Consider the following 72089-nt stretch of genomic DNA (forward strand, 5'->3'; position numbering starts at 1 on the left):
CACTATACTTTAACAGGGATTACCGTTGGCACGGCTATTTTAGTGCAAAATCGACAGGATGTACATATACGTCGTGATTTAATGTATTTTATACCTACGTGACTTTACCGAAAGAACCAAAGAGTATGGATCCATGCAGTCACGGAAACTTGAAATCTAGATTCAGATTTCCTGCTTCTGGAAATTCTATCTTGTGGAAGTTCTACCCTGTTCCGGAAGACGTCTTCCAATCTTCCGTAACCTTTAAAATTTTCCGCAAAACCGTCTTACGGAAGTAGGAATTCCAAACTTCTGAATGTTTTAATTTCTTCTGGAAGACCTTGTAAAAATTAACCCGTAAAAACAAAGTTTTCACTATAAATCCTTTATATGCGTGGCATCGGTTTTATTTTATTATTCATTTCTGTTTTTCTTGAGTAAGAGTTTCATTTTTATCACATTGGTATTTTAAATTAAATATGAAAAAAAAAATTCCCTAAAAAGTGGAAAATTTTGGAAAAATGTTTTCACGAAAATAAATTGTCACGCACAACGAGTCTGTGTGCAAAATGTCAGCTCGATTGGATCACGGGAAGTGGGTTCAAAAACGACCGAAAGATTTGCACGGTCGTAAGCGCGCAAGCAAGCAAGCAAGTGAACTTAATATAAAGGATTTTAAAAAGGTGTCAGTTTTGTTGCCAGATAAAAGGGTAAAAACCCAATTATCATATTTTGCTGCTGGCAAAGGAGGTTCCAATGTTGTAAATGCTTACCCCGAGCTCTCATACTCTGATGGTGCATTGTCTTTGAGTTGTGCGCCTTTTGCCGTCATCTGGTCCAACATCATGTGAGACTAGGCTCTAAGAAAAGCTGTCTCGGGTGTGGACCAATCAACTTCAAGGACAGTGCATACATTATCAGAGTTGTGTTTTTTGTTTGCATTTCGACTGCAGGTATTGTGGTCAATGTAAACATGACTTCTTGTAAAAAAAAGGTGTCAATTTTGTTGCCAGATAAAAGGGTAAAAAAACAATTATCATTCTTCTGGAAGTTCCAAATTCCATCTGGAAGTTCTACCCTTCTTCCGGAAGCCCTCTTCCGATCCTCCAGAAGTTTCAACAGCTTCAGTTAAACTATCTTCCGGAAGAATTAAGCTTTCCGCAAAACCATCTTCCGGAAGCAGTCATTACCATATTCTGGAAGTTATTTTCCATCTTCCGGAAGAGGAAGATTTCCCGCACACAACACAACCGGATGTCTTAAACCCGATTGGCCGGTCCCTGTGATGACGTAATGTGCCAAGTGGCCGGTGACGTCATTTGTCTTCAACACGCAGCGCGGTGTTGCCGCTTTCACCGCAGCGCAAACAGGCGTCGTCTTAGTTGATTGTTTATTATTGTTATTATTGTTATAATTAGCGCGTGTTGGTGTTTAATCTGTCGTAGTCGCCGACTTGCCGCGATTATCGTCATCTGCGGCGGGAGCAGCAGCCGCGGTTGTATAAAGTCCACAAGTTGAGGGACTTTGCCGTGAGTATAACGCGCGCGCACACATTGATTACATTGCTGGTTCAATAATAGCGGAGTTTGAATCGAGTTATCACATTGCCCAATTAGCGACATGGAGCTCGGTACGTTCGGCAATGGTAACGTCGTCTGTGTGTGCGAGCGCGGCAAGGAAAAAAAAGCGATGGTATAAACAGGCGACGTTTCGAGCAATAGACCTTTCGCGAGCGTGGAGAAATACGTATTTAGTACTGTACACACTCTCGTATGTAGAGGAGGGATATTTGGCCATACTTTACCACGCTGGTCAGTGCCTGGTATGGCAGAGGAGGATAGAACGATTTGATGTTATTGCACCAGGCCCTCTGCAACAACGCAGACTACATTAAAAACTACCGCGCTGCATATAATTTTGGTTATTTTTGTTTGGCCCAGGTTTAGAAGAAAGAAAGAAAACCATTTTTGGGGGAAAGAAATGACCACAGTGTTGGGGGGGGGGGGGTTACCCGGTTACGCCATAGCGGCCTGGTTACAGCAACAACAACATCAACAACAACATCAACATCACGAAGATAACAATCCAACAGCAAATGCCAAGTGGATCCGTACAGTTTTTTGGGTTAGGCCACGTGGTCGTTTTCTACCGATATTCTTCGTCGTTAACGTCGCCCTAAACGTAAATTGCGTTCACTCGTTTTCCTTTGCCAGTCCTGAAGCGGTCGTGACCATTCCGCATTCCTGTGACGGTACCAGGTATAGAATAATGCGGTAGGGCAGGCCAACTGCTGCCGTTTTCGCCACGATGTGGGTCCATCCTTGGCTGTGTTGGTATCGACCCTGGAGAGAGATGGTTGACCAGTACAGTCGATGATGATGATGATGTTTATTGTGATGGGTTTTTTTTAAACTAATTTCTTTAAAACCGCTTTTGGGATCTGAATGTACGCAGACGCAAATTATCAGCCGAACTCTGGTCGCCTTGCCCATTCCCCAGCAAGGCCCGCAGAGATGAAAAACTGATTTTAATTTCAGTCGCACGATGAGAACACAGATTTCACTTCCCCAATCTATTCAGGACACTCCTGAGCACCTTGGCATTGCCCGCGAGCGAACAAACTGAACAAACCGGACGGGCGGAAAGGGACATCCATCATGTCCTACCAGTGAAGTTCACGCAACAACAACAAAAACATGCCTGTGGATGGTGCAGAAAGTTGCTTAACGTTGCCGTCTGTTGTCATTTGAGCTGGGTCGATTAGTGAACCGTAAATCGTCATTGACTTTGTTTTGTAGATGTTTACACGATTTTAATCCAAGGCCAGAAACCCCAGAGGGGTCGCATCCATCGTGACGCCGATTCGAATGACGGCTACCAAGCACCGTCTCACCTCCCGTCCAGCGGCACACATGGGAGACTTATTTTCGTGTGACATCCGATCACTTAAGTAATCAAACAGATAATCAATGACTTAAATAATCGGATAGGCCATCCCTAGTGTTAATGACACATGTAAGTTATAACATGATTAATGCGTTTTGTTTCTTATTTTACTAATGTTATTCTGTTGTACATAGTATTTTATTATACGTTTATATTTATATGTTTATTCTGTCATGGCCTAGCCGTAGCACATTTCCTCTTTGTTGGAGACGAAATACGTTCGAATCCAGAAGCTGCTGTGGCTATTACTCCGGGTGCATTCACCGTCAAACAACGCACAGTCTAATCGCAGTGGACGTGAATGATCCCGTGACCTCATTCGCAAGAGTAGACTATTTGTGTGTGGGTGTCATGGTCCAAAACGTGCTAAATTTGAAAAATTACCCATAAATTATTCATATAAATCATCACCCCCTTAATGCCAAAAACTTGGCAAAGCCCTGCTGAAAAGGGCACGTGACAGAAGTGAGGCTCTCCTAAGTAAAGCAATAATAATACAAATATTTTTCCCGATTGTGCTGGTTGAATCTTGGACCCAGCATCAATATGACCAACATCAGCCTCCGCCTTCTCTCTTATTTTGTTTTACAATGCCACCAAACCGCGCCATCAGCTCTGCCGCACATGGTAGCATTAAGTCACAGCCCTCGCCAGCCTAGAAATAGTCCCCGGCCTCTTGAGAGGGGCCGACCAGTCAGCCACAAGTGCGATCCGGTGGGACAATTAAACACACACGGGCACTGCTCCAATCATTCCATGGGTCACAGCATAAATTGGTACCACCAGAGGTAGCAAAATTGTAGTCGTACCAAATTTATGTATGCAGCTAATAAAAGCGACTAATTTGATAACCTACTCATTTGGCCTATGGTTATTACGTAATTTACTGTTGCTGGGCCACGAAGAAATTGTAACCGCTAAAGTTCTGCCACCTCTGTGGTACCGACAAGTGAAATATCTGGCCTAGGCCTGATGGACTCTGCCTCATATGGTCCTTTGGAGGGAAGGGTGAAGGAAGATACTCGCTCACGCCACTGCTGTGAGCTTCAGAGCCTCTATAGGAGAGTGTGTTGGCCTACTCTTCCATGTTGGAAGAGGTGGAGTACCCACATTTTACGCCACCACAGGCAACATGCCCATTGACTGGTGTACCCATTTATACTGCGTGGCGGACAGGCGGCGGATTTAAGGAACGTGACTTATCACTTCAACGTCCATACCGGGCTATGGAAGCCGGCGACCACTGGATTGGAAGTCTCTTGTGCTAAACATTACACCACGGCAACATCCTAAGTAGAGTAATTTCTGTGAATATTTTATGAAGGCCAGTTGGTCAAAATCTTTTACATGTTAAACAATTCGTGTATAATGCATATGACCAAATTGCTCGCAATTTTCCTGATTTTTTTCACATTTCAGAAGCTATGCTTGCACATGGATAGTGTTTTGGATTGGTAATCACAATTCCCGCTAGATTGTTATAGGCGGCTGCTGGGTGGTGAGTATGGACAGTAGAGAGCATTCTAGTCAAATCCATGATTGTCCTGTGTTTCTATGCTCCCACATCTATGCTTCCCGTGTTCACCAGCCCACCCCTGTGACTCAGTGAGGAGAGGTCCTCATCCAGCAGTGGATTGATAAAAGTGCCATACACATGTGGGTACATTGTTTGTATGGTCTTATTACAGTAATGTTTATGTGAACCATTTACTAGATTGTCATACTCATCCAAGCACATTAACACCAGCTGGCTGAGAGTTTAACATCACCAATATTATATATGTTAGACACTATCTAAATATGTGCTTTATACAGTGCAGAATTTATATGCAGAGTAGTGGGGGGGGCATTTGCAGTACACTGCTAGACATTGTTGAGACATTGTTGATGCTGGTGTTAGGTGCAAGATTGCATTGCAGGATCGGAGATGACAACCAGCTGTAGTAAGCCTTCATCCAGCTGCGGATATATCATGATCATTTAAACTTCAGTAAAGCCAAAAATGGTGAAGAGTGGCAAATCAGATCGTGCACTGTGCTATGAGCTGGGCAACGTGAGTTTTATTCGCTGTCACGGCAAAAATCAGTGGCGAGTGGTATCTGAACTGGTCCAGGACAAGCCCGCTTTCCCCCGTCATCAACCTGTACTGACAATTGTGGTAAAGTACGGTAAATAAGTTCCCAAGACTGACGCAACACGAGGGCTCTTCATCCATAATAAAGGTCTATGTACCAACGAGAAAAAGCAGTTTCCATTGCACGTGATTATCTGACGTTATCTACAAATGTAGCAGTCATTCTCCCTTCTCTTTCACCAAACACACATTGACTGGTGAAGTATGGTCAAACAACACTCACTACTCTTAAAACTGCATGGGGAGGCCTACTTACAGCAATGGATTGACAAAGACCTTAAAATTAACAATACAACAAAAATTACAAGTGCAATGAAAACATACAATCGGCAAACATTTTGCTGTTGCATTAATATCATATACTGCATACCATCACATTGATATGAATGGCAGTGATGTTTTTGATGATGGAGATTGTCACGTATTTATCAAACTTAGATTTGATACCGAATGCAAATCAATGACATGAGTCTTCATGCACATTACTATAAAGGTGTTACGTTATTATGAACCCAACCAAGTTAATTTATTTAATTCTAGATGTGCATTTAAAGTTATTTCACTTTGATGTTTCGCTTGAAACCGAGCAATTAATTGGGACAAGAAGCACCCGGGAAAGGCATTGGGTGTTAAAATGCACCTCTGTAAAGCCACAAAAACGTTGTAAATGTGGGGATGTTTATTTATGATTTGCTAGCACAACTGAAATGCTTGCGGCCCTGACCTCTGCACACGTACGTGGCATTTGTAATCGAGTTACTCATTTTCCCTTCTGTCGTGCGTTTGTTTGCAGGTGCTGTGACATCCTCGCATAAAAGCCCTTCTGCGTCGTCTGCGACTCTGTGGTGAGGCAATCGGTTACTGTAATTTTCCAAGGAAATCAAATCAATGTCCACGAGGGACACGGCAGCTCACCGTCAGTTACCGCCTACTGCCCCCACCTCACTCTCGACCCTGACGGTTACGCCGTTGCAAGCTATCATCAGATAACGTGCCCGCAAAGCAAGGCAGTCTTCCAAGAACATTTGAGAGCAGGAGGCGTGCGAGCATGGTGCATATGTTCAGTAGAGTCGGCTGCATCGGTAACTGTTTGTAAATAAGTCATATTTAAAATAAAACTTTGAAAAACACGCTTTAATGAAATGTACCATACTAGTAATGGAAGAACTCCACGACTCCAGGAAGTGGCCCCGAAGCTTGCCATAACGTAAGGGACCGTGGTGATCTACAGCCAACGTCAGTTGAGCGTGGACAATTAGACCCAAGCCGAAACATAACGTAAAAAATTTTTTTAAAAATACATATTTTTTATGATAGAATATAGTATTGTCATCCGTATGACGTAAGTATGCCAAGTTTGCAGTCGATACCACATTGGGAAGTGGGTAAAAATTGAGTTACAAGATTTGAGGATACAACAAGACAGAGTGAGTTAATAAAAAGCGTGTAAAAAGAATAAAGTGCGGCCCAGTGTTTGCTCACACCACTGCTGGAGGAAGGACCTCCACTGGAGGGAGCTCTGGATACCTCATCTCGAGGGTATGTTTTAGGATACTTTCCACACTAGCCAGACATCTTACAAGAGGAGGGAAAACCCACATTTTTCCCCACCACAGGCAATCTGCCTATCGACTAACTCTGGCGTATCCATGCATACTGCTGGGTGGACAGGCGGGGTGGGGGGATTTTAAGAAACTCGCCCACTGTTTCAGCTGCTGCGCCAGGTGATCGCCAGGTGATCGAACCGGCCAACCTCTGAATTTAAACTTCAGCGTGCTAACAATTACACCATGGCAGGACTGCTTGTAATAATTACTAAATGCATGGGTCGCCTGTGTCGCATGTAAACAAAATATGGTTTCCAGTAGTGTTTTTCCTCTTTTTTTTTAATCGCGCAAGAAACCTGCAAGATGCAATCTTGTGCATGTAACCACTAAAGATGTCATCTTGTAAGTATTGACTCAAGCTGTTTATCGACAGCTGAAGCTTGGGAAATTGTTGCTTGTCAAAGCTGTTGTCGGTTAGTCAAGATATTTGTAAAGAATGACCTCCCCTGCCACTTACCAAACTTTTTCAGTCCTGTTTATCGATGGCCTTCACAGACTCCGTTTACAAGCTATTTTCTAAAAACTAAATCAACACGTAACACGCTCCGCAACCAGGCCTGCACTGCCTCCCCCCCCCCTCATCGTTACCCAACACCCCTCATCCATTCCCACCTCTTCAGGAAGGCAAGGAAGGGGGAAGTGAGGTGCCATGGCAATGCAATGGAGGCTGGGTTCCCATCGCACTGGCCTGCTGCTTGTCGGCATGGGCGTCATTTGGATGCTGCTCCTGCTGCTGGTGACGTTGAGGCAACACGGCGGCGCCAGGCAGTCGAGCACGGCGCAGCTGCGCGAGCAAATCCTGCGGCTGAGCCGCGAGTACGTGCACCGATTGACGCTGGAAAAGGACGACGTGTTTGCGGGGACATCTGGGCACGGTGCGTTGGCGACCTGGGATGTAAAAAAAAAGCAGAAACTACACGCAAGCGCTTGGCTGTCAGCGGTAACAGTGCAATTCTTAATCCATTACAAAATTCTAGTTCAGACGCTTTGAAAGGTTGTATTTTTTATTGGCATTGGTCAAATAGGGCTACATTTGAATGCTGTGAAGGTGGAATTTATGTATGCCAAAAAAAGTCTCCCTTGAAAAGAATGTTTCTGGCATTATTAGGTTCTTGTACATGTGTACACAGCCCTTTTGTCAATCTACTTCCATATTGTGGAGGTTTAACAATACTTCATGCTAGTCGGTGCACGTTAGTGAAGGCATGTAACAGACATTGGGGCATTGTAAATGACAATGGATTTTTCTGCACAGGCTTGCGCTGACAACATAACCCTGCAACGAACCCACAGCACCTATACTATCTGGTTCTTTCGGTAAAGTCACGTAGGTATAAAATAAAATTAAATCACAATCATCATCAGGTGGGAAAACCACAGCAATAACTTTTGTTTTGCTGAAGTGGGAGAGAGATGCCGTGGTAAGAGGTTATATAGGTAAGAGAGGGGGGAGGGGAAAGGGAGGGGAGGGGAGCGTTACGTGGACGCTAGGAGAGGGACATGAAGCTGGACGGGGGGAAGTGGGCGGGGCTGGAAGTGGGAGGCTGAGAGACAGGTCGCAACCGGGTACCCGATACCCATACCCTACCCGATACCCGGCTACCCGTACCCGTTTGCGGCCGGGTACGGGTAGACCGTGAGTCACTGGTGAGTAACTGTTTGTCACTCATTTCCCAACGTCTTGTCTCTTCTCACAATTCAAGTTCCTAGAATCAACCCACCCGCGCCTGCAACATGGCTTCATCCCAGAGGTCGCAATCAGGTACCCGATACCCGTACCCTACCCGTACCCAGCCTGGTACCGGTAGGGTACGGGTACGGCCGGGTACGGGTACCCGTTTGCGACCCTGGTGCGGCCGGGTACGGGTAAGGAATCAAAACCCGTTTGCGACCTCTGCTGAGAGAGTTGGGGATGCGCGGGGGGAGGATGCAACAACAACGCCAATGCAGCAGCAATGCCAAACGCTGGGGATGCAATTAACTCGGCATGGCGGTCACTCATCCGAGCCACTCTCCAGGCTTATGCCTGCTTAGCTTATTCTTAGGTTTTTTCGGTAAAGTCACGTAGGTAAAACATAAAAATTAATGGAAATAAAATAAAACAAAAATCACGACGTTTCGGAGGCAACACAAGTCTCCGTCATCAGGTGGGACCGTCACAGCCGAATTAGCTGCATCAAGTGAGGCAATGATTCAAGATGTAATCCCTTATAAGCAAGTTGAAGGGGGGAGGAGAGGGGGGGGGAGCTCATCAGAATGTGGTAGCCAATGAATGGAACGTATCGGGAGGGAGGGGGGCGGGGCTTCCATGATCTAATGAGATCGGGCACATTCTGGGTGATTTGGCCACACCCTTGGATTCTTACCCAATTAAAATAAGGTCCATGTTAAAAAGGTTATTTTAATTATTACTTAACGAAACTACAATGTTTCCATGCAGAGGGTGACATAAGCTGAATTATTAAAAATACAATACCCTTGGCAAATTGTGCAATGCGAGCAGTCATTTTTAGTGGCTGACATGTGGAGCGTAATAAGTACGAGATTTCTGAGAACCCTGGCGTATTGCTGAAAATGACTGAAATCCCATTTTTACCACAATAGTTATATATTTATCATTAGTCGTGGTCAATCCGCTGCTGGATGAAGGCCTCCCCACCATCCTGTGATGCGTTATCGTTTGGGGGGGGGGATTTTAACGTTCGATGTATTGTTTTGAACAGCAGTTATTTGAAGAGTTCATGGGTAAAATATGCATTTATATGCATACTTTCCATAATTATGTCATTGGCTCTAATCTAGCTATAATTAGATACAATGAAGGCTTATAATTGGGAGTGGCTCGCAAGCAGGTTGCGAGCTCAAATCCTGTTTGGGGATTAACTCGGTCCATCATCGTTCTGGGATCAACGTGGCTTTTGCGAGTTTCAGACCACTAACGAACCAAATACAACCCACGCAGTACTTCACGCAAAATGTATCTACACACTTTTTTTCTTCAAATTCAACTGTGCAGAACAGTGCCATGCTTGTGCAAAAACAACAAGTCGTGTACTTTAACTCAATTGGCGATTGTTGTTTTTTATCTTGATAAATAAGAACATCTGTACAACGGAGCTAAATGAAACAAAAGTTAATTAAAACCTTTTTTAAATGACATGAACCTTATGGTGGGACCCCGGGGTCCCAAATAAATGTAAGTAAAAATCGTAATAAACGTATTTATTTTTTGGCGACTCCGTCCCACCGCGCACATAAGCGCTGTGACCCACCTGGCGCGGATCATTCTGTTGTCGGTTCCAAGCGCAGCGACGAGGACAAATGCGCAGAAGAAAAAACTTTGATTAGCGCATCGTGTAGAGCTCGTCGAGAGGAATAGACTGCCGTATCGTTTACCATCAACAGACATAAAATGACGTCGCAACGCAGTTTATGCGAGAGCCCCGGGGGGGGGCTTATGGGACCCCCCGGTGTCCCGCCATAAGGTTCATCATAATCTATGACTCGGGAAAGCTTAGCTCTCACTCATTTTGAAGTCCTTCCTGGATCAGCATGTTTGACCAGTTCTATTCATGCATGCGAGTGGGCCGGTAACATTGCAACATTGCCGAGATATTTTCCAAAAATACTTTGCTCTGCTGTCATCCTTCCACTATCTCGCAGCCCAAGTGCACAACACTTGGTCTATTACCATGCAGTTCCCCCATCCGAGTACTAACCCACGCTCAACTCGGCTTCTGAGATCTGACGATAACCAGACTTGTTTACGGCGATTGGGTTAATTTAGTCATTGACTCAAGCGGAAATTATGTTTGCTCGTGTGTATGAAAAAAAAATTTGTCGGAAGCAATAATTTTCTCTGTACCATTTGTCGCAACAGACCTAAAGAGCACCATTGCGGTGCTGATGGAAAACATTTTGAGTAAAGTCGTGGAGCTGGAGAACGACGTCGACAGACTCTACAATTGCACGAGGTTAAAAAGAGACCAGGAGCGTGACCGACGGGATTCTTCCCACGAAATAGAGAAAGGAAATAGATGAGAGGCGGAAGTGAATAATCACAACTTGGGCGACGGCGCTTCAAGGCTCGCTAAATGCACCACCTGCAGAATTGAAAGCCAAGGAGAAATCATCCAGCGTAAATGATATTAACAGTTTAACTTCAAGCCGCGACCTGGTTATGGTCGACTTAGGTTTTTAACAACTTCAAGCAAATCATGAATCACATATAATCAAGTGGAACTGCAGCGCAGTCACATTCAAAGAAACTATTCTTATGCTGTTTGTTTACCCAGGAAAGACTCGCAGAGGTCTCACGATTCGCTCAGGAGCGTCGTTATGCCGAGTCTTCACAGTTGAGGGCGATGATTGCCATGTTTATTCCAAAAGAGTTTTCAGTGCTTCGTGTTTTTTGGCAAGGAAAGGTGGACGATATCATCAGCATCTTTGGCCTTCACTACTTTAATAATGAAGACAATTATTGTTTGTACGATTTGCTGGTTCCACGAAGTAGTGAACATTGCTCTAACGTGGTGAGGATGGCAACAGTAGGCATATGGCATGCTGTTAATAACTGCGATTCTAAAATCCGTGAGAATCATATCGTTCTCTTCCTAAATATCATGTCGCGATTGTTGCTAATTTTATTTTACTTAAACATAAAATGTTCTCATGTAAATGTAAGAAATGATAAACTCAATTATGTAAATACATAGCTATTATCCATTAAATTACCACTTTGTAAAATGTTTTAGAGCAATTTACAACTTGGCGATTATATGAAGTCATAATTTTCACAGTTATTGTAATTATTTATTTCTCGTGTCACTGACGACGTGAGCGTTTTACGTATCATATATTGTAAAGTTGCAAATATTTGGAGACTTATGACAGGATTGCGTGAACTGCAGTTGCAGAAAAATATAAGCACTATAATCTTCGTACTGGGAGTACAGCATTGCGAAGTAGAATCTGCAAAGTTACGTAAAACTAATATCGCTACGATACCTCGTGAAATTTAAGATCATATAATGTGAAAAATTATTGTGCGGCAATCCTGCTTAGCAAACATACAAAAGGCACATAGGGGGCATGATTGTACCTCAGTATTGCAATATCGCCTTTTGCCCATCCAAAGACGGCGGGTATATTGCAGTAAATCTAAAACTTGCAAGTGAAAAGCAGACCGCCATGTGATATTCATTTTATCAATTCGTGTGCAATTTGTAAGGGCGCGTTGACACAGACCGATTTCATTTGAAGGTTATAATCCCTTGTTCATCATGACGTCCTTTTTACTTTGATGTCTCAATAGCGTTACGGAGATCACATGACGTGAGGGTTCTGCCTTTGTAGTGAGGGTTGTAAATTAACGCCGAGGAGGGGGGAGGAGGCGCCTCTGCCCCCCATGTGGAGTGAGGTCAGCCGCTAATTATTATGAATAGGGGGGGGGGGGGTGTCGTTTTGGACTACGTCACCTGCTCATGAATATTAATGAGGGGGGCTGGTCGATGTGGAGTGACGTCACGAGCATTGACGGACAATCCTGGGTGATTATAGCAGGTATATTCCGTTTGCTACACGGGATCATTTGACGTAAGCTATATTTTTCAGTGTGGTTTTCCTCGAATTTACCATAAAGTTTAGTTTTGCCGAGTAGGACGGTGAATTGCCACCTTAAATGTAATTTAAAAATAAGTAATATATATATATATCTTGATTAATAATCATGAAATAATTTGCATCACTAAGCCAGTCCACTTGTGGATGATGCTCTCCCCATGTTGCGTCGATCATGGGGGTTTGAACATACTTCACCATACTGGTCCTGGCAAGCCCAGGACAAATTCAGATACCACTCGTCCACCGATACCCATGGCTGAGAATCGAAAGCGGCTTGTTGGGTTAATGGCGCAGAGCGCTAACCACCGCACACCAGCTTTACCCCTATCTCTTGAATAATGATCCTAAAATTAAATAAATCAGAAACACAACCACACAAAGTAAATAGCAATCAGCAAGTGCCAAAGAAAGTTTTTTTTTATGTATGAAGAAAATTAAAATGTCAATGTTTGGAGAGAAAAAAGTTATTCTATTAAAATCTATTGTCAAAATAAATTGCAGTGGACAACCCGGTGTTTTTGGTTCATTAATACTCTGTGGTAGAGAGAAGGGTATGAGGATAGTGTTAAATGGAAGTGATGTCTCGTACGTGTGTGTAGAACTTATTATTTTGCACCGTACGCAGCCAACTGTACTAATCGGAGGTGCGGAGGGGAAAGGACAACCGCCGTGTGAAAATATTTGAATTAATTGTAGGGTAACAGAACATTATTTGGTTTTATTAAAGTCATATCAACGTTTAGTCCCACTTAAAAGTCGATGCAGTTTCACATTTTAACAACATGCTGGTTTTCATACAATGACAACTTAATTAACAAATTAAGTCACGTGTTTTTTATATTTGGAAGATATATGTATTGTAAAGCACCAGTTTTCGTTGGCAAGTGATATTTCAAATAGCAAGAATCTCAGGGCAGATTAAGTCTCGAAGAGCCTTTGTTAATATGGGAAGCGAGCGACTTGTTGTGTTCCTCCACGGAACCTTCGCAGTCCAAACCCGCCCTTCGCCATCTCAGTCCACGACCAGGGAGGCATTCACAGAGGGGAAGTGCTCAAAAAAGGCCTGCAGCACAAATAAGAGGAAACAATGGATTACACACACAGCAGATAAAACTTACATTTGCAGCACTTCAAATGTTTGCTCAAGCCACTGCAGGCTTTCGAAAGGTCTCTTCGAGGGCCCCTCTCAAAGGTATTTTGGCCTACTCTTTCATGCTGGCCAGATATCTTGGAAGGTGGTGAGAATACCCACACTTTTCCCAACCACAAGCAAGCTACCGATCGACTAGCTGATGCGCCCATTTATACGAAATAACGATTAGGATTCTAACGCTGGGTGGACGGGTGGGTGGCATTTTAAGAAACCTTCCCATTCAAAGTTCCCGTGACTTTTGGATTTCAAGTTCCAGTGTGCTAACCATGACATTACGGCAGCATCCTGAATCTGCAGTCGCCCTTTTTATGCTTCTTCCAAATTGTATTTTGACATCACTGTCACGAGACCAAGAATCCAAGAGAAACTCTTTAACTGAGCAGTGTACGAGAACGATCTGCAGAAAGAACAATTCACAGATTGCCTTTAGAGATACCGGCAAATAGGATTTGTTTTGCTATCCACACCACGGCACAACTGTCCCACATTCCGTAGTCAGAAAAGTGTTGCACAACATTCAAAAAGAGATACATTTTGTCATCGGCCAAAACGTATCCAAATTAATGAAAAAAACTGAGATCAACTTGCTACACTTAAACTCCTTGTAAATCACAGGTCAGATTCGTTCGTTAATATCTCAGTCCGCTTCTCCTGGTGAGGGTCGCGGCCGCAGCGTGTTGAGAAGGGCGGTCCAGACCTCCTTTTCCCTGGTGATGGACTCTTCCTAGGGAATTTCCAGGCCAGCCGAGCTACATAGTCCCAACAGCGTGGCCTGGTCAGGCCCCGGGGTCTTTGCCCAGTAAGTTGCCAGTGCAAATTTGAATCTGTGATTGTGACCAATGCCAGCTCTGTGCTCTTGACCTCTGAACCACCCACGTGGCCCAACTCTGGTACTCTTAAAAGATGCATTTTAATTATTACAGCAAACATAACGCCTACACAAACGTTTGCAGTTAATACCTAACGACAATTGGCGACGATTTTACAATTCCAATTTCATCACGAATAATTGATTTACCTATAGAAAAGCATCGCGGAGTCATAACTTTCTAGTGAGGGCACTGGCATTGGGATCTTCTTTTCATTATGGTCAAGTGGGAAGGAAACTGAAGTACCCGGAGAAAACCCACACACGTAATATGAGGGGAGTGCGACACCCACGACATCCCGATCACCTTGTGGAAATGAAAAAAAAAAAGTTCCTCCACTTGCTTAAAGCCAAAATCTGCAAAGCTCTCGGACTGCAAGTACGGTTGCCACCTGTTCTAGTTTTTTTTCCCATGATCATCTTTTTTCAACGGTTTTACTTAACTTGATTCCTCTGTTTGTCGTGCTCAAATCTTGTAATCAAAATTTAGTCTACTTCCTGTCGTCCAATCGAGTTATTTACTTTTTAGTGCACTTTAAAATAAAACCGTTGTTTAAAAAAAACTTTTTTTAAGGAGTTTATTTTTCAAGTAGCTGCTTGTCCTGGGAAATCTAAGAACCTCCCCATGACATTTAAAAGTCCCTGTGTTTAGAGCACACTCGGAGGATGCCATTCTCCCCTCTTCCGGCATGATCCACCTTTTCCGGTATTCTTCCCACGACATCTGTTATTTGTTGTTGTTGCCACTTCAAGAGGTGGCAATCGTACATGCGAGCCCAGGCAGGCAAGCGCGTGCGTGAGCGCGTGTGGTGCGTGCGTACGTGGAACAGCTGGATGCTGAGCAGCACATCCGAGGTGCTGCACATCTCGCGTATGGAGTGCATGGAGAGCTGCGGCGCCCCGATGTCGAGCACGCGCATGCCCAAACGAGCGGACAGGATGGGTCCGATGGTGCTGCCACACGGGCTGTCGTTTTTCACCATCACATCCTGCGTAACCAGGCACGCGCACACGTGGCGGGGCACGGATTCAGTCGGTGACGTTAACGCTGCCCCCAACGACGCTAATGAAAATGCCGTAACGTAGCTAAAGGTCAGCGGTATACTTCGCTGTGCAGCATGGGAGCCCTCTACAGCCTGCGGGGCAGGTACGACCCCGCGACATTTCATACGGCTTGTGGCCATGTGAGCCTTATTACATGAGGCCTCTTCTTCTTGGTTCTTTCGGTAAAGTCACGTAGAAGGGAAATAATAAAATTATTTTATTATGTTTATTTTTATTATTTTATTATTTCCCTTCTACGTGACTTTACCGAAAGAACCAACAAGATGAATCACTGAAGTCACGAAAGCTTTAAATCGAAAAATACATGAGGCCTGTCCACAAGAGGCCGATCGTGAAATGGCCTTAAAACTATCGGCTGCGGGCATCTTTGCAGCACTAATCAGGTACTGTGGGGGAATATTTTCGAGCTGCCAACACCATTTCTAATTTTAGCGTACCCAGTAAAGATTGGCGTTATTTTGTTCTCGGCGGATAATGCTCAGCTTTGTGTTCGTGTGTATGGTTGCCCGCCAAAGGTACAGTAAAACCTTGGATTGCGAGTAACTTGGTCTGCGAGTGTTTTGCAAGACGAACATTTTTTTTTTATAAATATAAATTTGATAAACGAGCGAGGTCTTGCAATATGAGTAGTACGTGTATACGCTTTGTCTGCCAAGCGTCACGTGATCACAACTAATATACGAGTGCTTTGGATTCCAAACACGTTTCCGGAACGAATTATGCTCGCAATCCAATGTTTTACTGTACTTGGAAAGTCGGTTTCGGCCCACAGTTGCCCACCCCCTGCCATGTGACCTCCCACAGTCATCGAGTAAATGACGATGGTTCTGAGAACAAACACCGTGCGGCCCTAATGACGGGAGCAACATATGCACACACGCTACAAAACAATTAGGATTGACGGAGCGTATAATACACTGCAGCGCACACGGGGAGAACCATTCCATGTAGAGTAGGGGGGGCGCTGGAGGGAGCTGAAGCCCCCCCTACCTACCACTGCTGAAGACTCAGCCCCCCCCCCCCCTTCTCATAGTCAAATGAGAAAACGTTGGTAACAATATTTAATGCCAGTGGCAGTTAAGTGATGGGCGTCACAGCATTTCCTTATACACACAGGGGGGGGGGGGGACGAGAGCCAGAGAAGAATGCATAATAGACAAAAGAGAGCATAATTATTCATTCTGTTTAGCATTTGATATTTATACTCTTTGGTTATTTCGGTAAAGCCACGTAGGTATAAAATAAAGAAATCACGACGTTTCGGGCGCAACACAAGGTGGGAAAGCATGGTCTGCTGCTGAGGCAGACTGTTTAAAACAGACTGTTTTATTTTCTACCTACGTGACTTTACCGAAAGAACCAAAGATTATGGATTCCTGCAGTCACAAAAGCTTAAAATCACATTTGATATTTGTTGAAATTTTGCTGTAGCATGATGAAGCTGGTTGTAACCACTGGCGAAACGTCGCACTCAGATTGTAAATGTTGTGGGTTTGCTCTCCAACACACCGGTGTGCTGTACGAGTGACGAATTGGCACGTCCTGTTGACGTGCCACAACGTTACTAATTGGCTCTGTCGGGTGGTGGCGAGTTTAACGACACATTCATAATCTAACCCCCCGAAAAAACCTTATATTATGTTAAAAGTTTGTTCAGCATTCACTGTAATGACCCCCCCCCCCCCCCGCATGAGTGTTTGTATGCGTGCCCTCCCCCAAACCTTATAAACAAGATCACGATACAGGGCTGGGAGGTACCATGCACATGGAATGGACTTGGAAGAAGAGAGGGGGTTTTAGGAAAAATATTGTACTGCAGGGACTGTGGCATAGAGGCGAGTCAGGGACAACGGGAAGGCAAAGACTTTGAAGGCAGGTGGGAATGTATCGGAAGTGTTAGGATGGCTCGCAGGAGAGAATAGTAAGGGCGACGGTGTGAATGGGGTGCATATGGAGCCACTTCGTAGAGAAGAGACAATCACAGGCGAAGGAGAAGAGTATGACCTTGAGAGGCTGGCCTTGAATCGAGGGAAAGTCCGTGCAATCAGCACAAAGTGGCTTTTATTTCCCCCCCACCACAGGTTGATTGAACCCTTCACACAAGTCTATCAAATACAGGAAATGTTGTTAAAGAGTTGAGCAGAGAATCATTCTGGTTGGAAGGAACCAGGGACCTAGGGTTATTGGCGATGCCCTATGTCGGCAATGTCGTTCCGATATTTAAAGTTGAGAATTGGGAATAATTTTGGAAAATGCAAAAAAAAAAAACAGGTAACACCTGACCACCAAATGAAGTCTCTCAAATGGGTACTTCAACCACACAGCAGAGAAGGATTTGGTACTGGCGCACGAGTGGTGCAGCTACTGAGTGTGCCGGCGGTGCAACTGCACTAGGGCCCCATGAGCTGAGGGGAGGGGAGGGTCTAGACACCAGGCTATGAAGGGGGGGGGGGGTTAAAATGGACAGGGAAGAAGCTCCCACCCTCAATTTCATTCTTGCACCAAGGCCAATCCCACCCACGCTAGACCACTGCGAAGCATCATGGGTAACGTACCTGCAACGGGACATCGGCTTTGGCCGCCACCTCCCTGACGAGTGCTGCCGTGATGGCGGTGGTGGCGTAGCGCTGGTTGCTGTTGAACTTGATCACGGGGCCCTGCGGAGGGCAGTGACGGAGGATGTCAAACAGCTGACGGCGCGCACACGCATTGACGCCATCGCGACGCGCAGCGCTGGCATTTTCCTAATCAATGAACGGATTGATTCATTTGTTTAGAAGGCAGCGATGAGAACCGGATTGAAATTGACACTGCACTTCACTGTCTTTGTATGTATTTTTTTACTATGGCCACGATATTGTTTTTCAGTATTATGCTGTTGTTTTGTCTACCCAATGCCGATCACCTGTAAAAGGAGCTTCGGATTCTTCCCGCTGTAATCAAATGTCAACGTCTAATAATGGGGACATTTAAACAGTCACCTTCTCTCACTGGTTTCCGCTCCACTCTCAAAACTCACTTATTTTTCCCTAGCCCACCCCACGACTCCTTAATCTCCCCCTCATAATCGCCACCCCACTACTTTTCCCTCTTCGTATTCTCATTAAATGGCTTTCACTGATTCCCCATATACATTCAATCCATTCATCATCATTTACTGCCACCGAATTCCCACATCATCACAGATTCGCCCCCATTGCTTCCTCTCATCTATTTCATTCGCCCCATCTCCACCATTACATCCATGTTGTACCGTTGTTACTTGTGTAAAGCACCTTGGATAAGGTGCTACGTAAATTCCTTTGAGATAAGATATGCAAATCTCTCAAAGGCTACCATATTCTCTGGATTAATAGATGCTCCGCCAAAAAAAACAGAGGCACCCACGATTTGTGCCAGATGTCAATAAAAATGAACAAATGTGGTCGCACACGCGCGCACACCCAGTTGCCAGATTTTACGATGTACAGCCAAATGTTGATTAACAATAAGAGGGGGGAAAAGTGGGCCTTTTAATCTGGAGAATTTGACAGTCATTTATTAAGGTAAAAATGCCTTTAAAAAGTTATTATAACCTTTGATAGATGAAATTATGTGCCGACAAGCGTGTCATTTTTTTGAAATACACAATTAGTGAAGCTGTCTATTGTATTTGTGTTTGAGGTGCTCTGTAACATTTTGTTTGCCGATGAAATATAGCTACGAGTGAACACTTATTCATATTTACTTCTTGCAATGTGCAATACACAGGCGGCATTAATAAATACATTCTGTAAACAGCGCTGGCTCATTACAAAAGCAGCACGTAGCCAAAAGACGAATGGAGTTACCTTGTGGAACATTGGACGGTGATTCTCTTCGTGCTTGTCTCTTAAGATAAAACAAAAAATAGCCATGCTTTATAGCAGATAATACGAGTGTGCAATTTACGGCCATTTGCATCGTGAAACCTCTGAGGTTTTTCACATCACATTTCAGAAAGTGCCACTCTGTAGTCACCGGTAAAGCTGTGCCTTCTGGTAAGAAATGCACGCATGCCAGGTGGTCGAGGTGACCGGGCATCAGAATCGTGGCAGACACCGCTGAGATCCTGCCTGCGAATCCAGGATTCATTCGCCGAAGAATAAACTGGGTCCCCCCCCTCAAGTGTAGCGGACTTGACGGCCTCGGCATTGTTATCAATGACTGCGCAGAAAAAAAAACGATTATGTTCAATGTCGTTCTTTTTTTTGTTTCTGCAAAAATTTGGCTACATTTTGGATGAGAAATAAAAACGTATTACGTTTGTTAATGGGACGACAAACAATTCTCTCAGCAGGGCACATGGGAAAGTGCATCCTACCCCCCCCCCCCCAAGTCTGTGTATTAAAAAAGAAACGAAAAAGGGAAGTCTCATGCAGAAAAATTACAGTAATATCTCCGCCGCTTCGACGGGCTGTTTGTCAAAAGGCAGGGGTCGCCGTAGCTGCACGCGATTTCCACACAGATTCGTTGTCTTGTGGCATGCTGGCGATAGCACAATCGCAATCAAATTTTGCATTTTTTTTTTTAAAGAGGTTTCACAAAGTCACGAGTCGAGTTGACCGTGCCCTGCTGTGTGTGCGCCATTGTTTCCCTTTTCGCAGGGCCTCTACGGAGCACTTCCCCCCCCTCCCCCCCCTCGGTTGTCGAAATGGAGTCGCCGAGGGCGGTTGTGGTGCGAAGGTGCCGTGTCAGAAAACTCATCGCGCTTCCCAATGAAGCCCTCCCTCCCCTCTCAAATTACATCGACGCGAGAATCTTATTTTTTGTTAAGTCTGACAAAACCACTTGCCGATGGAAATGGGTTGCTCGTAAATTATTTGTTCGTGACAAACCCCACATACCGCGGGATGCCGACAACCGCACAACCGCCATCAAATTGTGGAAAAAAAACACGCAGCAGCAGCAATCGTCACACACCAATCGTCACACACACCAATGCGTTTTTCACTTCACCCCCCCCAAAAAAAAAATTCGATATTTTCTCCATCACCCAAAACGGATTCGCGCGCACTTTTATTTTTGTTTTCCGGCGAGCACTCACGCGTAGTTTGGGTGCACGCCGTGCGCCATGTCGGCGCTGATGATCAGCGACTTGGGCACCGCCTGCTCGAACGCCACGGGGTTGGAGGCGCTGGACGCCAGCCGCCGGAGAATCATCTCCGTGAGGTTGGACGCGGCGCCGTGCGCGCTCTCCGAGCCGACCTGTCGACCAGACGCGGAGCCGTGGCACCGGCAACCGTTACCAGCCGTTATGGGGGGGGGGGGGGGGTGGCACGATGTGCATTACGGCAAGGGTGGGGAAACCTCTTTCTATATATATCTCCACCTTCATGAGGACGTTTTCTATGCGTGCCAATCTTGTGTTTTAGTTTGTCGCCCTTCCTCCGCACCTCCGATTAGCAATTTTGGCTACGTACGGTGCGAAAGAAGATCAACATACCGTACGTACAATCTTATAATGCAAGGCTATCACGGAGGCACGATGTTTTCACAGACTAAAGTCTGCGGTTCTTTCACACTGAGGGCCAATGCTGCCAAGATTTTTTTTTATCCAATTCCGTATTTTTTTGTCATTTAGACACTTGCCAAATTTTGACAATTGCGGCGGGACATGTGGCCCTATACTTTTTCTAACGCCACGGGTGTTTTTAACATCCACTCCGAGGTGGATTGCGTATTTATTTGTTTGATTAACACACCGACAATATTAACCAGGGCGGCCGCTGGACTTGAACCGCGAACCCCTGCAACATGTACCAAACGCTCTACCACTCAGCTATGTTACCGCCCATGAGTCGATACGAAACTCGGACCACGCTAAAGAATGTATGCATTAAATCTGTGCTCAGAACTACTTGAAAAACAACAGGTGACCATCGCGAACTAAAAGGCCCTCCCCTCCCCCGCCTCGGCCTTCTGGCTTTCAGCCTTGATTTCAGCCTCATGGGGCCTGGGATTGAATGCAAGAAATCCAGGTTGTAATAGTTACTCGTAAAAATGCATTGCCAATCGAGAAACACTGGTCACAATCCCCCTAAAATGTCGCGAGTATGTCACAGCTTTCAAATTGTCTTCATACTGAAACAAGCGTTGGGTGGTGATTATCTCTGCCGATGGTCCGGAGCCAATGCTAGCCAATGTATTATTTTCTTGTTCATGAAAAAGCCTGATTATTTGACCTGGAAGAGAGTGCCTCAAGAGACAGATTAGTGAGCTCAACTTCACAGCTATCCGCTCTTTTTCAAGCAAGCTGTAAGGTAACCCTAAGTACACATCAGAAGGATAGAGCACTGAGATTGACGCTGCTTGACTGTGCCAAACTGGTTTCAAAATAGCTGCGATCAATTGCATTCAAAACATCAAAGCGCCCTCATGAGCAACTCAATGTCGGCAACATTTTTCTCCTTTGGAAAATTCATTTTGACGAAATGCACCACCCTGGCTCTGCTTGGCCCCAAAGCCAGATAGATTCACGTGCCTCGGCGAGGCCAGAGTTTCACGATTCAGCTCCGGCTCGACACGACAAAAACGGTCAGTGGAAAAACACCCATACTGCGAGGGCCCCGTGCTGGCGCAGCTTGGATGTGCCAGTGGAAAATGGACAAGCAATTCAATCAGTTCCGACAAGGGACCAGAAGACATTACCTCCTCATTGTCAAAGAGTGTCACGATGCGGATGTTGGGCTCGTTGTCAAGGGAGGCGCCAGCCACACTCGACTGGATCAAAGCCTGGTGCGGAAGGCGTAAAACAGTCAGAGGAGTTGCGCTCCAGCTTCCAAGGGTCAAGTCGCTTACATGACGTAGATAAACACATGAAGCAGAAATATTTAGACGGTGTTATTTGATGAAAAGGCTTGCGTGCGTGACTCAAGTATTTAAATATTTCCGATCTGTAAAGGTCTGCGCAATGTTGGTACAACATTTACGTAGAGCAATTGCATGCGGACAAGATCGCGGCAAAAAAATGCTAAAATAAAATTCTGCACGTGCAGCTATCCATAAAAAGATTGCTTGGTCATGCCACTGCTTTCAACTGCCGCGCCGGGAGATTCAAATGGCGACTTCTGGATTGCATGTCCAGTGTGCTGACCATTACAACCATGCCAGCAGCCAAAACATGTGACCAAAATTCAAGATAGCCAAATGTAAACAGATTGAAATTCTGAGTAATAGACACATTTTAAATAAGCACAAAAGAAATAGGTCTTGGCTATACAGGCTAAACGGAGAGAAGCATGCCAAGTGGAGTGACAGAAAGTACAAGAACTCCCACTGGTTGTTACCTGCATGGCACAGTAACAACTGTGCAAATTATCCAGCCGTGGCCCAAAAATGAATTCTTCAAAGGCTCCACCCAGGGCCTTGCAAGGGAGAAAAAATACATTACAAAATGCAGACAACCTGAAATTGGAACGTGACCTCAAAGTCGACTGTTGATCCCATTCCATGAAAAATAAATGCGTTGGAATTAAAAATTAAGTTGTGCCACATCCACGATGACATTTAATGAGAACAAAAAAAAACTGAATATGCTAAACGATAAAATAAAACAAGACGTCCAAAAAACATTTTAAACAGGTACAAAATCATGTTATGGGGGGGAAAAAAAAAACACAATTATAATTACATAAACCATTGCAAATTACAGCATTTCATGCAACGAATGTCTCCTTCTTAAATGAAAATATTCCAACGAGAATAATTTGAACAAACGCTATTACAATAAAAATGCACGTGGTTTTCTTAACGGCCTTATTGATTACAGGATTAACAATTTACGCACTCGGCTTCCTTGAAACGCAGTCGAAATTATTGCGCGAAAAATAACGAAATCTCGCTTCATGTCCGTGAGATGGCCTTCTCTGAAGTACCGGCGCCACAGCGCACACAACACGGAGAAATTGCACTTGAAGGGAGGAGACGACTTTGCCTCACAATGTTACAGCGCGTTTCGGTGCCAAACTTCACATTGAATCAAATGTCCGTTAAGTTACATTCAGTTCATCGTCTCCCCCCCCACCCACCAAGCCCTCATCACCGTCCCCCTTCATGATTCTGCAAAGCAACAATCTACCCAACAGCTGCGCAGGGGTTTATTCCGTGCTGCGCATGTGGACGTCCTCTCGGAAGAGTTCCACGCCGTCACTATTCCAGACGTCTGTGAGAAAGAGCTTCATAGCTCATCGGATTTCTCGACGGTAAAATAAAGATTCTACCGATTCCGTTCGTTGGCCATCATCCCTTCTAGCGATGCGTCCTTCTCAATCGCGCTTTTCTAAACGGTATAAATTATGTCAGATGATCAGATTCCCCCCATGCCACACCCCCCCCCCCAGAGATTCTATGAATTGTGATGTTGGGGGTGCGTTTCGATTAAAAAAAAAGGATTCGTTGTAATATTTTTAGCATCTCACTTGCATATATTTTTTTCGTTTGTCCAGTTTCACTTGCTCCATTAGCATACAAACATACGGTGATTTTATACAAAACGTTCACACAATCCCTTTGGTCAAGCCACTGCATGGCCTTTCCATGCCGTGTCAGTCATTGGGTTTGCTCGACTGTGCTTCACCATGATGGTAAAAGTGTGAATTAGAGGAGGGGCCAGAGGCGGTTCACTAAGGACGTTAGATTTTGATTTAAAGCTTTCGTGACTGCAGGGATTCATATTCTTGGTTCTTTCGGTAAAGCCACATAGATATAAAAATAATAAAAACAATAAAAAATATCACGACGTTTCGATCGCAACACAAGCCAATCGTCATCGGGTGAAAAAATATAGCGGGAGAGCTGCTGAGGCAGGAAAACATGTTTTCCTGCGATCAAAACGTCGCGATATTTTTATTTTATTGTTTTATATTTTTATTATTTTATTATTTCCCTTCTACGTGACTTTACCGAAAGAACCAAGAATTTAATGACGTTAGCTTTGGGCACAAATGAAACTCGGGTATCCGGGTTCAGTGCGTAGGGCACTAACTGCTTACCGGACGTTAGGATATATAGTCGACATCATTATCATACATTTTAAGTAATCGATTCTTACATGCACGATCAATGCATGTATCGTGAGCATACATAAGTTACCAACTCAATATTCCAGTTCACTCTCGGTTATCCAAGGATGGGACTATTGGAATTGCGGAATATAAAACGTGTGTTTTTACGCTGGCCGTTTTTATCGATTATTCTCCGATCCCCGTTCGTCCGAGGGTTCATGACAAGCAAGCCGACTACTTTAAGAAGCAACAAAAACAGTCAACACATCCTCCGTCTTAAACTACATCCTACATAGTTGAGCAATAATACTGGTAGGAACCTCCTGGTTACACCTGCCCACAGGGGATTATTGAGTCCGTCATGCAGGGAGGGGCTGGGTGGGGAGGGAGGAGCTGTGTGGGGAGGGTGGGGAGGTGCTGGGTGAGGAGGGGCTGGGTGGGGGGTGGGAGGGAGGGGTGGGGCTGGATGGGGAGGGGCTGGTCACCCCGTGGTGTCCTTATAAAACTCAACGTTTAACCTACTCACGCCGGCTTGTGCCCGCCCTCACAGTCGGCCGTATATGCGGAATACACCACGCCGCCATTGACCCTGGCCATTGACCGAGCAACCCAACGTTCCTACCAGCTCCCTCTGCAGGAATGTGTTTCTGTTGTTGTAGCCTCATCTGCATTGGTTATCCGAGCAATCCCTCCGTGTTCCATAACCCTAGATAATTGAGAGCTGACTGTACAACAAAATGGTATTTGGTAAAATAAATATTAAAAAACTGCATTGGAAGTGGTGCACAAGCACAAATCACAAAAAACACGTAACATATTCGTCAAACATTGCAGAGATGCTACGAAGAAAGGCCGTTGACTGAAATGTCACTTGTTATAGATTGTTTTTCTCTCGCTCTCCCCTTTTCGGGCAGTGCTATTGACGAATGTGTTGAGTTTTTAGTAATTTAGTAAACAATGCCCGATGCTGAGCCATGTCAGAAGACAGCCGTCAAACGTGACGGCTCGTGTGCTCGCTACTTAGCACTTTCTGTGGGTAATTATCAAAGCCTGATGCTGGCTGCAGAGCACATTGGAAATAAACCTGTGACATCATCATAGATGAACACACAGACCACCCATCCACCACCGCCTGTCACCGCCAACATTCTGACTATTACCCATTTCAAGTGCGGTGGATTGTGTGCGCGTCAATACTGCCATGTGCGTATAACAAAAACCCATAAGACAAAGATCCACCGTATAGCATTAGACTGTTGGGGCAAGTGCTGTTAGCGAGCACCCATGAAGGCCGGAACGGCACACGAGGGGGTGGGTGGCCAACTCCACGCACGGCCGTCGTTGTCTCCCCGGTGGCGATGTTTACACACCGCACCAGGTACTCATTTGAGGCCGAGTCGACCTAGGGGAGACCCAGGACCAGTTCAGATAATCGTCACCGGTGTTGGTCGTGAGCGGGAATCGACAAAGCCACCCAGAGCGAGGATAATTACGGTTCTCAATTGTAGGATACGTGCATGGGGAGGAGGCGCACTTACCGCGGGCTGTGTGTCCGCCAGACAGAGCTCAAAGTCGAGGAGGTCACCGGGGTCAACCTTGAGTCTCTCGCAGAGGATGGAGAGGAGCACGGGGTGGTGCTTATCCGCCTAACGAACACGCCAAACACACGCTTTTCATGGATTTCCGTCCCCTACGTAGGATAAGAAACGTTTCAAAACACTGGGCTGCCGATGCCAATCACCCCCCTCTCCCCCCCATCACACCTCCCACCCCACTCCTCCATCGCCATGTCTACGTTTTGGTCTGAGCGGCCAGGAGGGGGGGGGGAAGGCAAGTACCAGGGGCACGTGGTGGATGAATCACATGACTCCTATAAATACATTCTGAAGACAGAAGCATCAGCAGCGGCTAGAACGTGGGCACCGTTAACGCACAGCGCTTGTTGTCAATCCCTTCCTGTTCATCTTCTTGGTTCTTTCGGTAAAGTCACGTAGAAGGGAAATAATAAAATAATAAAAATATAACATAATAAAATAATTCTCACGACGTTTCGGCCACAACGCAAGCAGCCGTCCTCAGGTGAAGAACAGGTCTGTGGGGAAGACAGCGTCTTCCCGACAGACCTGTTCTTCACCTTCCCGACAGCCCTGTTCTTCACCTGAGGACGGCTGCTTGCGTTGTGGCCGAAATGTCGTGAGAATTATTTTATTATGTTTTATTTTTATTATTTTATTATTTCCCTTCTACGTGACTTTACCGAAAGAACCAAGAAGATTAATCCCTGCAGTCACGAAACCTTTAAATCGAAATCCCCTCCTGGGCGAGGGATCTCTCATCTGGCCTCTCTATGTGCTGTGGAAGGCCATTGCCCAAAACGTCGACTATCATATGTACCTAATGGCGGGAGCCCGGAAGTCACAATCGTAATTAATTCGTTTATTTTTGGCGACTCCGTCTCCGCGCACATAAACGCCGCGACCCACCAGAAATCAATCCTCTCGTTCTTCTCCAAGCACCCGTCGTTGCCAAAATTTCCGTAGTCATAAACAGAGCTCGTCGAGAGGAAACGTTCGCCTTCAACAGACATAAGATGACGTCGCAATACAGTTTATGCGAGAGCCGGGGGCTTATGGGACCCCGGGGTCCCGCTACAAGGTTCATTTATGTTTAAAGGCGGTGTTATGAACGAGTGTGTTGAGTTTTTTTGTTGCTATTTGTGCTTGTGCACCCCACTGCCAATGTAGTAGAAGCACCAAATAAATGTTTTATTGCTCAAGTTCATTCAACATCCAAACGTGCAACAGCCTTGGCTCCTTCGTATTTCATCATGCGGTGACGACAATCGTTGTTTTATTCTCTCTGCTCGAAGAATTACGCAGGTCGACTGTGTTAACCTACCATATGGTATTTCACCCTGGCCCATCAGAGATTCCTCTGGAATTAATCCTGCTCTACTTACAGGTCGACAACATCCACGGAGACAGATTTGAACAAGGTAATCAATTCCACGTTCATGAAACCTGTAGTTGTAAAAGCACGTGAAACAACACTATTGTTAAGTCCTTTTTCCCCCCGTACAGAATGCAATCTCTCTCATGCTGCGTCTAAAAAGAAATACAAATAAACGGACGCGCGCATGCCACATTTGAAAAGATGTTTGCATTTGGCGGCAGACATACGCCGCCATACTCTTAGTTCTTTCGGTAAAGTCACGTAGGTAGAAAATGAAATTAAAATTAATAAAAAATAAAATAATAAAATAAAAAATCACGACGTTTCGGAGGCAACACAAGTCTCCGTCATCAGGTGGGACCGTCACAGCCAGATTTTCTGTATCAAGTGAGGCAGGGATTCCAAGATGCAAGTTCTTAAATACAAGTTAAGGGGGAGGAGAGGGGGGGGGGGCTTATCAGAATGTGGTAGCCAATGAATGGAACGTATCGGGAGGGGGGGGGGGGCTAAAAGAGAGCATGAGATGCACGGAGATGTGGACGTGTTTGTGTGCAAGTCCGTTGGTGCGCATGATGACGTATTGGAAGGGGGGGGGGCATCTACAGCACAATCAAAAAGGATCAATGGCTTCAAATATTCTGCATTCCCAGTCATGTCAATATTAATCATGTGCTCTGCTTTGTGTGCTCAAGGGACCCTCCCGCCATAATGAAAGGAACCCATTAGAGGCTTACTGTTTTCACCGCACTGCTGACATCGCTGCTGCTGCTTTTAGCGCCAGTCTCCAACTCCTCCTGGATGGACGTGGCCAGAATCGGCACTCTGGTGGGCAAGAGTATGCAAGCAAAAAAAAAGATACTGTTATTACCGTATATTTTCCGGATTATAAGACGCACGTTTTTTTTTTCTCTCCCCGTCTTTTAAAGCCAAAGTTTCGGGGTGCGTCTTATGGCCCGATATAGCTGTGTGCGAGATTAAATTTGTATCACTTTAATGGCACGGGCCGCAAACTAATTGTGCGTTTTACTTTCTGAAAGGTCTTTTCATCTGGAGAATGTGGCATGTTAGAATATAAGACTATTTAAGTGGCTGGGATACAGTTTGGTTGGTAATGTCAGGCTACCAGGTTGTCAGGTACAGCCCTGCAATTGCTTGCTCGTACTCCTGCAGGCAGAAGGGCCAACACTCGACGGTGCTCTAGAGACCGCCGCGAACAGGTATTTTGTTCCACTCTTCCACACTGAACAAGCGTCTTGAAAGAAATTGAGACTTTCCGATCAACTGTTGTGCACCCATTTATCCTGCTCTGGGTGGACAGAGGCAGGCGGAAATGGGGGATTTAAGAAATTCGACCCATTGTTTCAAACTGCAGCGCCGTGATAGCAAACAGAACTGGGCGATCCTCTGGATTTCAAGTCCGATGCGCTAACCATTACCACAGCAGCAACCCCAGCAGTTGCAAGGCCAATGATAAAATCCTTCCCGGGTTCGATTCGATTCCGTCACTCCACCATCGTTGGTAAAACGACGACAGCCTAATAAAGCCGCGTCACTCAGGAAATGAGCGCACAGAAACACGCACACTCCGCGTGAACTATGCACGACACGGAAAATTACGTTCGGTCAGAGCACAGCCGCACCAAGCTAATGAGACGTTAATTGTCGCATCGTGTTCCGTGGTTACCGTTCACAGCCGGGGCATTCAAATACACGTGCATGGTCGTGCGGGGGTGTAAGAGGTGGTGCGCGTGCATCTCCCAGTGTCCCACAATTACAGGTGGAGCTGCTTGTTGGGGCCAAAACTCTCATTGACGTCCCTCTGCAGGTGGATGGCTAGGTGAGGGATGCGAAGAATCGGCCGTTCCACGTGTACGAGACGGTGCTCCAACTTATCGCCATTCTGAAAGAGAGGAATAATAACATGCATGTGCAATAAAGGTCGTCGAGACAACTTCTGGAATTCAGCATTCTTTATTAAGTTTCTTTCACAGCTCTCACGATACTCGGTTCCTTCACGCTGTTGGCAGACAGCGTGAGAGGGAGAGGGAGAGAGAGAGAGAGACTGCCAAGGCCCGCCACGTGGCAGGCTCCGGACCTCCGCACCAGCCACGTGACTTCCACTTTCGTTCCTCCAAGCTCTGACCACGTGCTGTCCGTCTCCGCCCCTTTTAAGCCCTGGCCCACGTGGTGCCTCGCAGCCAATCCTCAGCCACCTCCCTGGAACCTTCCAGAGCCTACTCTACGGCCCCAGGGCCACGCCCCTAACTCGACTCCCCATTGGTTGCGGGCTGAAGCCAGCAGAGCCAATCATCCTCTTCCAGGTGTAACCTTCGCATTACATCAGGGCCACGCCTCCTGGCTCGACTCCCCATTGGTTGTGGGCTGAGGCCGGCAGAGCCAATCATCATCCTCCAAGTGTAACCTTCGCATTACATCAGGGCCACGCCCCTTGGCTCGACTCCCCATTGGTTGTGGGCTGAGGCCGGCGGAGTCAATCGTCATCATCAGGTGTAACCTCACATTACACATGTACTGAACTCTGTATTCCCCATATATATCGTGAGATCTAACAAGGCTTGCAACAATGCATGCACGGGTGACGCATGGCCAGGTTGTCATCGGCATCTGCGGAGTTTACATGATGGGCAGTGCAGAAGATTCCATTGTCGTTGCAATATTCCTACGCTCCCACAGTCTACGATCGCCTCCTTCACTCACCTGCACCGGTCAATGTGGTGGGAGTATCGTTAATTAACTGCCGCATCTAGTCCGGCATGGGTCAGCCCCTCATCCAGCAGCAGATTGACAAAAAAGGGCTGTACAGGTAAGCGTATCTTCGAATGTCACCGAAGACTTCTTCCCGCAACTTGGCGCACGTGAAGTTCGCATTGTGAACAAACTGCGGGGCACCCAGGTCCATTTGCACCCTGTGACATTACAGATTCTTAACCAGTGTCAAATCATGAGGTCGGTGTAGCGGCTCCAAGACGTGGATAAACACAGACAGGCATTCTCCACACACCATTTCAATAGGAAGCGCGATTGGCCCTTGCCGTATCGAGGTACAGCTGGCTACCGAGCTATTACACCCCTTGGGGGCAGCCCCAGTTTCGCCTGTTAGCGAGCACCCTTAACGCGACCCCGAGAGAGGCCAACAACGCACCTGACGATCCCCTCTATATTTATTTTCTTCTCGACAGCACGGGGCCGTTCCGGGGACACGCCTTCCCGCAGGGACGGGTCGTTTAAGACTGCGTCCAAACCAAGAGAAACCATTGAAAATTCTGACCCAGTACGGACGGCGGTAACAGAATGCAGCGCCCGAGCAATCGGGCGTGAAGCCAAGCCACTGCCACTGCGGCAGAGAATCACCCAGCTGTTTAGTCGGGTTGCCCGCCATACTCTTGTCCACGACACGCTGCGTTCGTAATTTTCACAATGCGCCAATTACCGCGACGCAAGCGTCACTAAACTGTGCAACGGAATTTTCTTAAAACAGGGTCGCAGCGTGGCGCAGTAGTAAGTAACACTTGTGCCTCTCGGCAAGGAAGTCCCAGATTCGATTCCTGACTCAGGCGGATTTCTGCGTGCAATATGTATGTCCTCCCCCCCGCCCCACCACCCTGCTGTTGCTGATATGATTATCATGGATCTTACATTGTACGATGTATCCTCGTATCTGATCTTACTATGATCTGTCCAAGTTTGGTACAGGTTTGGTATGAAGTTCAATAATACTGGTAGGAACCTCCTGGTTCCACCAGCCCACAGGGGATTATTGTGTCCGTCCGTCGTGCATAAAAAATGGGAGGGGTGGGGCTGGGTGGAGAGGGGAGGGTAGGGAGGGGCTGGGTGGGGAGGGGAGGGGCTGGGCGGGGAAGGTGGGGAGGGGCTGGGTGGGGGGTGGGAGGGGTGGGGCTGGGTGGGGAGGGGCTGGTCACCCCGTGGTGCCCTTATAAAACTCAACATTTAACCTACTCACGCCGACTTGTGCCCGCCCTCACAGTCGGCCGTATATGCGGAATACACCACTCCGCCGTTGACCCTGGCCATTGACCGAGCAACCCAACGTTCCTACCAGCTCCCTCCGCAGGAATGTGTTAATTCAAACTTTTAACGTGCACAGTATTTGCGAACTCTCGAAGACAGTGAACAACTCAGAAGTGTGAAGCTCTGCGGTCCTACATATAATAAAGGTGTTGAACATCATGACACCTGTATTTATGCCAGAAAGGGTAAAGCTTTTTTTTTTATCATGCAATATATTGATACTGGCATCAGTATCAATATATTGGGGGTCCACATTTTGTTCTCTACTGCCACGACGTATGGCACCCCGACGCCCACGAGAAGGGAGGTGTGCAACATTTGTGCGATCCACAAACTCTCGACTCCACGGTGCTAGATTACAGGCCATCACTGCCGAAACTGCAAAAAGACATTCCCTGAGCCGGCGGTAATGCCTGTTTAAGCTAATCTGGCAAAAACGGGTGCAATGCTGGAGACAAACGTCGGTTCTGGTTCGGGGGGTCAAGGTGGCCGCGCAACAGGAGATTCTGTTGCAGCATTTGAAATAGCATTCAGATTAGATTGCATAACAAAGGATGGAGGCGAGAATAAATAAAGAAACGATTGCTTGCACGATATCGGACACAAACGAGGTTGTGGTTTGCGATGGCCATGGTGCGAGAGGTCGCCAAGAGGACAATTACATTCACGTGACGGTCGTGGGTGTAATCGAATAAGCAGCCCCTGCAAATGCTACTGTGACAAATTGCATTAACTGGTCAAAAAATCAGCTGAGCAGGCTGCTAATGACATTTAAAGAGCACGCGCTGGGGCTTATAACAAGCAAGACCCTGCGAGCAAAAAAAAAAAACCAGGCCGGTTAAAAACACACGTGCAGAGAGGTGAACAATCGGCAAGTAACGATTAAAAATAGATTACTGCACGCACGATACACGTGTTGATTCGTACGTGTGAGAATTGATTACTGGACGCAAACGAAATGCCAACGTTACATGCCAGGCTAACGGAGTGAACAAAAATAGGAGACAGAGATAACCAAATTATACAAAAAAAGACCAACAAAATATATTGATCCTGGATGGGAATTGCAACCTCAATCCGTGATGATTCATCGAATCGCTGGGAGGGGCGGAGGGAGGGGAAGGTATGAATTGTTACAGTGAACAGCATGGGCCTGAATGACTCTTTTTAATGTCCAATATCATGAATTCGTTCAATTAATCCGCCATAAATCGTAATCGATTACCGACATCGTGGTCGATTTGCTCAGCCACCTTTAAAAATGGCTGACCCGCCCACATCCTGCCTCCGGAAGTTAGGAAACCCCCCGACAAGCCATGCCCAGCGCAACAGTATATACGTTGAACTTCTTTCGCACCGCACGTAGCCAACCGTGCCGATCATGCCGATGACGTCGCCAAGCCTCATCCACCACCTCCAGTCCAGTGGCACATGTGTGAAAGGAGAGGCGAAATATTGTCGTGTTATCCGATGGGCGCGAGTAATCGAACCAACAATAGGCAGAGTAATAATAATAATAATAAGAGAGCCCAGGTGTACAAAGCGATGTACCACCTTGACAATGACGCGTCCGGCCACGGTGAGGTCCCGGTCGAACCACGTGTTCCAGATGCCTCCTCCGTAGCACTCCGCGCTCACTTGCAGGCACCCGGCACTCAGCTTCCGCGAGCGTGGTTTTACCTGATTATTCATGATAAAAAGGGGTGGGGGGGGGGGGGTTTGGGTTAGATCGCGTAAGTACACATGCACGCACACACAAATTGACAACAGTCCCCCATTTACACTTTTCGACAGTTGGAGCAAGTGCTGTTGCAGTCCGAAGCCCTACTGACGTGGCAATCAGAAGACAGCCAACAGCGGATGTTGGCATAACAAAACGCACAATCAAACACGTTGGCAGCGAAACTGTAGGCAGCATTGATACCAAGGTGAAATCTCTCCACCAGTGTCATCATTAACAGAGCCTTATGGGTGACGTGTAAATGGATGGTGTATAATTCACGTCCTCATATCCTGTCTCACCGAGGCTTGGCTTGGCACACCATTGCGTGAGCTCCGCTCCACTCTCTTGAGCTGCCCCCCCTTGGCTACCACCTCTACGTGCGCACAGCTTTTGCTCATCTTGTCAGTGGGCCTGGGGAAAATAACTGTCGTCTTAAAACCCCGACTTTAAATTCTCTTGCTATAAACTCCTAAAATATTTCACTACTTTTGAGCATATCTCATCATCCGCCCCCCCCCGCCGCTTTCAAGCTTGGTGCCGATATCAGCAGGGTGAGCCGTGCCGCTTTCACTCTCATCCTGAAAAATTAACCCGTAAAAACTAAGTTTTCACTCTAAATCCTTTATATGCGTGGCGGCTAGAGTCCTCTCGTCCTCTGGCTTGAGATGGCACCTATGGGTCAGATGATTGCCTGCCTCCATTAAACAATTGGTAATTAAATATAATATTTTTGTCCTAAAAAGTGTAAAATTTTGGAAAAAAAATGTTCACGAACATTAATTGTCACGCACAACGAGTCTGTGTGCAAAATGCCAGCTCGATTGGATGACGGGAAGTGGGTTAAAAAACGACCGAAAGATTTGCACGGTCCTAAGCAAGCAAGCGAACTTAATATAAAGGATTTAAAAATATCCAAACTCGGACCCAACATCCCTGCCTACGTCCATCCAAATTCAAACCCATTCCTCCCTTATCACTCGAAAAAATCCTAGAAGGGGCTATCTTATCCTATCTCTCCAAACACCTCTTCCTCCCTCCATGGCCGTCCTGAAACGACTCAGTGTCATCTGGTTTCCACCAAGGCCATTAAACAGAAACCAGTCTCCTTAATGTGTTAAATAATATTCTCTCTGCAGACCTCGGGCAAATCTCAGTTCTCTGCAACATGTCTGTTGCCTATCAACAGCACCGCATTCTCTGTGAGCATGTCTATGACTAAATAGGCATCTCCAACAAACTACTTCCCAGATTCCACCGCCACCTCTCGAACCTTTCCTTCTGTGTTTCCACAACCGAAGATGCTTGCTTTTTTATGTTTTTAAACGAAGATGCTTAAATAGGCCTTACTCTGCTGATGAGACCCAGAACATAGACGCCAGTCCACAGGTTGTCTTACTTTAACAAATGCAGCTGTAAATATCATCGGCTCGGAAAGTCCATACACTGACGGACTGAAAAAGAATGTTTTTTTGTTCGCCTGCAGAGATGGCGTCTGGATTTTTCGATTATCAGATGACCTTCATTTACAATCAAGCGAGGCGAGCAGTCTCTTTTTATCAAGGGAGAGCTGATGATGAGACAATAATGTTGGAATCGCTGAGACAAAGGCCACGCCGTTTCTGACCCTGAGACAGGGGCTGTCCGTGTGAGCTCCGATGATGCTGAACCCATTCCCTGGCTTGTACTTCCCGCCCACGGCAAACGCGATGATCGTCGAGTAGTTTCTAGTCACAAAGTACTGAAAAAACAAAGACATAAAACACACACCATGTCAACTCCGGCATGAGGTTTAAGGCAACATTGCAAGTTCTGGAGGTGTAATTATCAGAAGTGTAAAGATGCATCTGTATGTTGAACTTCTTTCGCACTGTTCATAGCCAACCGTGCTAGTTGGAGGTGCATCCATTAACACGGAATGTCTTTAGTTACTCATAATATTTAATCCAAACTGTCAATTTAAGATAACTTCACTTGCAATTGCATTTTACATCGTACATAGTTGACACAGTTGCTTTTGCACCGATTACAATCGCTTATTCGTTTCACTCTTGCCATTGTGGTGATGAAGGTCACTCTCTTGCAACTGCGACAATCCTAGTCTCTAGAATTCGTACTTGGGTTAATAAATCTAAAACTTGAAACTCTTAAGGCTCCAGATGCCTACGATTGTGTGTAACGGTTATGTAAATTATATGCTAATCATATGCTCGAGTTAATTTTTTGGATAATGAAGTGAACAAATCAGACAAATAAAAAAACACAGACAGTAAAAATTAGACGAATAATGATGGATTCTTGAACAAAGTGGCAGCCGTGAATAGCAACAATTTATCACCAGAAAGGTGAATCATTGCAACCTGACCAGCAATGCAAACATTTTAATACATTTTTTGTCACGATACACACATCAAATGGTGCACGTGAGAATGAAATATTTAAACATTTGTATACGTTGTAAGTAATGAGGTCATGTGACCCCCCTCCCCCCACCCTGCAGCCCTAGAGGCTGCCAGATTCGAACCGTGACCTCTGAACCATAAGGGCCCGGCAAATCATAACAACAGGCCTATACACAGTACAGTGCAACAAAGTCGCATTTATAAATATCAGGGCAAGGCATAAAAAAAAAACTCGAGACATATTTTAGGACGATGCCAACACTCTCGAGAAAGCCTCGAAAAGAAAAATTCCAATTGTCGAATCGCGCCTGCCTTCCGTCTGTTTCTAATAACAAAATGCTTCTCTTTTCGGCATTGTATACAACCAATGAAGCGTCAACAATTTGTGTTTAACAACACGAACTGCGCAATGCGCTTGCATAATCCTCAAGTCGCCAATAGCAGCCGTCGGTTCGTGAATAATACTGTAATACCCAACTTGTCATGCAAAATGGAGATTTCGTGTCGCGGTGACGTCTTCCGAGATCCTTTGTGCGTGCGGTTTTTTTTTTGGTTCATTAATATTCCCACATTGGCGAGAATCAATCTTTGAGCCCGCCTGTGGAGCAGACAATCTAGGACGCACGGGTGAACTCAATTTAAAAAATATATATATAAAGATACAGCCCTGCAATTGCTTAAACACTAAGGCTGGCACAAGAGCCACCATTAGAGGGAGCTCTGAAGATCCCCTCTAGCAGGTAATTTGGCCTACTAGTCAAGTACTCATTTATTCTGCTGGGTTGACAGAGGCGGGGAGATATAAGAAAACCTGCCCCATTGTTTTAACTGCTGTGCCGGGAGGTAGAACCGGCGAACTCTGGGCTGAAAGTCCATTGCGCTCTAACCATTACATCACAGCAGCAGCAGCAACTCGGAAACCCATAGCGGCCACAGTTGAAATTGAGCTGACGACCAAGGTGAAGGGGTTACCTTGTTTGCTGGGGCAATGTCCCACTGCTCAGTCTCCTTGAGCTCTTGGAATCCCGCCAGCTTCAGCTGAACCTTGCACTCCTCCACCACTGGGAGAAGACCCACGCGCACAAGACATGAAGAGGACACCAGCAACTCGGGCCACTGAAGTGCATCGCAAAGTCACTCCGATTTTTTGGCCTATTTTTCAACTTTTGGGGGGTTTTTTTGTTGCACGCAATGACATTTCCTCCAGGCGAATTTCACAACGTAATAAGGCAACTGACAAAAAGTTAATGTCCAAAGGTGCAGTGCTTGTTACAATGTGAGTAAAAAAATTGTTTTTCATTAAACTGACAACTTGCGAAAATACTGGCGAGAAGTTTCCAAATCGGGAGAAATTAGCACTTGCATGATCTGATATTTTGTGATAATATATGCACTGCAGGAAACGTTATTGACGTTTATTGTTAACACTTTTCAAACTAAGTTTGAAAGCAGAGCTAATTCATGCATTAGCTCTGTCCTTCTATCCATCTGTCTGCCTGCAACATGGGGTCATGAGAACTCCTGTAAAGGTGATCTGAAATAAGTTCAATGATCACACTAACCTGTATAGCTATAAGGCACTTGCCGAAAATCAGTGCCAAATAAGCCTTTGCGGCCAAGGCCGTGTTGTCACACATCATGCATGTACCTCGCCTCCCATGAACTTGTGTGACATCATCTGTCAACGTCACACTTCAAGCCACATGTGACGTAATCTCATTGTAAAAACTCGGATCGTGACATTATTACCGTTAAATACATGGGTATCCACGATTTGTATTCCTGGATGTATACTATTCTGGTATTGACAATAAACATAACAACTTAAATGTGCACCCTAGGGGAGATAAAACTTACCACCCTCTATTCACATCACAAAGTTACCTAGAATACAAAGACGATGTTTGCTTAATGGGCCTGGTTTGCTCAAAATATTTTCTTGCAATGAAATTTAACTTTTTTTTTTGCAATTTAAATGTAACTGCATTTCGTACAAATATTGGATAAAGCTCTCCGATGTGTTTCGAGTTGTGCCGAGTGTTGTTCAGCGTGATGTTCGACGTATCACTCCCAAGTGCTGGGAGCTTCTTCAGGGCAGAGGTCGCAACCGGGTACCCGATACTCGTACCCTACCCGATACCCGGCTACCCGTACCCAGCCGGGTACGGGTAGCCGTTTGCGATCCTGGTGCGGCCGGGTACGGGTAGCCGGGTATCGGGTAGGGTACGGGTACCCGTTTGCTACCCTGGTGCGGCCGGATACGGGTACGGGTAAGGAATCAAAACCCATTTGCGACCTCTGCTTCAGGGTAACTTCTTCAGAAAAAATACAGTTTCTGAGAAGCTCTCAGCATTTGAAGAAACTCAAAAAACACATCAAAGAGCTGCACAGGACAGAACCGCAATAACCTACGCAGTCTATACGAGACGAAGGAAAATGTAATTTTAACTGAAATTTCATCTTGTGTAATTTAATTGAATACACGCTGGACAAAATCCACATCCCCCAGAAACCAACATTAGTTTAATAATGGAGGGGAGGGAAAGCCTCAGCAAGGATAGCAATCGTGCCGACAAATCTGCTTTCATGTAGACCTGACTCAATGGCAAGTGAAGATAATTAACCAAGCATAAAGAGCACCATCTAAAAGGAAGCAGGGATTGTGCGGTGGTGAAATTTGAAAGTTAATGACGGGCTTACCATGGTAAGGTGACGGTCCCTTGTTGACAAATGAAAGGAAGTCCTTTGCCACTGTGCGGATGGTGTCACTGCGAGAGGCTTTAATTGTGGCCTGAAATCAAAATCAGCGCGTTTTTTTTGTAAACTGCATTAGGCCATACACTGTTTTTTTTTTCACAAAACGTTCGAAAAATGTAAATACATGTAGTCCAGAATTGCCCTGCAATTATCTTTACCCTGGCCCTGCAATGGTAGGCAAAGACATTTGTGTTAATAGATTTCGGGTTAGGTGTCTCATTAACTCCTCCTTGTGTGCATCTGCACTGTACTTGCATTATTAGCATGCTGCGAATCGGCACCTTCATTAACAACTCGGGCGTTTCTTATCCTTTAAATGAAGTTCTTACTCGAGACAATGACTCGGGTTACCCTGTCGGCCCACAACCCAATAATAGTAGAGCTGACCCCATTAGCTCTCGATTTTATCCGTGGGGAGAGCATTTGGGTTGCGGATTAACCTTGCTCATCCATGCGCATTGGTTAAGTTTTACTGGTAGGAACCTCCTGGTTACACAAGCCCACAGGGGATTATTGTGTCCGTCGTGCTGGGAGGGCCTGGGTGGGGAGGGAGGGGCTGGGTGGGGAGGGGCTGGGTGGGGCTGGGTGGGGAGGGGAGGGTGGGGAGGGGCTGGGTGGGGAGGGGCTGGGTGGGGAGGGGGGGAGGGGCTGGGTGGGGAGGGGCTGGGTGGGAAGGGGCTGGGTGGGGCTGGGTGGGGAGGATGGGGAGGGGCTGGGTGGGGAGGGGCTGGGTGGGGAGGGTGGGGCTGGGTGGGGGGTGGGAGGGGTGGGGCTGGGTGGGGAGGGGCTGGTCACCCCGTGGTGCCCTTATAAAACTCAACGTTTAACCTACTCACGCCGGCTTGTGCCTGCCCTCACAGTCGGGCATATTTGCGGAATACACCACGCCGCCGTTGACCCTGGCCATTGACCGAGCAACCCAACGTTCCTACCAGCTCCCTCCGCAGGAATGTGTTTAGCTGCTCCTGAATCGTTGGAGGTCAGTGACTCAGTGTGCCCACATTGCCACAAACACTAAGGCAGACAAAAATAGATTACTTAAAGAAAACAAATCCAAATGACACATTCGACATCTTCAGCCCCTATTCTACGTTAGTAAACAGAACAGATGTGTTTATAGCTTAATTTAAAATTGGTTTTGCGTTATCCTTGTTTTGGTTTTATCTGGGCCATCACTCCCCCCCCCAAAATTACCCCAGATAATCGAGGCAACTGTAGCTCTGGGTGTGATTCTGGTAAACCTGCACAATAATGAGCTACACTGGAGCACAGATTGCACAACTAAACACTTAACAAATAAGTAATATTTAAAACAACTTTTTTTAAAAACACGCTTTAATGAAATGTACCGTTCAAGTAATGGCAGAACTCCACGATTCCGGGAATTGGCCCCGAAGCTTGCCATAACGTAAGGGGCCGTGGTGATTTACAGCCAATGTTAGTTGAGCGTGGACAATTAGAGCCAAGCCGAAACATAACATAAAAAATGTTTTAAAATGTTTTTTTTTTATAATAGAATATAGTATTATCATCAGTATGACATAAGTATACCAGGTTTGCAGTTGATACCACATTGGGAAGTGGGTGTAATGAAAAAAAATGAGCTCAACGGGCATTTCATTACCGCGATATTTAAGATATTCAACCGTTTAATATGAAAGTGATTTTTCTTTTAGAAGCTACATTTTTAGGACATAAAATGATGGATGTTACATTGAATGCCTCTGACTATATCACCCTGATTGCGCCCCAATCTCAGCAAAAGTCAGAAGCCCAGCAAGCACGAGCCCACTTAACGTACAACCACACGAAGACCTTAGTCACCGTGTGGTACGTTTGTGCTTATCTCTCAGTTGAAAGGTTAGGGTGCACAACAAGTACGTTGTTTTTCCAAACACCACTGCAAAACTTCTCCCATTACGGACCCAAAAAGCAGCCTCCCCGACCAAGCCGGATTTCGAAACTGGACGTAGCTGCTGCAAACTCATCCGTTGCCTTCAGCATCCTCATAGAAAATGTTTTTTCTGGGTTCCCAAGAAAACCAGCACATGCAATGACTGACTTCTCTGCTGCCCTTTGACACCTTTTGGCGTCACGGCCTGCTGCTGAAGATGGCTAAAATGACCAGATGCCATTCTACTGTACGACGCGGTGATCAGCAACTACACTCTTAGGGTGCACATCGCCAGTAAACACAGCCGCAAGATAATTGTGAATAATATTCTCCCTCGAGGCTCGGCACGAGCACCGTGTGTGCGTGTGTGTTAAACTTATTTCGCACCGTACGTAGCCAACCATGCTAATCGGAGGTGCGGGGGAAGGACAACAAACTAAACACAAAAAGCAGTTCTATAGAAATGAGTTTTCCTAATATCGGAAGAGCATCTGAAAGCGAGCAATGCAGTGACCGACTTTGTTCGATCGTTAGCCAAAAGCAGCTGCTGTGAGGATGGGCCATCACTATTTAACAATGTATGTGACCTGCCATTAACATCATCTCGCAGGTACATATTTGCAGATGATATAGCCCTTCATGTAGAGGGCACAAACTTCGAAGACATTGCCAATTCTCGCACAGCTGAGCTGATGCTATTCGAGGGATATTTCCATCGCCAGAGACTCCAACCAAATCCATCCAAAACCACCGCAGGTGGTTTGCACCTGAACGTTCATGCAGCAGATAACCACCCTTGATGTTGTCCTTCGATGGTAGCCCTGTGTACTGTAACCCCCTCTTCAGAAATATCGAGGGGTTATCATGGACAGAAGTCTGGCCGTCAAGCCCCACATAAACCGATCTGTAAAAAACAGTAAATCAAGATATTGCCCTGCTGCAGGAACCTTCAGGAACGACCTGGCGTGCCTCAACTGATGTGCTGCCAACTACCGCCCTACCACTGCCGATCTACTCCAGGGCTGGGGGACCTTTTTTCTGCCAAGGGCCATTTGGACATTTATAACACCATTCGCGGGCCATACAAAATTGTCAACTTAAAACTTAGCCTGTTATATTTGGTCAAACATTTAATTAACTCACCCCTAATGCGATGGCTGGAACTGCTTCTCTTTGGCGAGGCGTGTGATGTTAGCTGGTATTGATCATGTTGCTGCTACTCGCAACTGCTTTTCCAGGATTGCTCCTAGATTTATTGCATTTCGAGTCCCGCCTGCGGTTGCCTTGGCAGGGCCACGCCAAATGATTTTGTGGGCTTTATACGGCCCGTGGGCCGGACGTTCCCCACCCCTGATCTACTCAGTGGCAGAGGTACTGTGCGCCTAGCCTGGGAACTCGTACACAAAACTGCCACGTGCACAATTGAATAACGCAATGCGCATCCTTAACCAGGACACTGAAAACCGACGCATATCTCCTGGGGCTCCCTGGATCTGCGGACATTGATGCCACCAAATATCCACAGAGACATGCAAACTGCAAGGGGATATACTGTACATGTTTCTTACCAATGACAACCACCTATACCCATCATCGACCAATACCTCAACAATGTACCTGGCCACAATCTCAATTCCCCTTCTGGGATCGTTCTGCCACCATCCTATAAACTCGCTCAGATCCTGTAGAATAAACCACCTCGTTTGAAACCAAAATGTCGCCCCTCCTGGGTTTTGACAGTTCTCAAAGACACTGTTGTGACCATCAGAACATCAACATGCTGATGCACTCATCTCCTTCACGGACAGAAAATTAAAGGCAAGTCAAAGGCGGAGTGCGATTTTGGCCATGCAACCCAAACTATGGACCGTACACTAAACCACTAATCACGGTAGCCAAACATTAAGCCAACGCCGTCACCTCTAACGATCCTGGCGAGATGTTAACTACCTCGCCTGGTATACAGGAGGTTGCGGGTTCGATCACGACCCTGGCGATGCAAGCTGTATATTTGGAGTTTGTGGCGTCTCTCTCTCTCTCATCATGATCACAATTGCGAGATGTTAACTACCTCGCCTGGTATACAGGAGGTTGCGGGTTCGATCACGACCCTGACGATGCCTGCTGTATATTTGGAGTTTGTGGCATCTCTCTCTCTCTCTCTCATCATGATCACAATTGCGAGATGTTAACTACCTCGCCTGGTATACAGGAGGTTGCGGGTTCGATCACGACCCTGACGATGCCTGCTGTATATTTGGAGTTTGTGGCATCTCTCTCTCTCTCTCTCATCATGATCACAATTGCGAGATGTTAACTACCTCGCCTGGTATACAGGAGGTTGCGGGTTCGATCACGACCCTGGCGATGCCTGCTGTATATTTGGAGTTTGTGGCGTCTCTCTCTCTCTCTCATCATGATGACAATTGCGAGATGTTAACTACTTCGCCTGGTATACAGCAGGTCGTGGGTTCTATCCCGACCCGGACGCCTGCTGTACAGGGGTACTTCAAAACAATGTTAACAACTTCTGAGAATTTGCAACAATACCACAAGGCATGTGCCTCTGGGCTCTGGAGACCACCTGGAGAAGATTCCAGGCAACGCGTTGACAATGTTGGCGAACAAATGGAGACTCTTTGGAGCTATTAACATCCATTTGTTATCAATATAATTATATAATTATAAATAGTTATATAATGATATTGACACTGTAACACGTGTCAATATAATTATTATATAGTGTTACAGTGTATTATAATCCGTTCTTTTATCCGTTAAAAACGACAGTCCCATATAAGTGTTAACAATATATTTTGAAGCACCGCTCTGCGTTAATTGTGAGCGTGTTCTTCACGTGGTCGCGTGGACTTTCCCCTCCCGAATCCTCCGTTCACCTTCTGCCACGTTGAGAGTTGAGACTCCACGTGCGATTTAAAGAGTCTCTCAGCAAGCCAGCAACGTCTGCCCGAACTTAAAATAGCGCATCGCTGTTTACTGCCGTACCATGCAAGTGCCCCTTTAAGTCTGGCTCAACGAGCACACCACACACACACAGGCCAACCCAGCACCACCCAAAGTGGGTGAAAGAGGACATGAGAGATCTTTGATGCGTGAATTTCACTTCTTAAATCATCAACGACCACGCTCAATCCGCCGCTCGATGGCAAATGACTTCTCTACCGTGGAAAAATATACAAAAATATCTTTAAAAAGTCTGTCCCGGATTCGCTCTAAGACAAAACGTAGCCTTGGCGCGTGAATAACGTGTGGTAGGTAGTACACACACCAACACATTAGACTTATAGTTGTGTGTGTTGTGTATTTATATACAGATACCTGCATGCTTGCTGGGTGCCGTTTCTAATTCGGTCCGAGGAAGCTTTCTCCAATCTTGATTTGAAGCGTCGCGATTTGCTCGATTGTATTTCTAAACCTACGTGACTTTTACCGAAAGAGCCAACGAGTATGAAGCTTTCTCAGTTTCCGGCAGACATCCGCTTACAAAGAGAGTGAATCGATTCCGGATGTTTTAAATTAAACACAGAGGACCCACAATCGATTCCCGCGATTTACCGCCGGCAAGTCGGGCGGCGTTTGGGTGTTGTGGGTGGGGGGAATCGCTCCAACACATTTAATCGTTTCGATTCGGCTTGCAATCGAGGAATCGAAAGTGTGTGGGGGTGGTGGGAGGGAGCGGTGGCGCAGCGGTTAGCGCTACGCTGCGCTACGAACCCGGCGAACCCGAGTTCGATTCCCGCTCGCGGTCAACACCGGTGACGGATTATCTGAACCGGTCCTGGGCCTCTTCACCTAGGTCGATTCAGCCTGAAATTAGTGCCTGGTTCGGTGTATGAACATCGCCACTGGGGAGACAAAGGCGGCAGGGCGTGGTGCTGGCCACCCACCCCCTCGTGTACCGTTCCGATCTTCATAGGGTGCTCGCTAACAGCACTTGCCCCTTCAGTCTGTTGAGGCTATACGGGGGATATTTGTCTTTGTGGGGTATTGGTATTTATAGATTTTGCTCGGCCGGATAGAGAGGGGGCTAAACGGGCACGGCACGGGTTCGGGAAGAGATGGAAATGATGCGGGGCTAGAGGATATGGAGCTGAGTGACCTTGCCAATAGCTGGTACCAGCGGTTGTCAAGATCGGCCTCTGTGGATGAGGCTCGCGAAGGACGCCGCTGCTGGGCAGCTGGAGGCAGTTGCCCTCCAGCAACAACGGAGGGCAGCAGAGGAGCGACGCTCACAACAACGAGCGGAGCGCCGGGCGGATAAAATATGGCAATTTGGCATAGTAGGGGGTACAGGTGGTGCATCGGCCAGTCATCTGAGTCAGTCAACCCATGGCATCTGTTGTCGGGTCTGTCCAGTGACCTCCACGTGGCCTTAAAGTGCACCTAGCCTGGCACATGCGCAGTGGTGACGTCACGAATGACGGTTGTTGGTGGTGTTTATAGAGCTGAATAGACCGTATTCTCCAGATTATAAGACGCACTTTGTTTCCCCCTACCCTTTCTGAAATTGTTTTGTAACATTCTTACCCTATGCCCCGACTGGATATTCGTGAAGAAGAGCTTTATAGCTCATCAGATTCCTACTCCAATAGAAATACATATTCTGATTTTGGCTGCGACTTATAATCCGGCAAATCCTGTGTGTATGTGTGACTAGATTTGTGTGTAGTTTTCCTGCCGCCAGGCACAAACAAGGTTTGGGGGGGGGGGATGCGTCTTGTTCTCCGGAGTGTCTTGTTGTCGTATAGAATACGGGCAAATGCTCGTGCCGTTGAACGGTGCGTGTGTAAAGTCTAACGCGTAGACAGATTTAGGGCGTCAGCGCATTTTTCGCGAGCGTGTACAAGTAATGTGTTTAATTTCATCCGCGCATCTCATGAACAAATGTATAATTTAAAGGTCCAACCCTGCAATTACCATTACACTAGGGCAGAATCCCCAAACGATGCTGATAATGCCATTTATCCAAGAAAGCCTCACTGAGTCTCAATACTTGTTTTTTTTCAAGAGGGTCCTGCTACATTGTGGATGGCTGACCAATTACTCTACATGAATAAGAGCCTGGATTCATATGAGAGGAATTAAACTGCAGAACCCAGAGAAAATCCAGCAGGCACGTATAAGGGTGCGGTTGTAACTCGAAACCTGAACGTTAAGTGAAACGTCGTATATCGAAACGCGTTTTCCCATAAGATCCCATTATATAACCTAACATGTGTTCCTAAGAAAATATTTCCTGACCTAAAACCTACAAAAATAACACGTTTCAACGCAACTAGGATATTTGCATGCATACATATTGAGAATAATAACGAGACAGGTAAGTAAAACAAACTACTGTAAATTACTAAACCAGAAACTGGTGCACGTGTTGTGAGGTGTTAAGGGGTGGAGGGGTTACTGGCAGGGTGACGGAGGGGCAGTGGGGCTCTTGCTTTCCCCTGTGGTGGAACACAGTAGTTTGAACTGGCTTGAAACAGTGGATTCAAGAATCCACTGACATCTCCTGGGCAATTAGCCTTACAACACCTGGTATTCCCAGACCGTCTCCTATCCAAGTGTAATGCGGGCGTAAGCGACCTTCCGGATGTGACGTCACGGGGGGTGGAGTCATGTGACGTGGGGGGAAGGTTCGGGTCCTTAAGCGGGTAAACCGGAAGGGGAAGTCAGTCGGGGTGTGAGCGGAAAAGAGTGAGGCCACGCGGGCGAGTGTGGAGAGGGGGGGGCGCCGACGGCCATCGGGAGCCAACCCCGAAGATAAGAGGAAGCTGCGGAGTGGCGTGCAGCTGCAGAGGAGACAGCCAGAAGGGCTGCGTGTTAGAGGCAGCGGTGTGGCTGCCAGGAGGAGCTGCGGAGAGAGAGAGAGGGCTGCATGTTAGAGGCAGCGGTGTGGCTGCCAGGAGGAGCTGCGGAGAGAGAGAGAGACAGCAAGAGGCTGTCAGAGCTGCGGAGGGAGAGGAGTTGCAGCGAGTACAGCCAAGGGGGGCTGTGTGAGAGAAACAGCAGCGGAGCTGCTGTTGTGGATCGGGCCGACATTGGAGTCAGCACCGTGGAGAAGCTACAGAGTAAAGACAGCCGTGTGGGTGTACAGCACGAACCGAATAAAGGACACTGAGCCAGACATCGTGGTCCAGTCGTTTATTACACAAGTACTAACCAGGTTCAAAGCTGCGTGGCTTTTGACCGCTGGTAAGATTGTGCGAATTCATAACTGAGCAGATGTTTAGAGATTTTGGTGAGGAATTGTTCAAATGATGATACAAGGCAAGAAACATTGCATGAACATTCTTACTGTGTAAAATAAAAAGTAAATACGAGCTTACTAAAAATGCAAGATGGACTCCATATTTCAAGATGGTCACATTTTTCACCCACTGATGCGCATCTTCAACATACATTGGCGGAGTTGTCAGATGTGAGTTGCCATCTGCCAAGGCCTGATGGTCACCCATCTCAGTACCATATGAACCAGGCTCAGGCCTGCTTAGCTTTGACCAGATCGGGCACATTTTAGGTAATTTGGGCATCTTAGAATGATGTAATGTTTTTGTGTTGGCAAATAATCAGGAAAAAACATGACAAAAGAAAAATGTAATCAAGTGAAACCAATCACCCCCAGCGTAGCACGTAATGTAAGCTTTAATACAATTTTAAATGCAATTAACTCTAGCCAATTTATTTTGTAGCAGTGATTCACGGTGCATATGCATCACGATTTAAACCGGTTTGAAATTAAGAAAGAAAAATCATGCATACGCATTGATTCAATGATTCTTTCCAGCACGCTTTTCTTATCCTGGGATGTATTTAATTAACGGTAACAACAACAATATAGCTCGGGCCAGGCGCACAGACGTACACTCGAGTTTGGTGCTCATATTGGATAATCTTGATGAGATTGTCCATGTACCCCCCTCCGTTACAGACAGACAGAGGGAACGCTGTGTCCATTTCAGCCTTAGTTGTAAAACGTAAAAGATAATAACAATCCGGAGATATTTTTCAAGCTCATTAATTTGATCAATTAAAAGCTCAAATAAAAACAGCCTTTGCTGTGGTAGCAACTATGACGGTAAATGAGATAACATGTATCCATTCCATGCTACTTTTGGGTTTTTAATGCAACTGTAGTGACATCGGGGATGTCACTGTATGGTGCCGGCCGGGAAGGGTTATGCCGTTCGATGTTCCTACATCGTGGACAGCACCGTGTGGGTGGCTGTGTGTAATACCAGCCCTAGCGGGGCTTGGCGAGCACTGGGATACGTGTCTGGAGAGAGCTCTTGAGGAGGATCAAAAGGGAACGAGAATGCTCGAGAAGGCAGGCGGGGCCGAGGGCGGAGCGGCCCCGACCTGTGAGGGATATAAGGTGGGTCCCTAAGAGCGACGGGGTTGCTGCATTCTACAAGCTGGAAGCTCAACATCTACAAGCGGGAAGCTCAACATCTACAAGCGGGAAGCTCAACATCTACAAGCTGGAAGCTCAACATCGACAAGCTGGAAGCTCAACATCTACAAGCGGGAAGCTCAACATCTACAAGCTAGAAGCTCAACATCTACAAGCTGGAAGCTCAACATCTACAAGCGGGAAGCTCAACATCTACAAGCGGGAAGCTCAACATCTACAAGCGGGAAGCTCAACATCTACAAGCGGGAAGCTCAACATCTACAAGCGGGAAGCTCAACATCTACAAGCTGGAAGCTCTACATCTCCAAGCTGGAAGCTCTACATCTCCAAGCTGGAAGCTCAACATCTACAAGCGGGAAGCTCAACATCTACAAGTGGGAAGCTCAACATCTACAAGCGGGAAGCTCAACATCTACAAGCGGGAAGCTCAACATCTACAAGCTGGAAGCTCTACATCTCCAAGCTGGAAGCTCTACATCTCCAAGCTGGAAGCTCAACATCTACAAGCGGGAAGCTCAACATCTACAAGCGGGAAGCTCAACATCTACAAGCGGGAAGCTCAACATCTACAAGCGGGAAGCTCAACATCTACAAGCTGGAAGCTCTACATCTCCAAGCTGGAAGCTCTACATCTCCAAGCTGGAAGCTCAACATCTACACGCGGGAAGCTCAACATCTACAAGTGGGAAGCTCAACATCTACAAGCGGGAAGCTCAACATCTACAAACGGGAAGCTCTACATCTACAAGCTGGAAGCTCTACATCTCCAAGCTGGAAGCTCTACATCTCCAAGCTGGAAGCTCTACATCTACAAGCTGGAAGCTCTACATCTCCAAGCTGGAAGCTCTACATCTCCAAGCTGGAAGCTCTACATCTACAAGCGGGAAGCTCAACATCTACAAGCTGGAAGCTCAACATCTACAAGCTGGAAGCTCTACATCTACAAGCGGGAAGCTCAACATCTACAAGCTGGAAGCTCTACATCTACAAGCTGGAAGCTCTACATCTACAAGCGGGAAGCTCAACATCTACAAGCTGGAAGCTCAACATCTACAAGCTGGAAGCTCAACATCTCCAAGCTGGAAGCTCAACATCTACAAGCGGGAAGCTCAACATCTACAAGCGGGAAGCTCAACATCTACAAGCTGGAAGCTCTACATCTCCAAGCTGGAAGCTCAACATCTACAAGCTGGAAGCTCAACATCTACAAGCTGGAAGCTCAACATCTCCAAGCTGGAAGCTCAACATCTACAAGCTGGAAGCTCTACATCTACAAGCTGGAAGCTCAACATCTACAAGCTGGAAGCTCAACATCTCCAAGCTGGAAGCTCAACATCTACAAGCGGGAAGCTCAACATCTACAAGCTGGAAGCTCTACATCTACAAGCTGGAAGCTCAACATCTACAAGCTGGAAGCTCAACATCTCCAAGCTGGAAGCTCAACATCTACAAGCGGGAAGCTCAACATCTACAAGCGGGAAGCTCAACATCTACAAGCTGGAAGCTCTACATCTCCAAGCTGGAAGCTCTACATCTACAAGCTGGAAGCTCAACATCTACAAGCTGGAAGCTCAACATCTACAAGCTGGAAGCTCAACATCTCCAAGCTGGAAGCTCAACATCTACAAGCGGGAAGCTCAACATCTACAAGCTGGAAGCTCAACATCTCCAAGCTGGAAGCTCAACATCTACAAGCTGGAAGCTCAACATCTACAAGCTGGAAGCTCAACATCTCCAAGCTGGAAGCTCAACATCTACAAGCGGGAAGCTCAACATCTACAAGCTGGAAGCTCAACATCTCCAAGCTGGAAGCTCAACATCTCCAAGCTGGAAGCTCAACATCTACAAGCTGGAAGCTCAACATCTACAAGCTGGAAGCTCAACATCTCCAAGCTGGAAGCTCAACATCTACAAGCTGGAAGCTCAACATCTACAAGCTGGAAGCTCAACATCTACAAGCTGGAAGCTCAACATCTACAAGCGGGAAGCTCAACATCTACAAGCTGAAAGCTCAACATCTCCAAGCTGGAAGCTCAACATCTACAAGCTGGAAGCTCAACATCTACAAGCTGGAAGCTCAACATCTCCAAGCTGGAAGCTCTACATCTACAAGCTGGAAGCTCAACATCTACAAGCTGGAAGCTCAACATCTCCAAGCTGGAAGCTCAACATCTACAAGCGGGAAGCTCAACATCTACAAGCGGGAAGCTCAACATCTACAAGCTGGAAGCTCTACATCTCCAAGCTGGAAGCTCTACATCTACAAGCTGGAAGCTCAACATCTACAAGCTGGAAGCTCAACATCTACAAGCTGGAAGCTCAACATCTCCAAGCTGGAAGCTCAACATCTACAAGCGGGAAGCTCAACATCTACAAGCGGGAAGCTCAACATCTACAAGCTGGAAGCTCAACACCTACAAGCTGGAAGCTCAACATCTACAAGCGGGAAGCTCAACATCTCCAAGCTGGAAGCTCAACATCTACAAGCGGGAAGCTCAACATCTACAAGCTGGAAGCTCAACACCTACAAGCTGGAAGCTCAACATCTACAAGCGGGAAGCTCAACACCTACAAGCTTGAAGCTCAACATCTACAAGCGGGAAGCTCAACATCTACAAGCTGGAAGCTCAACACCTACAAGCTGGAAGCTCAACATCTACAAGCGGGAAGCTCAACATCTACAAGCGGGAAGCTCTACGTCTACACGCTGGAAGCTCAACACCTACAAGCTGGAAGCTCAACGTCTCCAAGCTGGAAGCTCAACATCTACAAGCGGGAAGCTCAACATCTACAAGCTGGAAGCTCTACATCTCCAAGCTGGAAGCTCAACATCTAGAAGCGGGAAGCTCTACGTCTCAAGCTGAAGCTCTCCGTCCTATGAGGCAACCACGTGGTTGGAGACCCGAGTGAGGGATCGACACTTTGTAGCAGTAACTTGCTGTAGTCTGGTAAAGGGGCAGTTACCCCTTTGTGTTACGGTGTTACGGTGTTACAAATAAAAGTGTTGCCTCTAAAAGGAACAACGTCTGCAACTCAGTTGGACTCACTACACAACAAATATACCAATGACTATATTTCTGGGTGGTGCAGTGGTTATCGCATTGCACAACGAACCAGTGGCCTGAGTGAGTTCAATTCTCATCAGTGGCGAATGCAATTTCACCCGGTGCAGTGGCTACATCACTCCTCCGACCTTCACTAACCCACACTGAGCAGCGTGCTGATGGGAGTGTTGTCAAGCGTTAACCTGGTACGGGTTAACCTAATTTAACCCGGGTTTGACTCAAACGATTGAGTCCAATCTGATTAATTTCAGTGTATTTTATATTAACGTGCAAAATTATCTAAACTCACTACTCCCCTAAGCCAAGAGCGGTCACAGTGTAATATCGTTGAGGACTCTTGGACGCCGGGGTTGAGGCATACGTATTTATTCCGCAACAGTTGTCACAACCGCGGACATACAACACTGGAGGGGGTATCGGCCCCCTCACCCGCTAGCTGGGAATACACTGCTAGCTATCTCTGACCTACCTCCTAGTCCTCCACTAACGGGCTAGGGGAGGCTGTCTGGCCCGACACTGGTAAGTCGGGCTACGGTACCCGGAGTCCCAGAGCACTAGCTCTGGTTCTCGGGACCACGCCGCTGGCTCGGTCCTGCGCGGCCCTGACAAGGGCGGCGACCCAGGGGAGTCCAGGGCTCTAGCTAGACGATCTTCGGTCTTCACTGGTTTAGCTTTAACATTCTACCCTGAGCTCTCCGGCTCATCCCCTTTTATACCAAAACCCCTCGCTGAGGGGTGGGGCCAGCCCCCCCAGGCTGCCCTGTGCGGACGTCGTTGAGAGCACCTCCCCGTGCACTCACGAAGCCCCGCCCACTGTGTTTGTTTCCCGTGTGATCCTATGTATACAGCCCCTCCGTAACACCCCTACAACAGTAAGACCATCAGAACAGCCTCCCACCCCTGTGCCCCCTTCCCCACGAGACACATAACGCTGCCAGGCTTTCCTCCTCCTCCTCGCTCTCTCTCCACCCTCATCCCTCCCCTCCTACCTCTCACCCAGACTGCCTGCGGTTTCCTTTATGCCGACTGCACACATGCACAGAGCAGCACACTTTGGGTGGGCTAGGGGGCTGGGAAGGATGGTGGTGGTAGGGCACAAACTGAGCCTGTGATATGTGAGCGCGCATCAAAACGACAGAAACGCACCCACGCGCACGCACGCACGCACGCAGACACACACACACACACACAGACGCACGCAGACACACACACACACAGACGCACGCAGACACACACACACAGACGCACGCAGACACACACACACACAGACGCACGCGGACGAGGAAACATCACAGCAGAGGAGACAGGCGCGGAAGAGCGGGGCAAGCAAGCGAGGAGGAGGAGGATTGTGTGCAGTCTGCGAAGACAGCGGCACGCTATGTTGTTCCTGAGCTGAGTATACGGACGGGAAGATGCTCACCTCCTTTATAACGTTAGCTCTTTTGGTGATCGTTGCCGGCTCTGAATATGGTGAGGAATTACACGTACATACATACACGTACATACGCACACTAACGGAGTGATATTCACACAAACCCTGACATACGTTTCACGAATGTACATTCACAAATACCCGTTCGCACGTTCATACTGTGTACAAAGCGGCACGCACACACACACGTACACATGAACCACCAAGTGCACACACGTTTGCTCGCGATGCCGTTGCGTGTCTACGCGGCTGGGTTATGAAGACCATGTTCCGTGCTTGATTTGTACTCTGCCTTGTATTTCTTGCGTGTTTAATTCGCACTACATGGTGAGTATGGAATCCTCGTGTGATTGGGATAACTAGGGCGCAGTTTGCGGACACGTACACTGAATGATTGTGCAAGCAGTCTCGGTAAGGAGGCCGTATTCTTTCAACATCGTGGGCAATGTCAAGATTTGGCCTCGACACGACGATGCGAAATAAAATCGTGTTTGTTATATCTGGCGGACACAAGTACATACATATATATAACGTCCAACATATTCGGCAATCGCTATGTCTTAAAGGAAACGAATATACTCTACGACGTTTCGGGCGATGGCCCTTCATAGTACATTAAAAGAAGGACACTTAAAGCGCCATTGCCCGAAACGTCGCATATTATATATTGTTTATTCTTTTAAGGCAAGGATTATTGATGAGTGTGTTGAGGTTTTATTGTTTTTGTTGTTGTTGTCTGTGCTTGTGCACCACTGACTATGCAGCAGCATCACTAAGTAATGTGTCGAAGAAATATATAGCGTTGTACATTTAAACACACGCACACCCTTATCAATAGTCGCCACGTCTTGGCAGATCTCACGAAAAAATCACCCCAGCAATTCAAAGGGGTTGTGAGTAGATGATGATAAAAAATGGTTTACAACTCTTTATGAATAGGTTATTGTCGAGAGTGCATTGGAAAATCATTTATTTCTAATGCAAAATACCGTCTATTAGTGTCCTGCAGACTGCACAGTGTGGCACCTCTGAATGTTAGTCTCACACAAGCACTTCAAATGCACTCGAGGATTATAATTTCTCTCTCTATATTTTTTAATCTTTAGCTTTATTATTCCGAGAAAATGCTTCCAGGATTTTGCAGCAGCAGCAGCATCAGCTCGAATTGGATCTTAAATTCAGCACCACTGCCCCATGGACAGCACCCGAGTACTGGGACCGCCCCGTTGTGGAGATTTGTCCCGGCTGTGCGCACTGTATATAGAAGCAAGTCAAGTCGTGTCGTTATTGATGGGCACGCAGAACATGGGTGAATTATAAAGGCTCGTGTCTTTGAATTGCAATAGGGGGACACACAGATCGGGAATCCCTGATTCAATGAATGAATCAATAACATTAAGTATTGATTTTTGGGCACCCGCCCCCACCAATAACCCAAAATAGTAATGTAATCTTCCTTGCAGTATAATTTATTTTTTTGTTATATATAATATAGTGATATACGCCATGGAATTAAATCTACTGTATAATATGTTATGCATTAAATAACCGCCAGCCATTCCCAATTCACCATTCGATGAAGGCTAACCCATGTCATGTTGGTCATGGGTTTTGACCATACTTCACCACGCTGCTTAGTGCGGGTTGGTAAAGGGGGAGGGGAGAGAGAGCCGGATCTGTTCTGATATTAATTGCCACTGATCTTAGCCATGCGGGAAATGAATATTGGGTGGCCAGGTTCACAACAGAGCATGGTAATCACTCTTCCACCGATCACCCAATGTGATGCTTATGATTTGGCACCTTGTCAACATACACTGTACTATGGAATTATCTGCATGTCAAATGTGTTGCCTTGTAGAATGTTGAGCCCAGACGGATGTGTCGAAACCCAGCATGCAGACGTGCAGCCCCAGAGGTATTTTTGCGTAAAAGCACAACAACAATTGTGGGCGTCTGCCGCTAAGCGACGGCGACGTCACCACAGCACTTGTGCCAGGCTAGGTGCACTGAGGCCATGTGAAGGGTCGAAGGCTTGTTGGCAGTAAGGCACGACACAGACCCAGGTATTATGCGTGAACTGAGTTGATGCAGATGCACCACCTATGCCAACTTATAGCGCGCACACACACACACAAACCTATTTGGGTGGCATCCAGGATCTATAATGCTAACCTTTGCAATTCATAAGAGAGTCTGGGATAATTCAGGATGGCTCTTCGGGTATATATAGAAAGCGCAAGAGCTCAGTGTGTGCAATGCATTGTGGAGGACTGTGAAACAGCATGAGAAATGAAATGTGATGTACGTGATCCGGCTCAGTGATTCTTTAATGCTTATTATCATTATTATACCAGGGCTTTGGATGCCAAATATACACTGTAGCCGAACAAGATTCTCGCTTCATGTAACTAAATAACATCTTAGATTCTAGATTTGAAGCTTTCGTGACTGCAAGGATTCATACTCTTAGGTTTTTTTCGGTAAAGTCACGTAGGTAAAAAAATTAAATTAATAAAAGTAAAATAAAACACATTTAAAAATTCACGCAAGACAATGCATATACTCTATCATAGAGTATATGCATTGTCTTGCGTGACTTTACCGAAAAAACCTAAGAGTATGAAAACATCTTAGATTCATTCATTATCGAAGTGGTTAGTCACTCACCTGGGCACTTTGCCAGATATAATGTCCACGTGCCACATTGAGAGCTCATCGTCACCGTAACTACATGATATAATCACCATGTCTAAGAACAATATAGTACCCTTTGTCAATCCACCATCGAATGAAAGCCTCCCTACGCCGCGTTAGTCGGGCTGTTTGGCGCTACTTCACCATGCTGGTCGTTTGGGTCGGTGAAGCTGGAGGTGCGGGCAGTGGGGGGGGTGGGAGCGGAGCGGTCAGTGAGCTGCGCTATAAATCCGGCGAGCCGTGTTCGACACCCACTCACGACCAACATCCGGTGAGGATTATCTGGTCCTGGGCCTCTCCTAGGCCGACTCAGCCTCAAACGAGTGCCTGGTGTAAGCATCGCCACTTGGGAGACAAAGAGAGCTGGGGGGGGGGTGTGGTGGTGGATGGGTGGGGGTGTGTGAGAGGACTGGTTCCGATATAAAGATATAACTTGCCAGTGTGGTCAGGACTCAAAAGGGTTTATCGCGAAAAGGGCGCAATGTGCGCTATGAACCATTGCGGCACTGCGTGTTCCATATTACGTCTTGCGACGTGTGAATTATGTTTAAATCGTTTAGCATTGCAAAAAAACAATACTGTGAAGCACTGCAAATATTCCACGTGCACTTGTCGTTGAGCTGTAATGGGCATACCTCTTAATGCAATTTGTTAATATTCGAGAAAATCAATTATATTGTCCGTATTAGAGCTGTAGTACAACGTGATAATTACCAATGATTTTTATATTAATTACATTCATTTTATTTTTAAATGTAAATTTTTTTCCCTCCTCATTATATATATACCGCAACTTACATCACGAAGGAAAAACGCGATACTGTGGTACGTAGCCTTAATATGCTGCAGTGAAGCCTGTACAGTTATTTTTCAAGATAAGGGCATATTAGTGTAACAACAAACTACAAAGCGTAACGGATTAAAAATGCCACATTGTGACTTCACATGGCAGTCGCTTGGAGGCACAAATAGTCCCCCCCACCTTCATCCTCCCCTGATAACCTCATACTCTCCTCCTTACCCCATCCCACCGCACCCCCCTTCACACTCCTCCCTCCCTCCTCACCCCACCCCACCACTAACCTCATCGTTTCTCTTCTTCCATCCTTCTCTCCCTTGGCACACGGGCAAGATTACCCAGGAGCACTTTCACCCTTGTTTAACAAATAATGCCCCCTGATATTTCCAACGCGCCAGCCCCGCGATGGACAGCCTCCGCTGGGACCCGCAATGTGTTCGCTGAGCCTTCGCCTGTCGATTACGCAAGGTCTCAAATTCAACCCCCCTCCCTCCCCCAATCTCCCTACAGCAAATTAGTGACCCGTAAATCCGTAAAGCGTTCGCACACCACACTCGGCCACCGATTTGCTAATTTGTCGACCGTTTTTTGTTTTTGTTGTTGCTGTTGTTGCTCTTTTAAAATCCTTTATTAAATCCTTTATATTAAGTTCACTTGCTTGCGCGCTTACGACCGTGCAAATCTTTCGGTCGTTTTTTAACCCGCTTCCCGTGATCCAATCGAGCTGACATTTTGCACCCAGACTCGTTGTGCGTGACAATTTATTTTCGTGAAAATTTTTTTCCAAAATTTTTAACTTTTTAGGATTTTTTTTTTCATATTTAATTTCAAATACCAATGTGATAAAAATGAAACTCTTACTCAAGAAAAACAGAAATGAATAATAAAATAAAACCGATGCCACGCATATAAATGATTTATAGTGAAAAACTTTGTTTTTACGGGTTAATTTTTCCCCTTTCCCTCGTCTGTTCTCACGAGCTCAGGAAGGCCACCACCTCCCACCCTCCTTGTTTTTCGCGGCGAGCATAGCACCCCCCCCCCCCCAGCAATTTTCCGCGAAGATCACCATTCGTGGCGGATAATTTCCACCACGTCGACGTCGCCGTTGTTGCTGCTGCTGCTGCGTTCGTGCCGCTCGCCTTGCTGGCCTGAACAAAGAGGGCCCTCTCGATATTCCCCCCCATCCGTCATTCGCGATGCCGTGTTTGTAGTTTATGGCACGCAGGTGGCGATTGTGGATCTCCGACACGCACGCACACACACACGCACGCACACACGCACACACACACGCACACGAACACACACACGCACACACACACACGCACACACACACACACTGCACGGGACAGCTGCACCGCTCAGCTGTTCGGCCGCGGCGTTCAACCCCCGTTGTGTGTGTGTCTGTGTGTGTTTTTGTGCGCGTGGCTTTTGAATTATTAAGAACCCATTTTGCAGGGCGAGTTTCTTGCGCTTTGTTTAGGGCGCACCTGACGGGCGGGCAAGCGGTCGGTCTCGCGTGCACTTTTACGAGCGGCGTTCGACGACGAGAAGAGGCCTTTCGTCGTCGCATAAGAAGGCTCGAACGAGCGGTGGTTTGGTCTTTCTTTGGTGTGTGTGTGTGGACGAACAAAAATACGACGCGGTGGCCAGAGGCCCCTGAAATGTCACGAGGACACTTTTCTGCACATCGTCGGCGGTGTCAGCTTACGACGATGATGATACAAAAAAACGTGTTACGCTGTAGATCAATGTGTTACGCTCCTTTTGTCGTTTTCTTTGTTTTACACTGAAGCGATTGGAGATGCTGTGCCCCCCGGTATAACGACATTTGTAGGTAATAACCTTGGCAGGGCGAGAGCGTGAACTGTTGACATCCATTGGACAGGCAGACATTGTTTTAGGTTTAGCGACAATCCATTTCTAATGCACTGCAGGTAAGACCGTCTTCTCTTGTGTCGAGAATAGCCCGCTCGTTGCGGCTGCACTCGTGTGATTGCATGGACAGTAGCGTGCAACGGAGTCACCCTCCCTAGCGATTTTAATCATTGTCTTGATTCAGGGTCACAATTTGATTCAACAATCTATTTACGTGAACAAAAAAAAACAGAATAGTTTTTACCCTTTCTGGCAATAAAACAGGAATTGTGTTAAGATGGCCAAACGCCAAATATAAACCTTTTGCAAGGAATCAAGTCCTACATTAATCAAACACGGTACTTGTGGTGAACATGCAAACACACATGCTGTGATAATCGATGGCATTGTCTTTGAAACGGATTGGCCTACACCAGAGACAGCCTTCTTTAGGGCCCAGTCTCACCGCCAGTGTCAGACCAGAAAAAACCCCAAAAGGCGATCAGTACGAGGTCAATGCCACCATCAGGGCATTTATAACTCAGGGTGAGCGGCTACAAAATGGGACCTTTTTTGCCAGTATCAAAGTATGAAAAATATACATCGATATTTGCTCAACGTTGCGGCGATTGTAGCGGCCTCTAGTGGCTTGAGGGGTTATAATGTACACAAATCGAACAAACGCAATTCGATGCATACATCGTGGGCTTAAACATCAATATTAATCGATGATTCGAGGCATAATTTCACTTCTTATTTATGGAAATGGTGTGAAATGGAGCACCAATAATCCTGCAGCACGTGCGTCAATGGCCTATTATTGTATTCTCCGGATGCTTAGATGCACTTTGTTTTTCTCAGCGTCCACTCTACCTATGTTTTTAATGATATATGTTACGGTGACTTCTGCTTTCCCAGGAGGTAGTATATTGTCTCCAAAAATAATTGTCAAATGGACCATGAGTTTGGTGGAGTGTCTTACTTTCCAGAGTGTCTTTTCATTCCGAGATTATGGTAGGTCGTGCATTTTCTGTTGGAATACAAATACTTGTTTTGGCCTACCAATGAGGCCAGAATTTGACAATTGGTGATGACTTCCAATTTAATGACATGCATGCAAAACAGTACACTGGTCAGCAAACGGGAGCATTTGCCAACTTTCATCATTATATCGACAAACATCAACCTACGATGCTGTATTTAGCCAGAACCTTAACCTCCCCCCGAGCAATTTAATTTAGCATGCAGACTTTACTCAGGATTAACACATCTGTTCCTAGTAACCATATATTTCACCGTTGTCACTATAACGACGGTGACGCAGAGCTTCGTCCAAGTGTGCGTGTGTTTGGCGATGAAATTGGTTTGATAAATAACGCCGCTAAGTAAGCAGAGAGGTGCACTTAAACACGCTCGCACGGTTTTTGGTGAGGCTCCAAATGCCCCATCAGTGCCGCCCAACAGAACGGAAAGTTTCGACGGATGTGTCACTGGCAAGGAAACAACACGGGTTGACATAAGCGGGGTTTTGTGAAATGTTAAAGGTTCACAAGGGAGACATTAATTAATAATGTGGTGGTGAAAACCGACGTGTTAAACTGATATCATGTCAGTCTGTCTGTCTGTATAGCTGACCATCCATCCAGCTGGTGACACTTCGGGAAAACTACAAACCCCCTAAAAACTGACTGCTACGAAACTTAACACACACAGCTTACCAATTCACCACTGTCCAGCCCGGTATAGGTTTTGGAAAAAATTGGTGATTACATATTTGAAGAGTTTTTATTATTATTTTATTTTACTACCGCATAGATTTACGCATTTGTACTGTACAGCGTAACGTCAGTTCCTGAGAAAGCCCTCGGCACGTGGAACGGAACATTGGACATAATAACCCAGCGAGGCGTGGTTGAACCCAAAAACCCATAGGAGAGAGATATTTGGCGAACAATAAATCGTGACATTCTGCACACCAGTACAATATGAAGTGCGCGTGCGTGGGTGTGATATTGCACGTGGCCAAAATCGATGACGAATATCTGAACCGGCCCTGAGACCTCCCCTCCCCACCTAGGCTGGCTCAGCCGTAAACGAGTACCTGGTGTGCTGTGAGCGGACAAAAGGAGCTGGTCACCCACCTCCTCGTGCGCCGTGTCGGCCTTCATAGGTGGCTCTTGCACTCAATAGTATGTGAAGGCTATAGGGAGTGGGGGGAGGGAGGGAGGGCTTTTGTCTTGAACACCCAGTACGTTGCGCATCCATTTTGCACGCGAGTTTGCCCCCACAGCGCCACCCCCCACCCCCCACCGTTTGGGTGCTCGCAATTATTTGCACAGCAAAATCTTCGAACGAAACGGGGACTCTCTCTTTATGCCGCCGCTGACTCGCCAGCTTGTCATTTATATTGTTTGCTTTTTGTTTTGCTTACACAAGTGTTCGGCGCACCAAATGAAGGGTGAATCACGCTTCAAAATGTGTGTTTCCGCTGTCGGTCATCTTTCTAAAATGGCAACAAAGAGACTCCATGCTTTTTTTCTAAAAAGCTCTCAGGGGATGATGTTTGTTTGTTGTTCTTGTTGAAGGAGAACGTAGTCACGGGTGCCAATGTCGAGCAGACAGAAGTGGCCCTAAAGACTTTGACCGGAATTCTATTCATATTATAAGACAAACATTTTTTTAAAAAAATCCCCGTATCTTTAAAGCAAATGTTGTGGAGTGCCGTCTTAATTTGGGGTCGCTGTGTGCGGCGCGCATAAAATGTCAGCACTTGGGGAGACAAAGGCGGCCGGGCGTGGTGTTAGCCACTCACCCTCTCGTGCGTCTGTTGCGGCCCGTACGTGGGGGGGGGGGTGGTATTTGTCTTTGTTTGGACAGAATCGTGAAGATTTATTGTCGCCGGGCACATGTTTGACTCTCCAAAGCGGCTTATCATCTGGGGAGTACGGTCATTTGATGGGTGCACAGCAGCACGCACGAGCAGAAAGAACCAAAGAGTATGGATCCCTGCAGTCACGAAAACTTCAAATCTAGATTGCACCGTCCTGTCCAAAAAGGTTCAGGGAGAGAGCATCTGCATCTTCTCTCCTCGAGTTTACACAAGCTTTGGTAGGTCAGCATTAGCGAGGCAATGTAAGCCATTTACTTGATGGCCATTTACTTGTTAGCTATTTACTTGCAAATGTGTGTTTTTTTAAGTACACTCACTATGCACTCAAAGCCATAAAAATCTCTACAATAATAATGCTGCCAATGCGAATATATATTTTAAAAATGCAAACGTAAATAAATAAACGTTTTGTCATTGTTGAGCGCAGGTACTTGGGAAGTATACATGAATCGAGAAAATCTGTCCTATGTACGAAATTTCAAATGGTGTGGAAAAAATCTATATAATTATTTCAAATTGAGCCAAAAGCATGACATCACACGCCATGCAAGTGCTGTCACTTGTCTGGCATCTCTTCCGTGCTTTTCCAACATCAATTTGTGTCTTGGTGCCACGTGGAATGACGCCTCTGCTGTCGGCATAAAGACACCATTAAATTACGACGTCATGTAAATTATCCAAAAATCTGATGAATATATCCGAAATTGTCAACGTCATTTTTTTTAGTCCACAGAATAAAGAGACGTTGCATTGTTAGGGAAACTTAATTTTAGGTTTTGTTGCAAAGCTTCCAACCTTGACCTGTTAACAAGCTACACTTACACTCTGCCATCATTAATAGACAACATGCGGTCCACTGGTGTCACATTAGCAATGCAAGATAGCCTTGCAATGTAGCAGTTCAAATCGTTGTCATTGTGAAGACGATTTTATCGCATCTCCCAACTGTCAATTTACTACACAGCCAATGTGGTATGTCATTTCACGCGAACTTTTTTCTAACCGCTGCATCTCTCAGCAATTATGTTCAACATCGCGAGTGCCGTCCCTCAGCTTTTGACTCAATGCTCTAAAGGGTGCAAAAGGCCATTGCTAATTAAAGGCTGCTTTCATACACTTAGTTGTTTTATGTGTGTGGTGTTAATGGCGGTGCCCTTGCCGCCTATCAGCAACGGAGCATGAGTTCCTGTTTCTATGGCGACAAGCAGGCACTGTCTGACCTCTGACCCAATTTGAAATGACATCAGCCTAACAACAGGATTGGCCTAGAAATTCGCACCACTGCGAATGCATTATTAACGTGGGCCTCTAATGGCACAGAGTCACTCCCACCAATTATTCCTTTTGCAACCACCAACCATGTGATTATCGTCTGCCTCTTGTAATAATTACCGCTAACGCACCACTCGTATCTGTTGAGCCATATGGCCTGTCAAGAAAACCATCGAAGTTAAAAGCTAACTGTAAAAAAACAAACCCCGTGTTTTTTTTTGTAATGCGTGGCCACTGGCTGTTTTTTGGCCGTGTGGTATAATTAGAGTATTGGAAATCAAATCACCTTGCGTGTGACCGACCTTTGTCAGATCTCCCACAAGCCAGGCATGGCTGAGTGTAATTCGGACTTGGGATTAGGACATTGCCTGGGTGAGGATAATGGGTGTTGTCAGCTTGAGCTTCGAGGTGGCCTGGAGATGACGACACAGCAATATATTTTAGAACCTTATCTCGTTGAACGTACGAGTCGGTGGATTTTCTCCGAGCACTCGAAGATTCCTCCCATCGGGAGTTGCTCGTTCGGTGGAATTGACCAAACATCCCGTTGCAGTAGGACCCTCCTGAATTAAAAGTCTTAAAACTCGCCGAGGGCTTTTTTATGAGCAAATAAAAAAAATAGCATCATTAAGATTCTTACAAAAAAAATGAAAAATAGCGATCGCGCAGATTTTCGCGGTCGCCTTGCAGCTCTTCGACATGCGCGTGGCGCGCTTCCTGAAGAAGAAGACGAATAAGAAGCACGTCTTGGCACGTGAAGTGAAACGTCGGACATGGTTCCGGGGGCAAAAACATTTCTCATTTTACGTCACGTCTCACTATCAATAAAACACCAGTACGCCGTACATGAGAGTATGTAATTATGGAGCATTTAGAGCGGGCGTCACGTTTAAACGACGCATTTCCAGCTCAGCAGAAGATTTGCGGCAGGGACGCGAGACGTTATTTCGTGTCATCGCACGAAACGCTACCCTGTCTAGATTTGAAGCTTTCGTGACTGCAAGGATTCATACTCTTAGTTCTTTCGGTAAAGTCACGTAGGTAAAAAATGAAATTAAAATTAATAAAAATAAAATAATAAAATCACGACGTTTCGGAGGCAACACGAGTCTCCGTCATCAGGTGGGACCGTCACAGCCAGATTTGCTGCATCAAGTGAGGCAGGGATTCAAGATGCAAGCTCTTAAATACAAGTTAAGGGGGAGGAGAGAGGGGGGGGAGCTGATCAGAATGTGGTAGCCAATGAATGGAACGTATCAGAAAGAACTAAGAGTATAGCTACCCTGTCTCGCGACGATGCCATCGCACGGGTCATTCCCGTCGTGCGAGTGATCACGCACGTGTTACGAGCGACACATCGTGTCTGCTGACTGTGGACTGCTCACTTTCCTCGCAACCAGCTCTTGGCTGCTGAGCCATCGAACAAGGACGGGGGTCACCGCATCGCGCGCTTTTCAGATGCGCTTCTGCGGCCGTCTGGAACGCTCTTCCACAGGCAGATATGCGCATTTAATTCTAGATTGGAAACTCGTTTCTTTAGGACCGCTTTTTGTTTCTGATTAGTTTCTTGTCCGTTGCCCCGCACCTCCGATTAGCGCTGTTGGCTACGTACGGCGCGAAAGAAGTTCAACGCACAGTACATACGCGCGTACCCGAGTGGGCATCGTCGAAGTTATCGCGTTAGAAAGGTAGACACACGCCGAGTGATTACTTCCATGACGCAGCTCCTGCACATTGTAATTAAAGGCTTCGGGGCAGTGCGTAAAGGCCTCTTCGTGTCGTGTCAGGCAGCTCCGATTAAAAAATATATATTGGTAAAGGCGCTGCCCTTAAATTCCTTGTTCACGCAACTGCTGGCAGAAGGACCTCCGCCACAGGGAGCTCTGGAGGGATACTCCAGGGGGCATTTTGGCCTACTCTTCCACATACGGCAGGTGTCTGTGGGAGCGGTCACAAACTGTACCCCCACCATATATTCGCCCTGCCGATGGGCTAATTGGCGTGCACCCATTGTATACTGCCATTGTATACTGCCGGACAGAGGCAGGGGGGTTAAAAACTCACCTGGCGTGAGATCAAACTGAACCGCCGATTATATTCACACAACGGCAACATCCCGATACATACATCATTGCAAATTGTTTATCCAGGAAAGCTACATTGAGTCTCAAGACGAAACATTTCTTTACAGGAGGATTCTGCAGCGAGATGTTTGTAGAATACCCATTGATGGGGTTGTTTGGCGTCATATGTGGCGAGAAACCGGAGGACACGGGGGGGGGGGAACAAACAAACCCAGCCATTTTTCGATTTAAAGCTTTCGTGACTGCAGGGATTCATCTTCTTGGTTCTTTCGGTAAAGTCACGTAGAATGGAAATAATAAAATAATAAAAATAAAACATAATAAAATAATTCTCACGACGTTTCGGCCACAACGCAAGCAGCCGTCCTCAGGTGGAGAGCAGGTCTGTCATTCAGACTCTGTCTACTCGACAGACCTGCTCTCCACCTGAGGACGGCTGCTTGCGTTCTGGCCGAAACGTCGTGAGAATTATTTTATTATGTTTTATTTTTATTATTTTATTATTTTCATTCTACGTGCTTTTTTCGAAAGAACCAAGAAGATGAAACCCAGCCATGCCAGAGGCAACACTCAACACCGCCGTCTCCTGGCCATCTGTTTGACATGAACATCTGTTTCAACTGGAGCCTCATAAACGCGCATTACGGGTATAGGGCGTGCTTTTCCGGCTTCTCGACCATGCTGTGGTTGTCATCTTTCTTGACCGGTGGTATACCCTCGTGCGCATATATCGGTGTTTTACGCGAAAAGATTATCCTTCTCCTTCGTCGCCTTCTTCATCTTATCTTATCATTCTTATCCTTCTTCATATTTCGATTGAAAGCTTTCGTGACTGCAGGGATTCATTCATTTGTCAAGGCGCTCTGCACCCTCCAACCCAGCTTAAATATACGCTGCCAAGCCTGGTGGTTTTCATTCAGACGCTGTCTTTCCGACAGACCTGTTCTTCACCTGAGGACGGCTGCTTGCGTTGTGGCCGAAACGTCGTGAGAATTATTTTATAATGTTTATTTTTATTATTTTATTATTTCCCTTCTACGTGACTTTACCAAAAGAACCAAGAAGATGACTTCGTCATATTCTTATCCCTTTTCTCCTTATTCTTGTTCATCATCACCCCCTTACTGAATCACCTTTGACCCACACCGACGCTTCTGACGACTCCGTGGTCGGCGGATTTGATTCTGGTTCCATCGGATTCCGGTTTCAATCGACCGCGACAGGCAACCCGTTACCGGCGAGCCCTCCGGGGTCTTGCAAGTCCATCGCCGCCAACACCATTAGGTGGACATCGGCAGAAAAGAGCTCTTTGGCTCATCGGATTTCTCCGACATAAAATATAGATGCTGATTTGCAGCGCAGCAGACGCAAGACGAGCGCTGTAGAAGTAAACGTTGCCCGCCGTTCTTTAATCGTTATGAATTCATTATTTATCCGCCTATTTATTTTGCGAGCGTCCTCGCTCGCGGAGGGAGAGCGCATGCGAGTCGCCGCCGTCGACTGCAGAGTCGTGCCACGCTGATTGTATGCCCTGGGAATATTAAAATGAGGCATGGAGAGAGAGAGAGAGAGGGGACGGGTGCTCCTGTTGCAAAGGGCACTCGTTTTCTCCCAGGCAAACCTGAGCCATCCGAAGTCGTGTATTTGGAATATTCAGGTGACAAGGGTAGTGGGTAAAGCAGAGAACAGAGAGAGACAATTTTATTTTGCTCGTTGTTTTAGCTCAAAGGCTCTGCATTGCACCATGCAGTGCCGGATCATCGTAGTAGCAAAAGTAGCTGCATATGTAGCTACGGACCCCACACTTTGAAGGGCCCCGCGCTAAATGCTTTCAAGCTATAAATTCTGGTTCAGTGATTCTGCACTTGCTCTATTACTATAGTACTATACCGCCTTCAACTTTTATAAACGACTGGGTGTTTAAGGTTAGCGATTTATCGTCTTATCTGGCTCTATAGCAAATAAAAAAAACACAATTACTTTATTATGCAAGTAAAACATTTGTGTTTGAATATTTATGTGTTTTAAACAAAATTTAGGGTCGTTTTATAACAGATGCTGCAGGTCCCGCACTAGCTTAATCCGGCACTGACACAATGATGAATTGATTGTCACCCTTTGATGTGGCCTCATGACCTGAAAAAGTAGACGCATTTCATGAGCTCGGGTCGAGGCGAATTGAAGAGGCAATGCAGTCAATATTTTTAGGATTAAAAAAATGCAGCTCAACATTTTTAGGATTTAAAAAAAGCAATGGCAGGCAAATACATCGAGAAAGGGTCTTCACAGTTTTGGTGCGAATTCAATTAACGATGCCTAGAGTGGGGCAATTATCATAAGCCACGCTCTATCCACTGCTTGGTGAAGGCCTTCCCGAATCGTCGCCATCCCTCACGGGCCCGCGATGTCACTCACGATCCATTTCACACCCGCAACAACAAACTCGTCCCGTCATTTCATCTCGTCCGGGGGCCCCCTCGGGTGCACATTACTTCCTGCGCGCGGATAATCGTTACAATTAAACACGGAGCAGATAGCATTGCCTCTCTGCGAGAAGAGGACGAGAAGGCCTTATCACGGTGTAGCTTTTTGTTGTTTGTTTATCGCAGATGTTAAGCGCATGCCCAGTGGCCAATAGTTTTTAATGGCCATCAACTAAAGATCACTAATGATAGGTACAGCCAGACGACAGCTTATCGCAGGGCTTGAACGATGCAAGGCTATGGGGGGGGGGGAGCACGGCTGGTGGACGTCAAAAACGTTTCTTGAATCGAGAACGGCTACGAGAGCGTGGGAAAGTGGACGAAGGGACGGGCAGCACGGAGGGTCTTGGCGTGCGACGAACGACGAAGAAGGAGAGAGAGTGAGAGACGTGCGCACGGTGGTTGAACGCGGCGGGCTGCGAGGAGCGACAAATCCCCAGTGGTCGAAAGGAGCTTCCTCTGAGCTGGCGGGAGGCGTTGTAAGCGTTAAGTTGATGGGGACAATGACCGCAGCAGCGGGCGGCTAAAGAGAAGGGGCGAGGAGGTGACCGCAGGGAATCAGTGAGGAGGAGGGTTAAACGAAATCGACCCCAGCTGCTCGGAGCTCCATCCCGTTCTCCTGCCACTCCCTGCCCCCAGCCCAAGCTACGGCTAGGCCGTCCACAACCCCCCTCCTTAACCACTCCCTGCCACCCGTTCTCCCGTCACAATAACCCCACTCTTGATTTCAACCAATGTCACACCACCATTGTCACAAAAAGCGCTTTGGAAGAAGGCCGCTATGTAAAGCTGCGTTGGATAACATAAGCAGCGATGCCCCCCCCCCCCCTTTAGGCGGACGTGTGCGTCGTACAGGAGAAGTGAGTGGGTCGGCGGTGCGGATGGTTTTGCAGGGAGAACAACACGAAGCCAACGACTGCTTCTGATGAATCGTTTTTTTTCATTCGTAGATGTAATAAAAATAAACGTTTTATTTGTACTACCAGGTAAGACCCCACAGAGCGATCGTAGCTCTTTTTCGGAAGCGATCCGGCTATCACAAATGATAGCTCAACGAAGTGGCTCATCGCGTGGAAATTTAAAGCAGCCAAATGCTCTTATCGCGCGATGTTGATTCTAAATGTGGAGGGGAAAACCGGAGGACCCGGAGAAAAAAAAACTCCACGTGACCACGGGAGAGAGAGAGAGAGATTGAGACACGCTAACACAAAATATAGAGCAGCAGGCGTCAGGGTCGGGATCGAAGCCACGATCTCCTGCGTACCAGGCGAGGGAGTTAACATCTCCTAGCTACCGTGATGAAGAGAGAGAGAGACACGCAAACTCCAAATATACAGCAGCAGGCGTCAGGGTCGGGATCGAAGCCACGACCTTCTGCATACCAGGCGAGGGAGTTAACATCTCCTAGCTACCGTGATGATGAAGAGAGAGAGACACGCAAACTCCAAATATACAGCAGCAGGCGTCAGGGTCGGGATCGAAGCCACGACCTCCTGCACACCAGGCGAGGTAGTTAACATCTCCTAGCCACCGTGATGATGAAGAGAGATAGATACGCAAACTCCAAATATACAGCAGCAGGCGTCAGGGTCGGGATCGAAGCCACGACCTTCTGCATACCAGGCGAGGGAGTTAACATCTCCTAGCCACCACGGCGTCCCACCGTGTTGTGCTGTTATAGCTCTTCGATGCATTTTCGTTCGGCACGATGTCCAACGTTTCGCTCCACGTGCCAACAGCTTCTCCGGTAACGAAATGCTCCCAGCACATGCTCCCTTCGTTGAAAGCCAAATTTGACGTCTCTAATTTGCGATTGTTCTCTGAGTCACGTGTCAAGTTACGTAAATGTTTCAGTTTCAGTTTCATTTATTTGGTATAGCCCTGTGAGCCATTCGGCTCTTGAATCGGGTGCAACCGAAACAAACAAAAAACAAAAACATGAAACAAAAACATCTTAAAGTGACCATGTGACTATTTGCAAACAGAAAATCCAGGAAAAAACAGCAAAATATTCCACAAAATGCATCGTACACCAACGCTGTGTGCAAAAATGCCAGTGGGATGCAAGTCAAACAACAACAACCACAAGACAACTTAGATTAAAGCCATCATTCTAACTCCGTACTACAACAAACAAACATGGCCAAACCAAAAAACGTTTTCGAAATCACCAAAATAAAGCCATAAAAGCAATGTAACAGTGATCATAGGAACTGTGACCGAATTTTCACAATAAACGACCTAAACAATATGTTAAAGCCAAACCCTGCAGCCATAGCTGGCTGCATGAGTCACTCCACAACAGCAGGAGCATCAGTCGGAGTATCAACATATTTCAATGCACCTTTAAGATCAGCACACTAAATCAAAACACAGATCATACTTTGCAGCGGTCATCCGGAGTGAAATATGGGGGTAAAAAAAACACCCGGAAACTGATGAATGTTATATTTTATCTTTAACGCAGCCTTCACATCCCTGAACAGTTTCGTGTATCGCGTCAGAGTAATTGCTATACTGTACGCGTAATAATTCACCCTGCCCTTATCCCCCTAACTTTGCAATATGATGAGTTTTCGTAATTGGGGGGGGGGGGGGGGTCACAATTTTTTTTCAGGAATCCAATTACTTTTTGCCTTGTTTGTGCTATCTTGCTCATACCATCTGTTTCCTACGTACCGTCTGCATTGCCGGTCTCGTTTAAATGTGTGTCTCATCTGCGCTGCCTGTTCCCATTTCTTGTCCTGCTAATCTGCACTGTGCCATTTGGAGTCCGTCTCAACCGTGGTTTGTCTCATTCCTGTTTGTCCCCCGTGTAGCGTCTGGTTCCGATATCGAGAATTAACTCACCACCGTGGCTGGGAATCGAACTCAGGTGGTCAGGGTCATAGTGCTGTGTGCAAGGGTTGCAGTACGCACGGTATAATATATTCTTCTCCGTATTTCGTACCCGAAAAAAATATCGTATCGTTATTTCGTACCTTATGTCGTGTCTAACAGAAAACAAATCGTAGGGAAATAAGGGATAGTTGACAAGCAAGCTTACAGTACACTGTTTGGTTTTGCTTTATTTTTTTTGTAGAAAGCTCCTTCCTTTGTAATTAAAAAATATATATTCTGTAAAACGTTTGTTTGTTTTTTTGCTCGAATTGACATAAATTTTAAATCCGAAGTCGCATAATTTTCGAAATATTGATTTAGAACACTTAACGTTCACATCTGTTTCCAATAGTAAGTGAGTGGCAGTAAGATAAATTAATATTGCCTGCCGTTTAAGTTATTTTTTATAACGGATGTGTTAAAATTCTTCTCGCCGCCTTTGAAGACAAGAGAGTAGAATGATTATTAGAAATGAATAAAGCTTAGCCTCCAATTAATTCATCTCCTGAGTTGGTACGAAAAGGGCACGAAAAAAAATGTATATACCGTATTTTCGTACCGTACGTGATGTAAAAAAATATTGTACCAAAATATCCCCATAGCGTGCCATTATTTCGTACCGTACCCTACCGCCACCCGTGGCTGCGTTGCTAATCATAGCGCAGTGCGCTAATCACTCGGCCACCGTTCCCCCAGTGTGTTTATTAACGGTGATATAATTCACACCTTCCGCCACAGCTGATGAGCACTGCTCCTCGCTTCCTTCTGACAACTTACACGAATCGTTCCCTTGCAAGCTATGACGCAGCCTCGCAACATGAATAATAATGATCCCCGTATCTCTAATGAACATGAGATGAACACGTGTTTTTTTTTAAATCATGACGGTAACGACGTGAGTTTAATTCAACGTATGCTCTGGTTTAGTCGGTCACCTTCAAATAGACGGTATACCGTGTGATTAATTCAAAGCACAGTTTCCTCTGGTTACCACGCTGGATTTGCAATCCAGAGCTCACCGGATTGATTCCATCTTCCGGCGCAGCAGTTGAAACATCCGTGTAAGGTTCTTAAATTCAAACCATCCCTCCCCCGCCCCGCCACCTCTGTCCATCCAGCAGCACAAATGCTTCCTTACCTGACCTGTCGTTTGCCCTCCTATCGGTTGTTGTTTTGTTTGTAGCTATAACCTTCTGCCCCCAGTGCCCCCGAACGGAAAATCTCTGATCCTGATAAATGGGCACACCATCGCATTGAGTCGATCGGCAGTTGCCTGTGGTGGGATAAAGTGTGGGCACTCCTACCTCTTCCAAGAGGTCTGGTCAGCGTGGAAGAGTAGGCCAAATACACTCGAGAGGGGCATCTCTAGAGCTCCCTCTAGCGGAAGCCCTTCCACCAGCAGTGTTGTGAGCGAGCAATTGGATGGCTGCGCTTTCACCTCCTTTTACAGTATTTCTATGGATGCTGTGGATTTAATCAATCATATGTACTAAGTCCAAACACACGCTCACGATGCTCAATAATTTAAACCTCGGTTGTGAGCGCCTTCAAATAAATGGCTCTCGCTAAATATTTGCTCAAATTGTGTGCTGGGCTTCCTCGTGTCGTGCCAAGCATCCGTTCAGCGCGGGCCATCGAGCCTGTTTATTAAATTAAACTCGTTCACCGCGAGGTGACAATAACGCCGCTGAACGCGAGCATATGTTTCGTTGTCCGGAAATAGAAGCTACAAATGACCAGCGCCACGTCCGGTTGTGCTTAACTCAACCCCTAAGACCCCCAATAATTGGCACGTGATTGATATTCCCCGGAGAAAATTACACGCGTAATGTTTATTTTATGTAGGGCACTATATACGAAGCTTGGGATGTCGGGTCCGCCACCACTCCCCACTGGGAGGTATTGTCATCCACCTCTGCTGAAAACTGATTTAAAAATGCACTTCATCATCATGGAGTGGCTCGTGGGCCAGGAGCGCTCATCTCGCGGGATCCTAGCGTTAAAGCCACACCCGTGATCACGCTCAGCGTGCAGCGAGTTTTGATGGTCTAAGCCCGGTCACCCATGATTGCGGACACAATTTTTTAATGAAGGCCACCGTATTAAATTTGTGTTTGCACTTAATTGAGCGAAACAAAAATTCCAGATCTTGAGGAGAATTGAAAAAAGTCAGCTTAACTCCCGTACCGTGAAATGAACGCGTCTGTGTCAATGCTTGTTGGATAGTGCAGAGTCCCGAAGCGTGGGTGGAAAACGTCACTTGAAATGATCTCATAAGTAGTTCTGTGAAATCACCTTCCACGGGCCGTTCTCCAGCACACAGCATCATGCACGGCTCTGCAAGTGTTCGGAACGGATACTCTGTCTCGTGACACACTTAGAACAACAAAAAATGAAAGGCATCTATTGTTTCCACAATTGTCTCCAGATTGTGCGACCAGCATCACGTCTAGATTTGAAGCTTTCGTGACTGCAAGGATTCATATTCTTAGGTTTTTTTCGGTAAAGTCAGGTAGGTAAAAAATTAAAATTAAAATTAATAAAAGTAAAATAAAATAAAAATAAAAGTGTGTCGTACTTGGCCCTTCCCCTCTTCAACCATTATATATACGGAGTGGCATCTCTTGTAATCTCTCATTTACTTGATACAGCTGTCGGGCTGTGACGGTTCCACCTGAAGACGGAAGCTTGTGTTGCCTCCGAAACGTCGTGATTTTTTATTTTTATTTATTTTTTATTTTACTTTTATGAATTTTATTTTTTTATTTTTTACCTACGTGACTTCATCGAAAAAACCTAAGAATACAGCATCACGTCACAAGACAAAGACAGCATTTGGATCTCTCGCAGAGCAGTGCAACCGTTCCTGTTAAGGAACGGCCCGTGGAAGTGGATATCACAGGGCAACCTCTGAGATGCTTTTTTAAAGTGACCTCTGATCTATTTCCTGCACCTCCGATTAGCACGGTGGGCTACGTACGGTGCGAAAGAAAGTCAACATACATACATTCGACAGATGCCTTTACTTT

At 46.4% G+C, this 72089-nt stretch overlaps 2 protein-coding genes across 3 annotated transcripts; one reads left to right on the forward strand and one right to left on the reverse strand.

The window, feature by feature from the left end:
- Nucleotides 1–1287: 1287 nt before the first annotated feature.
- On the forward strand, nt 1288–10716 carry CCDC126 (coiled-coil domain containing 126). 2 transcript variants are annotated; one of them, XM_078603955.1, is made up of 5 exons: nt 1405–1508; nt 4514–4581; nt 5853–5904; nt 7287–7541; nt 10547–10716. In XM_078603955.1, the coding sequence occupies exons 4-5, from the start codon at nt 7316–7318 to the stop codon at nt 10705–10707; spliced, it is 387 nt and encodes a 128-aa protein (XP_078460081.1). In that variant the 5' UTR covers nt 1405–1508; nt 4514–4581; nt 5853–5904; nt 7287–7315; the 3' UTR covers nt 10708–10716. The 2 variants fall into 2 exon arrangements, with proteins under 2 accessions (XP_078460079.1, XP_078460081.1); XM_078603953.1 differs by lacking the exon at nt 4514–4581 and having other exon boundaries at nt 1288–1508.
- Nucleotides 10717–12986: 2270 nt separating this feature from the next.
- Nucleotides 12987–43691, reverse strand: DNPEP (aspartyl aminopeptidase). Its single transcript, XM_078603952.1, has 15 exons — nt 43512–43691; nt 38222–38312; nt 36494–36582; nt 34747–34860; nt 32954–33079; nt 29125–29249; nt 28084–28171; nt 25936–26043; nt 22682–22759; nt 22044–22127; nt 20440–20600; nt 19205–19244; nt 17930–18031; nt 15131–15298; nt 12987–13351 (listed from the first exon to the last, which is right to left on the reverse strand). Exons 1-15 carry the CDS (start codon nt 43515–43517, stop codon nt 13301–13303), a joined length of 1431 nt encoding a protein of 476 aa, XP_078460078.1. The 5' UTR covers nt 43518–43691; the 3' UTR covers nt 12987–13300.
- Nucleotides 43692–72089: the final 28398 nt, after the last annotated feature.

This window comes from Lampetra planeri, chromosome 21 (genome assembly GCF_965212315.1).
Source record: "Lampetra planeri chromosome 21, kcLamPlan1.2.h2, whole genome shotgun sequence".
NCBI classification, from domain to species: Eukaryota; Metazoa; Chordata; class Hyperoartia; order Petromyzontiformes; family Petromyzontidae; genus Lampetra; species Lampetra planeri.

What these genes read in the sequence shown, in the direction of transcription:
- CCDC126 (XM_078603953.1), top strand. Translation starts at nt 7,316, where the DNA reads ATGGCAATGCAATGGAGGCTGGGTTCCCATCGCACTGGCCTGCTGCTT. An exon ending in TGCGGGGACATCTGGGCACG is followed by an intron (nt 7,542 to 10,546) that starts GTGCGTTGGCGA and finishes TTGTCGCAACAG; the next exon opens with ACCTAAAGAGCACCATTGCG.
- DNPEP (XM_078603952.1), bottom strand. An exon ending in CCGGACGCGTCATTGTCAAG is followed by an intron (nt 29,250 to 32,953) that starts GTGGTACATCGC and finishes CCTCTCTTTCAG; the next exon opens with AATGGCGATAAGTTGGAGCA. An exon ending in TCAGCATCCAGCTGTTCCAC is followed by an intron (nt 13,352 to 15,130) that starts GTACGCACGCAC and finishes TTTGTGCTGCAG; the next exon opens with GCCTTTTTTGAGCACTTCCC.